General features: G+C 37.2%; 6 protein-coding genes and 1 long non-coding RNA gene across 12 annotated transcripts; 5 read left to right on the forward strand and 2 right to left on the reverse strand.

Moving 5' to 3' along the window:
* Positions 1–1,751: 1,751 nt before the first annotated feature.
* On the forward strand, positions 1,752–13,860 carry LOC131014835 (uncharacterized). The gene is made up of 13 exons (XM_057942949.1): positions 1,752–2,965; positions 3,119–3,824; positions 4,009–4,501; positions 4,595–4,746; positions 4,870–8,241; positions 8,358–8,567; positions 9,211–9,414; positions 9,507–9,710; positions 10,877–11,035; positions 11,871–12,221; positions 12,774–13,203; positions 13,349–13,439; positions 13,604–13,860. The coding sequence occupies exons 1-13, from the start codon at positions 1,848–1,850 to the stop codon at positions 13,806–13,808; spliced, it is 7,695 nt and encodes a 2,564-aa protein (XP_057798932.1). The 5' UTR covers positions 1,752–1,847; the 3' UTR covers positions 13,809–13,860.
* Positions 13,861–14,977: 1,117 nt separating this feature from the next.
* Positions 14,978–16,602, forward strand: LOC131014836 (WUSCHEL-related homeobox 2-like). 2 transcript variants are annotated; one of them, XM_057942950.1, is made up of 2 exons: positions 14,978–15,847; positions 16,080–16,602. In XM_057942950.1, the coding sequence occupies exons 1-2, from the start codon at positions 15,544–15,546 to the stop codon at positions 16,403–16,405; spliced, it is 630 nt and encodes a 209-aa protein (XP_057798933.1). In that variant the 5' UTR covers positions 14,978–15,543; the 3' UTR covers positions 16,406–16,602. The 2 variants fall into 2 exon arrangements, with proteins under 2 accessions (XP_057798933.1, XP_057798934.1); XM_057942951.1 differs by having other exon boundaries at positions 15,500–15,847; positions 16,090–16,270.
* A 766-nt stretch (positions 16,603–17,368) lies between these two features.
* Positions 17,369–20,427, reverse strand: LOC131014837 (organelle RRM domain-containing protein 2, mitochondrial-like). The gene is made up of 3 exons (XM_057942952.1): positions 19,295–20,427; positions 17,943–18,011; positions 17,369–17,837 (listed from the first exon to the last, which is right to left on the reverse strand). Exons 1-3 carry the CDS (start codon positions 19,428–19,430, stop codon positions 17,590–17,592), a joined length of 453 nt encoding a protein of 150 aa, XP_057798935.1. The 5' UTR covers positions 19,431–20,427; the 3' UTR covers positions 17,369–17,589.
* Positions 20,428–23,110: 2,683 nt separating this feature from the next.
* On the forward strand, positions 23,111–25,708 carry LOC131014838 (uncharacterized). 3 transcript variants are annotated; one of them, XM_057942954.1, is made up of 7 exons: positions 23,111–24,222; positions 24,308–24,469; positions 24,681–24,879; positions 25,033–25,089; positions 25,191–25,286; positions 25,408–25,567; positions 25,651–25,708. In XM_057942954.1, the coding sequence occupies exons 1-6, from the start codon at positions 23,237–23,239 to the stop codon at positions 25,540–25,542; spliced, it is 1,635 nt and encodes a 544-aa protein (XP_057798937.1). In that variant the 5' UTR covers positions 23,111–23,236; the 3' UTR covers positions 25,543–25,567; positions 25,651–25,708. The 3 variants fall into 3 exon arrangements, with proteins under 3 accessions (XP_057798937.1, XP_057798936.1, XP_057798938.1); XM_057942953.1 differs by having other exon boundaries at positions 25,408–25,708; XM_057942955.1 differs by having other exon boundaries at positions 24,681–24,864; positions 25,408–25,708.
* A 3,699-nt stretch (positions 25,709–29,407) lies between these two features.
* On the forward strand, positions 29,408–31,967 carry LOC131014839 (uncharacterized). Its single transcript, XM_057942956.1, has 3 exons — positions 29,408–30,667; positions 30,852–31,253; positions 31,456–31,967. The coding sequence occupies exons 1-2, from the start codon at positions 29,505–29,507 to the stop codon at positions 31,213–31,215; spliced, it is 1,527 nt and encodes a 508-aa protein (XP_057798939.1). The 5' UTR covers positions 29,408–29,504; the 3' UTR covers positions 31,216–31,253; positions 31,456–31,967.
* Positions 31,968–33,507: 1,540 nt separating this feature from the next.
* On the reverse strand, positions 33,508–36,624 carry LOC131014840 (uncharacterized). Of its 3 annotated transcripts, none has more exons than XM_057942959.1 (4): positions 35,237–35,338; positions 34,306–34,633; positions 34,013–34,201; positions 33,508–33,849 (listed from the first exon to the last, which is right to left on the reverse strand). In XM_057942959.1, the coding sequence occupies exons 1-4, from the start codon at positions 35,289–35,291 to the stop codon at positions 33,705–33,707; spliced, it is 717 nt and encodes a 238-aa protein (XP_057798942.1). In that variant the 5' UTR covers positions 35,292–35,338; the 3' UTR covers positions 33,508–33,704. The 3 variants fall into 3 exon arrangements, with proteins under 3 accessions (XP_057798942.1, XP_057798941.1, XP_057798940.1); XM_057942958.1 differs by having other exon boundaries at positions 34,306–34,897; XM_057942957.1 differs by having other exon boundaries at positions 34,306–36,624.
* A 2,266-nt stretch (positions 36,625–38,890) lies between these two features.
* On the forward strand, positions 38,891–39,332 carry LOC131014842 (uncharacterized). Its single transcript, XR_009098335.1, has 2 exons — positions 38,891–39,004; positions 39,072–39,332. It is a non-coding gene; the product is annotated as an uncharacterized LOC131014842 (long non-coding RNA).
* The last annotated feature ends 31,314 nt before the right edge of the window (positions 39,333–70,646 follow it).

Genomic DNA, 70,646 nt, shown 5'->3' on the forward strand with positions numbered 1-70,646 from the left:
GTTTAAGATAAAAATGAATAGTAAAATAACTTTTAGTTATTTGGGATGGGTACATGTATATATATATACAATAGCTTCATTATTCTAGTTGATTAATTGATACTTTAAAAATATTCACAAATTGAAGATTATAAATAAATTAAAACCTAAAATGTATTTTTATTTCTACTATTATTATCCCCCTTTGACCCAAAAAAAATATATGCTCATTTCGTAATGGCACAAGTTTTCATAAATTGGTTGAGTGTGTCGTGACTCGTGAGTAGATAAAAAATTTACAATTTTATTACAGTTTTTAATTGGTTAAGTTGGTTGAGTGGTATGTCTAAATGACAATATTGACAAAAATAATACAAAAGGATATGATTAAGTGAGTTGTGTAAGTGAAATGATGATTACACTTTCATTGTAGTTTTTAGTTAATTTTTTTGGTTGACTATTAGGTTGAGTAATGACAATATTGACAATATTGATGAATTGAGGGTGATATTAGAGATTAAAATTAATGGGGTATACCTACTAAAAATATGAATCAATATATTTTTTGTGGATAGACTAAAATGATAAAATGAATATCTTTTTTTAATTGATAAAATGAATACTAATATTAAAATGTTCAAGTTTGTTGAGATATATAATTAATTATTATAACAATTTATCTTTATAAATTCAAACAAGTTCAAGAAGAGTCGACGAGATTATTATTAATCGGATTTGAGATGAGAATGTGTAATTAACAAATATTATACTCCTGTGTGTGAACAATGAGGTCTCGGGTTCAAACCCCACTGCTCCCCCTCCCCAACTCCCCCAAATCAAAAAAAAAAAAAACAAATATTATACTCTATATAAGTTATTTTTATAATTTTTATTTATAAATTATAATGTAAGTCATATTCTATCGAAACTCGAAAGATTACAAATTAGTTTATAATAATAACATTAAAATCATATTGTTGACCAATATTATATTTTTCTAATTATATTTCCTTAATAACGTTAAATTCACATGAAATAAATAAAAAATATTATTGCACCTTCTAAATACGAGTTAAATTGTGGGAATATGTGTCGACCAAGTGATAGAGTGGTTAATGCATGTCTAAAGTCAAAAATATTATATTCAAGTGCACTCTAACATGATATTTATTTTTATTTGTTTAATTATTAATTTATTAAAAATAAAATAAAATAGTGGAAAAATATTTTGTCAATTAATTCTACTTTTATATATAGATATAGATAGAAATGTTATGCTACAACGTTATTTGAACATCACTTATGTTTAGCCATCATTAACATTATCTTGTTTGTTTTATACATTTATTTTTATTCTAATATTTCATAAACTGTTATTAAAAATACTAATTTTATAATTTACATAAAAAAATATAGTCTGATTTGTTCTTTTTATTAATTATATAAAATTAAAAAGAATTTGAACAAATCAAATTTTGATTTATATGTAATATATGTAATTTATAAAATTAATGATTTCAATAACAATTTATAAAGCATTAGAGTATCGTATAAGGTGCTTAGGTTATAGCATAACATTTCTATAATCCTATCTATACATATATATAAGCAGAGTTATTTGGCAAAAAAAATAAATTCCACCATTTTATTTTATATTTTAATAAACTAATAATTAAACAAATAAAATTAAATATCTCATGTGATTCATGTTAGAGCGCCATAGATTAGTTTAACCCACTCTGTTTTAAGTAAAACCAAATACCAAACACTGTCTAAGCCCGCCAGAACAAGGGGTTTAGGGTTTATGACAAACTGTAAACTTTAACTTTCATTTCTCTCCAAGTCTCTGTTCTTGAATTTTAGAAGTAATGGAAGAGAAAGAGCCAAAACTCTCAGAATTCGCCATCAAAATCAGCCACGAAGCAAAGCTCAAAGAGCTCCTCCGGAACTTAAACTCCATCGAATCGCAGCTCTTTACCGACGCCGCGAAAGAATTCATAAAAGTGCTCAAATCGGATGCAGGCCCTGAATTTCTGCACTCATACATTCAGACATCTTCCAAGCTCGTGGAAATATCTCAGGCGTGGGAATCTCGCAATGGAAAGCCAGGGTTTTTGCATATTTTGAATCTAGTTTCTGCAATTTTGAAGCTTTGGAAGGATAATATGGGAGGTGAGCGCGGTGGTGGTGACGCCGGACGGTGGTTGGATAAGTTCGCGCGGTCGTTGATTGAGGAGAAGATGGGGGATTTGTATAAGGAATTAAATAGCAAAGAGGCCAAGAGGCAAAATGCTGTGCTTTCTTTGCTGGCCTCGGTTGTCTTGCGCAATTCTCACTTGGCATGGGAAGTAGCGAAAGTTTTCGACTTCAAGCTCGCGGTTTTCCCGAAGCTGGCGGAAGTTAGGTTGAGGGTGAAGAAGCCCGATGAAGGGAGGAGGAAGATTCACTCCACAAGAAAAATGTTTGTCCGTTTTGCTATGTCGTTTTTGGAGGTGGGGCATCCGAGGTTGTTGAGGGGTGTTTTGCAGCAGAAGGAGATGTATTCGGGGGTATTGAGGGGGCTAGGGAATGATGATGAGGAGACTCTAGTTTATGTTCTGTCAGTTTTGCGTGATAGAGTGCTTGTTCCAGAGTCCATCGTGCCTCCGGGGCTTAGGAGTGTTCTGTTCGGAAATGTTACGTTGGAGCAGTTGATTAGTGTTTCGGGGAGGGGAGAGTTCGTGGATGCAGCAGAGTTGGCACACAATGTGTTAATGATGGTGTGCATTGATCCTGAGAATGGCTTGATGCCCGATTTAAACAGGCACCCAAATCCTCTCCGTGGGAATCCAAAGCGTCTTTTGAGTCTAATGAAGAAATTAAAGGCAACAGAAGTTGTGTACCATAAGGAACTGCTTCTGGCCATTGTGAGAGGGCGGCCTTTGTTTGGTTCTTTATACTTGGATGAGTTCCCTTATAGCATTGAAGATGTTGCATCAGATAACTGGTACGAGTTCTTAATTTCTGTTTTCCTCTATTTAGAGATTAATTGTTATTATGCTGGTATGAGCATTTCATGCACTTGAAAAGACACACACGGATATAAATGTATGTATGTACTAGGCCCTGCAATCATGTGGAATGATTGAGTTACTTGCAGGTTTCCTGCTATTTCATTGGCTGCAGACGTGGTTTCCTCAGTCAGTGTTGGACATGGCTTTGTTGATATACGTGCACCTGATAGTGAAGACGTGCAGAACATCATAAAATGCATTGGACCACGCCCTTTTAGTAGATCAATTATTACTAAGGGGTTACTTCATGCTGATTCTCTTGTGAAACATGGAACATTGAAGCTTGTAATTGAGGTCTTACAGTTGTTTGATTATTTGTTGAAAGCTTTGGACACTTCTTATTCCGACCAGCAAATGCATGGCTGGGGAGCTTTAAAGGCAGAGATTCAAAATGGTGTAAGGATGTTCCTTCCTGATCCTCAAGTTTTGTTCTCTTTGCTTTCTCCCTTAAGCAGCCACATCAAGAGCCTCGAGTCTGCTTCAAAAAGGAAAGCTGAAGCAGAAATGGTTCCAGAACATTGTGTTAATCCTAGTAAGAGGTTGAAAAGTTCAACTGCAAGTGAAGACTTGGATATTGTTATAAGTGGAGTCAACTCTTCTGGAGTAGATTTGTTTGAGGAGGGGGAAGTTGTAGCTTCAGATGGTGAGCAACAACTAGAGAATGGAGCTGATATTGATCAAAGTATTAGAGATATTTGGGGTTTAAGTCAGTTCTCCGCAAAACAGGCTAATATAAAAGATGTGGATACATTCTTTTACTCCAAGATACTTGACTCTCTCAAGATCTATTATGTAAGTTCTGGTAATTAAATTACACTGGCAGACCATAACTGTTAAAATATTGAGGATAGGAATCATATTACTAGACATCCTTTCATTTTGTAATTCATATGCATAACTTTCCTAATGCTTGATTTGATTTTTTTATTTTTTTGGCAATGTTTATAACTCTTTAGGATTCTATATTGTCTTGCAGCGAACCATGCCGATGGCCATGGAGGGATCAGTTGATTTTTTTAAACTAATACCAAATAATCCTCTGGCATTACCAATGATCCTGCAGCAGTCTTTATTACAACTGCTCAATGAACACGTCAGTCAGTTTTCTAAAAATGTGACCCCTATCACAAATCCGCCACAAATGTACAGGCATCTGCATCCATTTATTGTCTTATTAGTTGGCTCACCACTCAAACAGATAAAGGAACAAGCTTATGCCTTAGCAAAGGCAGCCATCTTAAGCACTGGCGCATTTGACAAAAATGTAAAGGAAATTTGTGCCTGGTTCTTTTTCATACCTGGCTATAATACATATAATATCCTCAGGGACCTAGATGTTCAGATCTACCAAGAGTTGTCATCAGTTATCGTTTCTTTCCTATGTGATGCTGTTTCCACAACCGGAAACAACTTATACAAGTATATGGAATCATTGAAGCATTACATCTATGATGCAGAAGGTGGTAAAGGTAATCGGTAACACTTCCCTTTTTACCATTCTTTTGCATCCTTTTTGATAAAAATGTTTTTGCTCAGCTTCTGCTTTCACATGGTTTTGGCAGATCTGTCTCCTGAAGTAAGCCCTTTTATTATATGTGTACTGGAGAAGTGTTTGCGCTTGCTCAGCTCTGAATCAGGATCCTTCACATTACCTCAGAAGTCGTTGATATCACTCTATGTTTCCAACACAATCAAGTATCTATTGGACACACAGGTATTGTAGCGTGCTGCTTAATCTTCATGTCATGTGTGCTCATGCGTTTGTTTGTACATGTATTTCCTGTCATCTTTCTGCACTCCATTGATTTTTGGTTGCAATGTGATAAACTTTTGGTAGGTGAAAGCTGAAGTATTATCGGCTTTAATTGACCGTGTATTGTCTGAGAAGCTTGAGAACAGCAATGTTGATGTCCTGGAATTCGCTGAATATCCATGTGAATGGAGGCCACTAAAGACTCTGTTGCGTTTTGCACGTGATATTTTGCATCGGCAGTGTTATGGCATATATTCCAATGTGAAGGATATTAAGCGGTCAGATAATTCTTTTGTCAAAACTCTTGCCGACATTAGAGAAGTTTTGAAAAGTGAGTATCATAGTGGACTTGTTGGATTGAGTGTAGGGTTTTCTTTCTCATTGATGTGCACAAGACGCAATGAGCTATTGCAGAATTTTCAGATAGTCTTATCTATATCAAGTAACCTGTCTGAGGTTCCTTTCTCAGTTTTGTCATCCATTTTGTTCCTGGAACCAAGTTATCTTGATGATGTTATAGAGTTATGTCCTGAAGTGTTCTTTGCTGCTCTGGATAGTGTTAAGCATTGTGAAGAAAAGGGAGAGAGTTTGTATAAAGCTGATCTTGATTCACTGGGAGCTGCTTCTTTTGAATTATACCGTTACTTAAAATCTGTCCCATTCTATGTGGTCTTTTCATCTATTGCACAAAGTTGCAGCTTGCATCTAGTTGAGCGGTCAAAACTTCAAAAATTGCTGTTGGATAAAGTTACTGGGATTGCATCTGATCATTTAATTTCTTCGTTGTGCAATGTACTCTTCTGGATTAATCACACAAGGTCATGCTACGGACTCAGATCTTTGGAGCAGCTTGAGATGCTTTGTGATATATGCTTCATACTTGCAGAGCAATTGTTAAGACAATTGTTGATTCAGAATATGGACACTGTCATTTTGGCTCATGATAATGAGCCTTTACCACTACATTGTGTGGTGGATGTGGCAGAAATCATCTATAACAATCCTGCTTTAACTGCATCACTGAATTGTTCTCTGTCAGGTGATAATGTTTTTTCAGATTCAGTCTTTGGAGAAACTTTGGAAAAACTTCTTGAGTTAGCCAAACAAGGAATTTGCAAAATGGATCTCAATGTCCTGAATTTGTTAATAACAGCTTCTGAACTATTGTTTGTGGTGCATGGTGGTAAAATATCTGCAGAAGTTGTAAATGACAGAAAGCGCATATCCCGAGCATTTAATTTGCTTAAAGAGAAGCTATTTCTTATTTTTAAGAGTAGGTTTGATGCTTGCGTCCAGTCCATGGACTTTAAACCCTTGCTTCCAACATTCTATGCTTTACACTCTTTGATTAGTTTCATATCTCCCTCTGAGCTGCTTGAATTGGTGAATTGGACGTTTTCTCAGATTGATATCAATGATGCAGCCTTGCACATGCCATCAAAAAGAAATGCTCTTTTTATTGGTTTGCACCTTGCCAGTTGCACTTTTGATTTCCTCTCAGAGCTCATGAGACAGCCATACCAAGAAAATAAACCGTATAGTTTTTCTGGTGGAACTGAGACACATTTTGATGTTCTTCTGTTCGAGAGGATCTTTTTCCAATTACTACAGATCGGATGCCATTTGAAACTGGAGATTGCTGATGCTTGTCTGCTTAAAGCGTTCAATGTCGTGAAAATGCATAAAGCTATTCATCATTCACATCTTCCTTCTGTTATGGTTTTACAAAGAGTTGTTGCAACCATTCCTGTAAATATATTCTCATATTGCTTACACAAGATTAATAGAACGAAATCTGACCTGGTGTACAATATTGTTGCAATGAGCCCCCTGCATATGTCCGTCTTTGGATCTATGTTTTCTGAAATACTGGACAAATCTTCACTTCCTAATGCCAATATAACACAAGGAACTTGTAGACACTGTTTTTCTGATGAAGAATTACTGATGGTTTTGCCAACCGTCTTCTTGTACTTAAATTTGGTTATTCCTAAATTTGGGGGACAGCTCTGCAAGGCCTTTGAAGCTATACGTTTGGTGTATGGTCGTGTACTCTTGAGTGGGTTTTCTAAGTGGAAGAGCTTCGTCTCTGGGACTATTTTTGAGATTGGATTTGATAAACTACTGATTGCATCCAAAGAAGAATATACAGATCTTTTCTCCGATAGTCTTCTTGGTAAAACAATCCTGATGGTACGGGACCACCTTATATCAGGTGAAGATGCTATGAGGGTTGATAGAAGATTGGATCTATATAATTCCATGTTCCCATCTACTGCAGACAATATAATTGACGACTTTTGTGGCGAGACTGGAGGTCGTTTGCTTAAAAAACCTTTAGATTTTGTGAACAGAGTTGTTGCAAAGATAAACTTGTGCAGGATGCTGTTGTTTACAGAGCATACTCAAATTAAAACTCAGGTGGATAATGGAAAGAAAAAGGTGGATTCTCCACAAGTTACATCTGACATGGCAACGTCAAAAATCAGGTTTCTAAAGATGTTGATTAATTCCTGGATATTGATTGTCAAGAAATTCCCGGAGAATATTGACTACATTGGAAATGTTGATGGCGAGAAACTACCATTGTTTAGATTTTTGGAAGTCTTTGTAATGAATAATGTATTGGAATTGACAGTAGATATGCATGACTATCTAATTGAGTTGGACTCTCACCCATTCATAGAGCAACTTGTAAAATCGTTTCTTCTCTATAGGTTTGGAGATCCCGTAACACTGAAGATGCTAAGAACTGCTCTCGCCTATATATCTCAATGGAAATTTTCATGTTCTTCATCTATACAGCTATTGCTTGCTCACTCCCAGTTTGCAAATTCCATTCAGGTGGCCTGTCAGTCATTTGTTTCTTCTAAGTTTGGACTTGTTTTTACTCCCATGCAGAGCATTTTAAGATTGTTTTTTGTTGGTCATGGTGGCCCAGATACTTTGGATTGCAAAAGCAATAAATTGACAGATAAGGAGACTCTTTATTTGCTTGAACTTGTTAAGTTTGTCAGAGTACTTCTACATATTTATGCGCAGCAAAGAGAACTAAATTTTGGTGAAGACACTGGTATAAATGCGCAAGAGTTGGTTCATCTTCTTCTGTTTTCATATGGGGCAACGTGTTCTGAGGTTGATTTGGAAATATATAATTTATTGTTGGATATCGAGTCCAATGATGAGTCATGTGCTGGAACTGTTGCCCGAACAGATTATCTGTGGGGTATTGCATCTTTAAAGGCGAGAAAAGATTTGGAACAGGATAAAGACATGCAGTCTGTTGAGCAAAAAAACGTGGAAATCTATGAACGTCAAAAAGTTAAGTTTAGAGAGAATATTCCGATTGACCCAAAGATATGTGCTCAAACTGTGCTCTTTTTTCCTTACAACAGAGTTGTTTATGAAGGAAATTCGCCGAAGCTCCAAAAAGCTAGTTATGCAGTTGTGCATGAGGTAATTTCCTGGCAAGTTCTCTTGCTAATTATTGCTCTCGATTTCATTAAATGCGAAAAAATGTTGGAAAAATAATGTTATTATACCCTTTTGCTCACTGGTCTCTCTTCGTACAGGGCCCTTCTACAACTGATAAGCTGCAAATATATGATCCTGTCTTCATCCTCAGATTCTCAATTCACTGTCTTTCGATGAGCTACATTGAACCTATTGAATTTGCTAGTTTAGGCTTGCTTGCTGTTACCTTTGCCAGTATATCTTCACCTGATGATGATATGAGGAAATTGGGATATGAAGCACTAGCAAAGTTCAAGAGTGCACTGGAGGTACCTAATCCTTTTCAGTGGTTGTGCTGAATGATTATTTTACTTCATATGCTGTAACTCTGGTTATTGCTGCTACATAAAAATGTAATGTTTTCCATTTATAATCTAATCTTTTACTAGGATTAAGTTGAACTTAGAAGAAAAAAACCCTTAGATTTCTCCATAAATCAAGATGCGGCTCTAAGGAGGTGTTTACTTTGAGGATTAGCCTTGATAGATAAAAAGAATAAGGCTAATCCTTTGTTTACTTAGATGGATTGAAACTTTGGGATATCCCAAGGTACTTGATTATTTCGATCATTTAAGCTAGTTTTTACTTGATTCATATCCCATTCGAAGAAATCCTACTCTTGAGGATAAAAATACTCAATCGTGCATCTTATCAATCATGCAAAGTAAACGCCCCCTAAAAGATTATCAGGCACAGTTAGACGGCCTTACAGTTTTGAAATCTCATCAAATAGGCGAGGCACCTCAAAGGCACTTTCATAAAGGTGTGGAGGCCTTCTGACTAACTTTTCCTGATCTACTGTTCTCTATATCCATCAAGCATAATTTTTTATTATTATTATTTTTATTTTTTTCTTGAGAAAATTTTATTCTAGCTTTTACACTGTTTGACAGTTGAACATATTGTATGCAGAAATGTCAAAAGAAGAAGGAAGTGGTACGGCTTCGTCTTCTACTAACATATTTGCAAAATGGAATAGAAGAGCCATGGCAAAGGATTCCATCTGTCATTGCTGTATTCGCTGCAGAGGCTTCTGTGATACTGTTGGACCCATCCAATAATAATTATTCTACCATAAGCAAGCATCTCAGTAATTCCCCTAGTGTGAATATGAAGGTATGGCGCTCATGGTTCACTTTTTCACTATCCTATGTTTTACTTTTGAATAGCTAAGCTTTTAACACTAACTTATTGTTATGAAATGCCAGGCCATACCGTTATTCAGGAATTTTTTCTGGAGTACCTCAATCACTTTTAAAGCAGACAGAGTATGGATGCTTCGATTGTTGTGTGCAGGGCTGAATACAGAAGATGATGCTCAAACATACATCAGAAACTCCATTTTCGAGACCCTCCTTAGTTTTTATTCTTCTCCTCTTTCAGATAACGAGTCGAAGGAACTTATAATTCAGGTTTGATTGGTTGCATTATCTTAATTGTGTGGTGTGGCTTTACTTAGCGTGAAACATATCTCTTTTACATTATATTGTCTAAATATTTTGATGTCACTGTCATATCTCCTATTATAGCCTCTGGAGTTCTGCTTTTCATTCTTTACATGTTTTGTCTCTATTAGATGCTAATGCCAATGCTTTCTTGAAACTGCAAATATAAGATTAATAATTCCAAACATCAGCTTGTGTGTGTCTTTGGATGCCTGTCCAAGAAAAAGAATTAGCAGCTTTACTGTTTTTCTTGTTCATTATCTTAGGCTGCAGGCATTCCTTAGGAAGTTAGGTTATTTATTCAATTAGCAAATTACTTAGTACTCTTGATTCTAGAATTGCAAATGGAATGGAATTTCTACGACACTTGATGGTAAGTTTACATTTACTAATGAATCTAAGCAATGATAAATGACTTACATTGGGTGGGTGAAGCTTCTTGTCTTTTAACTTATTGCATACACATGCACTCTGGCATAACTGAGAAATTTTATGTATAAACAGCTGTGCTTTTTATTGTGCTTATCATGCAGTCAATCAAAAACTTGCCCCGGTACGTAGAAAATTGTCTATTCTCACGCTTTAACTACCATCCGCCAGAAATTCAATACTATACATTTTGCTTCTATAAGAATCATAAGATAAAGGGTTAGTTGGTTTAAAATACACGAGCTTTGCCTGGATTTTGGTTTTGCGCACGACTAACAAATCTTGCTCCCAAATGCACAGATTTTACATTATTTGCAATTTTCTCCTGATTTCATTTTCCCGAGAAATTGAAGCTGGCTTGGAAAATAGTTGTATGACTTGAAAAATGTTAAATAACATTGTATGTTGCATAAAACAAAACTACGCCGTTTGTTATGTGGGGCGATGTGTCAGCACTGGAAATTCCGGCTGCCAAGTCAGCTTTAATTCATTGGAAATTAAAATTAGGAGAAATTTACAATGCAACAAATTTAGAAGTTGTGTGCTAAAACCAATTAATTCTAAAACAAATGTACTGACTGCTTTTGAAAAATATTACCTCTTGAGCCTTTTTTTAATGTGACGGAATACTGAGGTTTGTTAGTTTCCCTGATTAGCTACTCCTCACTGAAGAGTTAAATTCAATTGAATGATGTCTGCTGCAGGTAGTAAAGAAGGCTGTACTATTACATAAAGCAGTCTGGTTTTTAGTTGAACACTGTGGTGTCATTTCATGGTTGTCATCTATTCTTTTATTTATCTATGGGAGTGGATTTGAAGAGCAGCAAAAATTTGTTCTCACACAACTGCCAATAATATTGGAGGTATCTATTCTTTTTTTTCATCGTTTTACATGCCCTTTCGTGAAGACTTGGTTTCTCTTGTTTGCTACACTCATATCGTTTTCTTCTATTGCCAAATTATCTTGATGCTACGATTGAACTTATTAATGATGTTATAACACTAGTTTTCATATTTTCCATTGGAAGAAAGGTGATTGATATTAATATTCAATGAAATCTTGGCAAGGCTTCCCATGATATGAAATATATAGTAGACTGAAAGAAAAATCTGAAGAGATCTGATGCACATCCATGCATTCGAGGACTTTACCTCCATTTTAGCTGGTGAAAGGGGTGGATTATGGAAAACATCCCCCAAACGCTCGTCCTCGGTTGCTGATTATTGTCAAAGTATAGATTAAATCATCACTAGTCCTCTCTTTATGTTTGTTTAACTCCACAGTCCTCTCTGAAAATGGTTTTGAATGAACTCTTGAAAGTAATAGACATAATGGTATATTTGTGGAAAGATTCTTATGGTTTCAATTCTAGTAGATGGATATCAGATATGTATAATGAGATGTTTTACATCAACTATTTCTTATTATGAGGTTTTTGTCATTATCATGAGGTACTGGTTGCAACTGATTATCTTGAGTATGGAAGGATATTAACATGCATGTACTTCTGATATTGTAAGGTTGGGGTATTCTAAAGATATTTTTTTAGAGGAAGAAGGATTTGGTTAGGGAGAGTGAAGATCTTGACATTTTGCTGTTGTGTGCTTTCACTTTCACTACTGCTGATAAAAGCATTATTGCCAGTAGGAAATTACTATATCTCTGACTGTTTTTTCCTGTTTCATTTTGAAAAATAGGTTGTGAATTGTATTACATCACCAAGAAATATTGTCGAGTGGCTGCAAAAACATGCTATGGAGCAGCTTTCGGAACTTTCATTGCATTTGTACAAAATCCTTGTTAGTGGTGTCGAACTTATTAAATATCAGAGCAGCATTTGTGTCTCAATTTTGCAAATATTGGCATTAGTGCTGAAGATATCACAGAAAAGGAAGATATATCAACCCCATTTTACATTGTCAGACGAGGGTTTATTTCAACTCTACGAGGCTGTTGAAGCATGCTCGAAATTGGTTTGCTATCCTATCATGGGTTTGGGTCTCAAAGCTGTTCTCATGAGTACTCCTCCAGTCACCATCCTGCAAATGGTACCTCTCCTCTCTTATGTGTGTTTATCAAGTTTCTTATAGTTAGGTTCTAAACCTCCTGTTCCACAGGTGTAGTGGAGTTCCCCTTTCCCACGATAACTCCATGTTTCTAATTGCACGTAAAGATATGAATGGCTCTATATGTTATGTCATGTATTTCTAACCTAATTTCCTAAAGCATACACCATTAGTTAAGACGATGATGTCAACCATCATTCATCCCCTCAATAATATTACAAAGCATGTACTAACTGGAAACTGCATAATTATAACTGACCTCTCATTTCTTTTTTTCCTTCTTTTTCCCCTTCCCTTCTTATGTAAAGTCAATTCTCGTCCATTACCAAAGCAAGTGTTGTGAGAAACATTTTGTTATTTGACCATCTTTACACATGGTCTGTTGCAGTCCACAATTTTCATGCTGCTAATGAGAATCTGATCTTGGGCTCAGAGAGATGTCGCTCAAGCATTTTATTTACATTAAATTTCATTCTCACATATATATATATATATATATATATATGTGTGTGTGTATATATGTATATCTATCAGGATCAGGAGAAGCTGTTTAAGTTCTTGAGATGGGCAGTTACCACTGCTCTCCAGTCAAAGTCGGAAGAATTGGTTATTCCTGAAGATTCGGATCATCATATGACAGCAGTATCAGGGAAGAGACAACCTGAAGAATCCCTTGAATCAAAACTTTTACGCTGGTTAACTGCCTCAGTGATCCTTGGAAAGATTACTTTGAATTCAAGAAAACTTGACAATGACAGTCTCTTGGAAAGATCTAGCCTCCATGCTTTCCAGTCTTGGTTAGGATGCCCTGAGAAAGAGTTCGGAGAAACTGTGAAATACAGTGGTGAAGAAATATTAGCTGCAGCAATAATTTACCTGTTAAAGCAGCTGAACTTCAGCCACCAATTTCTTCCATCATCTGTTTCTGCACTGTGTCTCCTACTCCTTTCCGACTCCCCCGCAGGTTTTGTTCCATTTCATGCTTTAGTTAAATACTATTGTCTCTTAATATGTTGGTGAAATGGTTCCTTGCAACGACCTTAAATTTTATATTGCTAGCTTCTATCTTTGATGACTCTCCTTTTAATTGTCTACATTGTCTTATGTAGGGTTAAAGAGTTTGGTTGGATTTCAAACTTGTTTGCCATCGCTTTGTTCAAAGATACACTGGCCAGTCGAAGCGAATCCTGCCTGGAGATGGTAAGATACTTGATCCTTTTAATTTCAAGTCATAGTGCCATTATTGTTAACTCTTTCACCATAAACAGTTACTTTAATCACTAGGAACAAATTTCTGTATCCTACCTATTTAAGAAACGGGTTGCGAGTTTTTGGTGTTTATGTTCATCCTTGGGCTTGAACAGGTCATATCACCAGGCATGGAGAGATCTAACGACGGAAGTGAGCGAGTTGAAGAGAGTGGAGGAAATCCATGCTTGTGAGAGGCTTCTGGTAGTGGCTTCTAATGTTCTCATAGAGAAATCTGGATGTAGCCATTTTTTCGATCTTAATGATGTGGACAAGTTGCATGTACATGAATGGGAGACAAGTTTTATCCATTCCGAATAAAAATTGTTTAGCTTTCAATTTCAATCTAATTTGCTTTGTTTTGAGCTGCAAATGGGTGAAACCAAATCATATGCATAAAAATGTAGCATCTTCTTCTTGCTGTGTTTTCTTTCGAGTGATGATGCTTGATTTCGATTTCGATTTCTTTCAGACATCAATGGCTGTGACAGGACCATCATCTCTGCTCTGCAGAAATTTACTACATTCGAAGCTGTATTTTGCAACAAATTAATAGCATTTCATCTAATGCATGCTGTGTGATATTATAATATGACGTAAAAAGTCCCCAAAACAACTTTGGAAGCATTTGAAAATGTAGAAGGGCCATAATCTATCTATTAGTATTATAAAAAGCGAGCAGTCTTATGAAATTTTATTATACATATAACATTCCTACTTATTTTATTTGTGTTGATTGATATACTTATAAAAAAAATTGTATCTAACTTCTTTAAAGTATGATAAAATTTATCAATTTTTATCATAAAAATAACTTATACCAATTTATATGTATTATGTGGGTGATATGATATGTGTACTAAGTACTATTGCATTTAGATTTTGGAATTGCACAGAACTCTTGTCATGTGTAGGAATATCTTGCACATCTTTCTTATCACCTTTTCTCTTACCTTTTTTCCCCCATTTTTTTGGGGAATTGTGGGACGGAGCATTTAATTCAACTTTACAAAAAATAAAGCTTTAAAATTGAGTAGCCACAAAATTGAATGTTGCTGTTCCTCAAAGTTCAAATTTTTATCATTATAACCATTCCATAATCATATGCAGAATTAATTCCCAGCCGCATGCCTATTTATATTAATGCTCCCATCGAAGCAAGAGGTAATTAATTAGCATCACTAACTCCAAATTAATGAGGAATAATTATCCCCCCTAAAAAAAAAAAAGGTATGATTACCAAGAACATATAGTTAAAATAATCAATTTAAAACAGGAGTTGCTTAAATTTTTCTTTTTTGAAACGTTATGTGTTTGCATATTCGAGTTAGAGAGAATGTGATGTCAACTAGAAGTAGTGTAGTATAGTAGTGGTAGATATAGATAGAAGCAAAACTAAGTCTCAGATTTCAAGCAAACTTTTTGCAATCTATGTATATCTATATCTACATCTATATCTACTCACCTTTTTAAATGAATTTCCTCTTCACATTAATTAATCACCATCCAGCAGCATAGATTTATTGAAAAAAAAAGAAAAGGAAAGGAAAAAGAGTCGTCTCAATTTCTTACCTCTGAATCAACTCAAACTCTCATCATCCTACCAATCTCTCTCTCTGCCACTCTACTTAGTTATCTGCAATTTCCAAAGCCTAGGCCCTATACTCCTTACTCCTCAATCCCTAATCTGCCCCTACCTCCACCCCTCTTTCATTCCCAATGCTAGGGCCATTTCTGTCATTCCATGCATGCCTCAGCCGCTACCCTCCATGTTTTCAGAGATGTTTCTGCACCAAAAACTATACGCATGCAAACCTCCATATCTCTCTCTCTTTGTAGTATCTTGTGTGTGTGTTTTTAATTTTCTCCTTGTTTGACTCTTTGTTTATCTCTTTCTTTGTATATATACGCCATATGATTGGTTGATTTATAGGGCTACTTGTCTACTTCCCCTTTTCCATCCCTATAAAATGGGCACTGCAGATCATATTCTCTTCATCAAAGATCTCTCTTTTCCCCAAAAAACACACACACACCCTTACCCTTGTTGATAACAATGGAGGGTGGCGATCAAAATCCTGCAAATGGAGGGTCTCGATGGAACCCAACGAAAGAGCAAATAAACATGCTTGAGAGCTTGTACAGGCAGGGTTTGAGAACTCCAACTGCTGACCAGATTCAGCACATCACTGCAAGGCTCAGAGATTATGGGCACATCGAGGGCAAAAACGTCTTTTACTGGTTCCAGAATCATAAGGCCAGGCAAAGGCAGAAGCAGAAACAGGAGACTTTTGCTTTCTACAATCGCTTTCTTCATTCACCTCCTCCACTTTTCCCTCCACCTCCTCCTTTTCATAATGGTATATGTCTTTTCACATTCTGTTAGTAGCTTCTGCATATTTATAACTGTTGCATTACTTCACAAGTGAAAAAAAAAGTGGAGTAACTTTTCTTCTTTCTTGCTGTTTGGGAAAAAGAATGGATTTTTTGTCACATGCTAAATATATTTCTACCTCAAAATTAAAAAAAATAAAAAATTGAATCTTCACATTTGTGCAATTCTTACAGTATGTTGATGCTTATATTTTGCAGTGATTTGCAGCCCATGCTACATTCCTCCACCAAAGAAGGTACAACTCCCCACAGCATTAGGTAGTGTGAAGAGGTGTAGAACAATCCCACAAAGCATTGATTCAAGCCACCTCACATTAACTCAAAGGTACAACACTACCGAATCAAGGGAGCATCTAAACAGCAGCAGCCATGATCAAGAAACACTGGATTTATTCCCAATTCACCCCACCGGAATTCTGCAGTCAACAAGTAATCATGATCAGAAGAACCCTAGTTTTTGTGCCGATAAGCTATCAACTTCCTCTGATGATCATCCCTTCTTTGATTTCTTTCGTGGGAATTGAAGTGATCGGTTCATTCGCATTGGTTTTTTTTTTCTTGTCAAAGTAGAATTTTAGATAGGATAGTTCTAATTAAAGTCTCTTGGAAAAATGTGGTCTTTATCACTGAATTCTAGGGGTTTTCAAGGGATGACTGACAGAATCTGTTGATTGTGGGTTGAATTTTCTTTTTTTAATCAAGATTTTTCGGTTTTGGACTATTTTCTTTTTGTGGGTTTTGAAGTTTTCTTGCTGTTTTTGGGATGTTGAGACAACTGACACATGACATTGCTTCTCTCTTTTGGCCATCGACAAAAATGCTGTTTGTGTTCAAAGTGTGTGTGAGAGAGAGATAGAGAGAGTATACTTTAATTTTTCTTTCTCGTCTTTGCCTGTATTTATTTCATTTTAACGTTTTATCCGGCATTGAAAACTTGATGTCATAAATAGTTAATAATTTACTAATAATTGTTCACCTTAGACGAAAATAAGGAATAATTATTTGTTATAAATAGAATTGCAGCCAAACGATTACTAGTAGTATAAATTTAATATGGTACATTATAGGTGATTTTTTGATAAATAAAGAGTGTTTGTAAAATTAAAATATAAAAAGAGTGATTTTTTGATAAATAAAAGATGCTTGTAAGGTTAAAACATAAATATAGAATGCAGCATTATATCCTAGAAAAAATGTAGTATACTCTTTATAAACGTCAAATAAAATAATTATTCTAGTATAATCTTTGTACACACGTGGAACAATAAGTTCTTGAATATAAATTGGGCTTTAATTCGACTCCAAAATTTGATCGAGCCGCTGTAATGTAAGCATGTTTCGGCCACTTTTTGCACCGGAACATGTACCCATCAAACATTACTACCAATTTCCTGAAAATGATAATGCCTTAGCAAAATGACCAGATCTGATATTAACTTATTTGACCAAAAAAATAACTAAAGAGAAGGGGGAACTGGACAAATATCTAGAAACAATGTAACAAACTAGCCTGTGACTTTTTCATCATGCCATTGCCAGATGCAGATATAAATATATCTCCAGCTATTGCATATTGTACTAGTATACAATTCACTTCGACTGGCCACAGATTCTGCAGTCCAAATGTCTCAATAAATAGTCCAGTTTCTCCAAAAGCTATTATATTTCAGTCAATTACAAAATATCTTCCAAAGAATTTGGATAGAAGTCAATAGCCACTCCATCCAACCGTCCTGTTTGTAGTGTAACCGGTTTCAGTAGATTGCATGTCTCGCCGAGGAGGAGGAGGTTGTTGAGGAGCTTCCCTCGGTTTGGCCGGGTCGACAAAAATTACCCAACCATCAAGGAACTTGGCATTCATTCCCTCCCTTGCCTTCTCAGCTTCTTCCACAGTATCATAAGTTACAAAACCGAACCCCCTTGATTTCCCAGAGCCTCTGTCAATGATAATTTTTGCTGCAAGATTAACACAAGAATTTGAAAGACTAAATCAACAGGATAGAAGATTAATTTATATCCAAGACAGGCAGTGTGCCTAAGAATAAGGTGTGAGCTGTTTACCCTCACGAAGATTTCCAAAAGGTGCAAATGCCTTGTATAGGTTATCATCAGTTGTCGTTCTTGAAAGACCTGTTTCATGAGAATTAAAGAACCGAAGGTCAATGTAAACATAATCTTCAGAGACACAAACTGTTGAAACCAAGACCTCCTTTTTCTGAGAAACCTCATGTGTCAAGTATGTCAGTATTCAAAATATGTTCTTCAAAGGTGAATCATTAGTAGTAGGCGATAACAAGAACATTAAATGTCTCAACTATGACATTCAAAGTACTTCATTCAAGCTATATGATTTAGGGATTCTAAAAGCTACTTGTGTTAAGCTCTAAAAAGAAAAAAATAGCTCCTAGTCCTTCATGCAATACTCACATCCCAAAAGGCGTGAGAGCAAATACTGACCAGTAAATTTGAGTTCTATTTATACAACAGTTTTGGGTGATATCTACTGACAAGGTCATGGTAAGATTACTTCTGGGATCCATCGAGATAAAACTGTTTCAATTTAGTCATTTTAAAAAAAGATTGATCTAAAACATTTTCTTTCAACATCCCATTCTTTCACACATTCCAAAATTAAAAAATACTACTCCCTACGTCTCATTACAAATGTCTCATTCTTTTTTGGCAACATATTCTCTCTACACCTAATATTTAAATAATTTCCATCAATCCACGTTATCTACTTATTACACATTTCTTAATCTCGGTGTCCAAAAATAATGGGACATTTATAATAGGACGGAGGGAGTATAAGTTTTGCTCTCTCATTCATATGAGAGATACAACAACAATGGACTTATAGTTGGGGGTTATGTCATATCATAACGAGTGAGATATGCCATGTTGGTTAGATTAAATGCACCAATACAGCAGTGTTGGACATGAAGAAGTCGATAGTAACACATATATGTACATTTCACTTAGTTTCAGGAAGCCTCACAGAGGGAATTATGTATCTTTATAGATCAAACATAAAAGCGCTTGTGCATCCATATAAGTACATAAATATATCTACTAGTCACTTTAACATTTGAAGATCTCCAATTATCAGTATTCAAATATCTTCATCCATTTGAAGATCTCCAATTATCAGTATTCAAATATCTTCATTCACTATGTGATCGGCGATTGCAATCACATTTCCAGTATTTGCATATAATTTGTGATATGGCAAAAATAAGAAGGATAACACTCGGCAAGGTTATAACATACTTCGATTCAAATACACAAATCCATTGCCATTGACATTAGACGAAGATTTGACACGAATTGAGAAACAAAATAGAATCAAACGAAACAGCAGTGATAGAACTGAAAAACGCGTATTACAATTAAAAGAAAATGAAGAGGCATACCGCTGATGAAGAGCTTAGGAGAGGTGAGCGTCGGAAGCGTGGAACTGAAGCGAATCGAACAGAACTGCGAGCGTATATTGAGCGACGGCGTGGATGATCCGTTAAAAACGCGACGGAAAGCTGAAGCGAAGGCCATAAGGTTTTGAATTTCTTAGAAATGGGAAACCGTGTACAAGGTTAGAGTGGGAAGAGATATTAAACCCTAGCAAAACCCCTGTTCTGTTGAGCTGGTTCAGTAAGAATGAGAATTGAGGAATTAAAAAGAGTATTCTAGACGCGCAATTTATTGTATGCGGTTAACCGCATGCTATGCGACTGGTTCCCCCGACCCGTTTATGGACCCGGCCCGACCCAAACCACACCCAAACCACAGAAATATAAAAGGCATTTTTCAAATAAATTTCATTTCCTTCGGCAGCCCGTGCTGGAAAATTAGGGGTCGATTTGGGGAAGAGAAATTCCGCCAGAGAAAAAGGGGTAGCACTCGCTGGATTCAGGGGGGACCTGCAAATAAAGGAGGGGCGACGTTATTGGGGAAAGCGTTGCCGATAGAGGCAGCGGCGCTGTGCTCAGCGGCTGCAGGTGGTAGAGAGCAGCTGTGGCGATTCAGCCAAAGAGAGAGGAGATATTGGGTCGACGTCGGTGCCCCGAGAGGCGGTGGCCTTGCCGGAGGAAGCTGTGGTGGCGGCGGATTTTGAAGGAGAGAGGGGATTTGTGTTTTGATTTTGGATTTGGCGAAAAATTAAGGGAAAGGAAAATTTGAAGGGGATTGCGTGGATTGTTGATAAGATTGAGGACGAGTAATTTAGTCACCCAAGAGATTTATTAATTTTGTCAAGTAGTAATTATTGTTGAAATATAAAGTAACTATTAAGATGAAAAAAAGTAATGCTTTAAAATAATTGCATTTGTTCACAATAATTATTACTTTTATGAATAAGAATTTGTACTTTTATTTATTTGATGAAGTAAATATTATCATAATAAAAAGTATTAATTATTAATATGCATAAATGTAATATTTTAAAATTATTACATTTGTTCACAATAATTATTACTTTTATGGATGGGGATTTGTATTTTTATTTATTTGATGAAGTAAATATTATATTATAATAAAAGGTAATTATTGATATGAACAAATGTAATTTTTTAAAATTTTGTTTTATTAAATTAAATTTAAAATTTCTTACTATTTTGTATTTTTTTAATTAGTAATATGAAAAGTACCACTTATTTTCAATGAAAGTAAACATTACGTAGAAAATGTAATACTTATAATGTATGAAAATAGTCATTTATCTGATATTCTAAACTCAATCAATCAAGTGTTTAGGGTTTAGTTTTAAGGGTTTAAGGTTTAGTATTTAGTGTTTAGGGTTTAGAAAATATAATATTTTATATTAATTGAAATTATATCATTATATTAATATGAATATACATGTGTGCCAACAAATGTATATCTTATACTGATTGAAAGTAAATATTTGTATTATGAAATGTAAAATTGATTTTTTAAAATTAAATTTCAAATTTCTTAGTATTTTGCACTTTTTAATTAATAATAGGAAAAGTAATACTTAGTTTTAATGAAAGTAAAAATTACGTCTAGTAAATGTAATACTTATATTGAATGAAAGTAAATACTTATATTAACCTAAGTTTACATTAGTGCTAACAAATGCATATTCTATACTTATATTAGCATAAGCGCACAAATGTATATCTTATGCTTATTAAAAGTAAATAGTCCTATCAGGGTTCAAGATTTAGTTTTCAAGGTTTAGGATTTAGTTTTCAAGGTTTAGGATTTAGTTTATATAATACTTCATATTGAATGAAGGTAAATACTTATATTAACATAAGTATACATTTGTGCTAATAAATATATATTTTATACTTATTAAAAGTAACTATAATCTTAATAAAAAAATAATTATTTATATAAAGAAATGTAATATTTCAAAATTATTTTTTTTTAACAAAGATTGTTAATTTTACTCACGAAGACTTATAGTTTTAATTATTTGGTTAAGTAATTATAGTTGTAAGAAAAAATAACCATTGACATGAGCAAATATAACATTAAAAAGAATGAAAAAATAAAAAAAAATTAAAAAGTGTTGAAAATAAAAAATTAAATAAAAAAGTAAAGAAGCTAACAAAAACAAAAGAAAAAAAAAACGAAAAAGACAAAAAAAAATTGAAATAAAAAATAAAAGAAAAAATATAAACTGAAAATAAGCAAAAATGAAGAAGCAAAAAAAAGGAACAAAAAAAGAAGCAAAATAAAGAAAAAGTGGGAGAAGGGTTTCGAACAATACTTAACATTTGAGACAAAAAGGGTGCTCAAGCTCAACCACTACGCCACACAATATATTTGATTTTATTTAGCAATATATCTAATATAAATGCAAAAACTGTGCGTCAACCACCGCCGCATGGTATGCGGCCATGCGGCGGTCGCACACAAGACTGACTCTTCTAGACGAGGTGGACTTACGTGAGCGCCCCTTTAAGCCTGCGCGTACATGGTGAGCGCGGGTCTAGGTCGGGTCGGATCCCAGACCCGGATCCAACATATATTTAGGGTCATATAAATTTCATTTATTTTAGTGAATTTTTTTGATTTTTTTTGCTTTAGTTTCTTTCTTTTAAGCCCAACTCGGTGGCAAAGCTGGCTCCCGGCAAGGCTGTCCTCAGCAGCACTGCCCTCTGGCAAGGGCTCCCAGCAAGGCTGTCCTCGGTAGCACTGTACTCTGGCAGAGCTGGTAGCGCGGCACTCTGGCAGAGCTGTCTCTTTTTTCTGTAGTTTCTTTCTTTTTTCTATAGTTTCTTTGTTTAAATACTTGTGTTCCTAGAATTGTGGCCAAACGATTACTAGTAATTTTATTTATTTTTATTTATGGTTCTCATTTAAATATTTAATTATCAATTTTTAGTTAATCGTAGAATTTATTTTCATATAAAAATACATAATTTAATGCTAGTACACATGTGAGGAAAAAAAATGTTTATATAGATGTTCCCGTCTCAAGACAACGAGATTTGTCACATTTTCTCGACAATTAGTAGTGGGCTTATTTTGAGGTGCGTTAGAGAAATGGGCCTAGAGTTTGTATAATAAGTGCCCAACTCGGTAAAATGCAGTACTCCATATGATAATGGTTTCAACATAAATTTTCTTGTGAATAATTATATTCACAAACTGATTTTACTAACTATAGCCTCTTATACAAAATAATATTCCCTCCGTCCACTAATTCAAGGCATTCTTCAAGGCATTCTTTTTTTTTTTGGGACGTCGACCAACTCAAGGCCTATCCATTTTTAGTAAGCTTTTATTTATATTTAATTGGTGGGTCCCAAAACAATACATTTTTTTTCCACTCAACTAATAAACAATACATTAATTGTGGGTCCTTTTCTCCACTCAATTAATAAAAATACATTTTTTCTTAAAATCCGTGTTTTGCTACTTAGGTCATGAATTAGTGGACGGAGGGAGTAATTATAAATTTATTGTAAAGTAAAGAGAATAGAAGAAGAAAAGAAAAAAAATAATAATTATAAATTTGTTGTAAAGTAGAGAGAATAAAAGAAGAAGAGAGAATGACATGGTAAAGAAAATAAATCTGTAAATCTATAGAAGTATGACTATGCCTCTATATATTTATAGGAGATACAAAACTAGGGTTAGGGTTTAAGGTTACATCATTAAATAAGAAAATATATATTATACATAAAATAAATAATAACAAATTTATTAATTTATCCTATAAACTATAACGTTAAAATTAAATGTAATTCTTTTTTCCAACTGAATTAAACACATGTGTCAATCTATCTCAAAACTACAATTCTTTTTGGGGGCGAAGGTTAATTTCCGGCGCATGTAATTTAATTGCCTCCTCTTCGAAATCCATGAACTTTTGATCGACGATGAAGAATTCGGACAACAAACGGCTTCTTGTGATACGTAACCGTGGACAGTTTGGTAAGTATGAATTTACCGCTCTTTGTCCGCGAGATTTATCTGAAATCCGTGACGAAAGTTTCGAACTTCCTTTTCTGTATCCAAGGTCAGTAATTCATTTTAATAGTTGCCGGGATTTGATATGTATCTACGAACTTGAAGGCCATATTTATGTTTTGAACCCCACAACCAAACAGTGTCTGTTGTTTCCTACCGAGGAAGTCTCTCAATTTGATGAGAAGCAAACCTTGTTGCTTGGTGCTTGTATCGGCTATGATTCTAAATGTGATGATTACAAAATCCTAAGAGTTTGTGAACGTGTTATAATGGCACCCTCTTATAGGACGCTCAATACTTATCAGTTGTATTCGTTCAAAGAGGATTCTTGGAACCAAATTGACCGTGTTGCTAATCCTGATGATACATCTAAGTCTAGTTTTCAAGCTGCATTTGTTAGAGGTAAATGTTATTGGTGTGTTGCGCTTGACAGAATTGAATCGTGGGATTGTAGTGAGAAAACCTTATCTTACATTGATTTCCCACCAGAGCGTCGTATCACTAGATATGGTCAACTTGTCCAGATTAATGGTGGAGATTCGTTAGGTTTTGTTGGCTTTTCGGATCGAGATCCTAAAGTGGGTCATGATTATGAGGTTTGGGTATGGAGTGAAGAGTTAAAGAGGTGGGATAGACAGTTTAGTGTCTCTCTTGGTGGTGCTGTGGGTAGACCAGTGGGGACTATATTTGGTACATTCTTGTTTCTTCATGGAATGGCTGGCACACCGGATGAGTACATACGTCGTCTAGTAGCTTATGATTGGAGTAAGGATGACTGCAAGGAATCCTGCAAGGAACTCGGTATTCGTAATTATCGCTTTAGAATCAATGTCCTCTGTTATGTCGAGGGCACCGTTGTACTGCCCTGTGGAAAGCATGGAAAGGCAATCTCTGGGTATGTACGCTACTATTCTTCTAGCTTTCTCTTAAGGCATTGTTCCAATGATATTTGACTAAACATGATGGATGTGCGAGTGCAGATCCTCAATTATTAATAATCCTCCTATAGTCACGGTCGGCCCTCCTGAAAAGTATTGCATTTGCGGTTGTCATCACGGGACCAAGAACCCTTTTCGATGCAAGTGTTGTAAACTTTACTCCGATGTCTACAAGCTTGATCTTGAAGATTTTGCTTATAATGGGTACGTTTTTTTGTGGATATGTTCTAATTCTGACATTTTACAAATGAAACGGGAGGACTACATAAAGATGGATTTTGAATATATAGGTGATGCATTGTATAAAGTTAGTCTCTTAAGTAGCATAAATTATTTGTGTTTTAGACTAGTTTTCTAATGAAAAACAACTTTCTTTTATATAGTTTCTTTACTAATTTAACATGTTTGACTGTAGATTCCGCGTCCTTCGTGATATATCAAAGAAGCAATTGGCCCTTACTGGAAATCCTGATGCAGAAGGGGGAAAAAAAAAGAAAAAAAAGAAAAAAACACCTGATGCACAAGGAAACATCTCTAGACATCATCTGTATAAGAGAGAGGGTGGATCGAACATATGTTCAGATGAGGGGGATCCAATGGTAAATATTTTACTTGTAGGCTTACTCAGATCATCTAGTTTGAGTACTGATACCTTTTCTGTTTTTCCAGACTGAATTTTATATCTATCATGAATTGCTAAATTAAGCCTCTGGCTACTTCATTGTGTTTTCTTTCTTTTTTCCCACTTTCTAATTCATGTTTCCCAGGAAGCATTATTGAAGAGTGACGAGGTTTCCGAAGCATTTAAGCAAGAAATCCACAAGGTAGAGAGAGTGTTATAGCATCTTTTTTTTCCAATGATATTCCTCTATGTGACCCACATTTGTTTCCTTTCCTAAAATAATCTTTGTGTTTGCAAAATTAGATGGCCAAATTAATAAAGGACCTTAAAAAGGAAAACACCTTCATGAAGAGCAAATGCGATAAATCAGATATCACCATCATCCAACTGGCCAACGAGGTAAAGGCTTTGCTCATGCACCTATATATATATGGCTACAATAAGCTGTCGATAAACTCCCTTTGATCTTCGTTCTTTCAAATTTGAACATTGAAATGTCTGTTTTGCCCCTTTCGAGCAGCATGAAATCTTGAAGAAACAACTGGAGCAAATGAGAAATCAAAAGGACAAACTAGAATCGCTGTGTCGATCACTCCAAGCAGAGAGGATGACAAATTCAGCTGCAAGCAATGGCTCATATAGTATTCCAGACTAAGCACTGAACTCAGCTGTTTGGCGTGGTATAAACTAGATGTGGATTCTAAGTGTTGATGATGTTAAATATGCCAATAATTTAGGTTGTCCTAACAAATTTTGTTGGCAGAGTTGAGTGAATTTTTGGTGTTTCAGCCATGATCAAGAAACACTGGATTTATTCCCAATTCACCCCACCGGAATCCTGCAGTCAACAAGTAATCATGATCAGAATCAACTCAAGAACCCTAGTTTTTGTGCTGATAAGCTATCAACTTCCTCTGATGATAATCCCTTCTTTGATTTCTTTTGTGGGAATTGAAGTCATCGGTTCATTCGTATTGGTTTTTTTTGTCGAAGTAGAATTTTAGATACGATTATTCTAATTAAAGTCTCTTGGAAAAATGTGGTCTTTATCAAGACTAGTCACTGAATTCTAGTGTTTTTCAAGGGATGACTGACAAAATCTGTTGATTGTGGGTTGATTTTTTTTTATTTTTTTTTTAAATCAAGAATTTTCGCTTTTGGACAATTTTCTTTTTATGGGTTTTGATAGGCCAATTTCATATATTAACTCATATAAATTTATATATATATATATATATATCTTAATAAAGGAAATTCAAATATGATTTAGATTTATTAAATTTTTATAGTATGTTTTTGTATAATTATATTTATTTATATAAACATATTTGCTATATTGGCAATTGGCAATTACGTAACTATGAAGCAACTCATTGGAAAATCATTAATTGGAGAACCATTATTAAATTGAAGAGTTTAATTTTGTAGTAGCAAGTCTATTTAAATTTACTGAAACCATTCAACTCTTTATATTTTGACTTGCTCGTTGATAAAAAAATACTTTGTAAAATAACACAAATAAAAAATTTGATGCATATAAAAATAATTATTGTCATGTTTATTCAAATTACATGGTTTATACTTTATATACATTAACGACTCACCGATCAAACTATGTTTTAGTTAAAAAAAATTATTAGAATTGAAACCCAACTAAAATAATGCAATATCATCGTTCAATATTATAAAATTAAACTTAATAAATTAATCAATTTTATTAATGAAAACAAATCCTATCTTTCTTGCAAAATCAATTATTTGGATGTTGCATAGGAACTTTATTTTAAAATTTGTATTTAAACAACATGACGGCATATATAAATATTCATTCAAAAAATATGTAAATAAATAGTTTTGTATATTTCAGAATATTATATGATACAGTACATAATTATCATTTATACTTGCTTTTGAAATTTGATGATTTATATATTTACACACAATATCAATTATGAACAATTAATTGGTATTTTAAAAATTAAAAACTCAAATATTTTCAGATTCATGTGGTTATTGAGATTGTGCAGTTCAAAATTCGGAAAAATACGCTTCCTAATCTCTATTCTAAAATTGAGTTGAATAATGAAATAACCGAGTTCTAAAATACTATATTTATAAACTTTCAATTTTACCCTTTAAATTAAATTTATTTCACACACTTCTCTTTTTATATATATACATAACTTTTTTTCATTTACTTTATTTTCGATTTCTACAGATTTTATTTCAGTAGATTAGATCTCGCACAAATGCTTTCTACACTCTTTCTTGCCCTATTTATTCCTATATTTTTTGAGATTTGAGTATCTCAATCGAAAGTTAATTGACTAAGTTTTATTTTTTTGTCCAATACTTTATATACTCCCTCCGTCCACGAAAGAACTTCCTATCTTTCCTTTTGGGACGTCCACAAAAAAACTTCCTACCTATTTTTGGACTATACCTCACCACTTATAATCCTCTTACTTTTTACTTTTCACAACTCCCAATATTAATTATACTAACTCTTTTTCATCATTCCCAATACACTCAACTACTTTTTATCCACTTTCAATACACTCAACAATATTTTTTCTTAAAACCCGTGCCACTTCCTCCTAGGAAGTTCTTTCATGGACGGAGGGAGTATATTTTATTGCACGTAATAAATAAATTAAGAAATAGTAAAGTTCCGATACATCAATAAAACCGAAAACAAGACTAGGAGTTTTTGACAAACAAATAACTCTTTCGCCACAAAAAGGGGGATTTAAAAAATTATTTTTCTCGTGTGAAGACTTGGAAGACAAAACAAATATTGCCTCTTAGAATTTTTTGTTTCCCATATATCTTATTATTTTTTGTTTTATTTCTTTTGTAAAATTGTGAAATTCGGCTAATTATAAAATATTTTATATGCATATCAAATTAAAGATCACGATAAATACTTTAATTTGATATATTTTATGTAATATTAAATTTAAAATATAAAAAATTGTATACTCCCTCCGTCCCGCGAATCTTGAGTCAATTCTTTTCTACACGAGAATTAAGAAAATTGTATTTAGTGTGTTAAGTGTGGCGGTTGAAAATGTGAATAAAGGAAAAAAATTGTCATATAAGAAAATGACTCAAAATTCGTGGGACGGAGAGAGTAGTATTTATGTAAAGATTAAAACTTAGCAAAATTCCCTCTCCTCTCTCATCTTCTTTTAAATAAATCTATTTTAATTTTAATTTTCATTATCAGTTTTTTCATTTAGTTTATTTTATTTTCTTAATTTTTTTTAATCTTTTCATAATATCAATTATTGTGATTTTGTTTTTCATTTTTCAACCTTTTTATATATTTGATTCTAATACATTAAATTAAAAATATATAAAAGGGTTTGATGTGGATTGCACGGTGCAAATCTAGTACCTAATAAAAATAAAAAGCTCACTCCTTATATGAATAAAAATAAAAATTAGTAAATATAAATGAATGACTATAATTATTTTGAATAATGTCATACGTTGGGACATCGATCGAGAACTAAATAAAAATATACTATAAGACAATATATTATAATAAACAGGTGAATTCGAAAAATAATATTAACAAACTAAAAAAGAAATTACCATGTTTGTTAAAATAGTGACATACGTTGAGCATATCGATCGCTTACTGTTCGCTATTATTTTTGCTACGCCGCAAGTATACGGTATAGTTGCAATAAATGGAAGTAAAGCCGTATTCCACAATGATTAGTAGTTAGATCTAGTGATTATCCTAATTCATTATGCTATAGCTATTTAGACTAAACAATGAGGTGATTGGTTGAAATATCTAATTAATTACCTAACAAGTTCAAATACAAAGTAAATCATACTAACAAGGTGACTTAGGGACTAGACATCAATGGATAAATAATGGACTTCAATTAGCTCAATAAAATTGTGAAATTTGGCTAATTATAAAATATTTTATATGCATATCAAATTAAAGATTAAAGATTACGATAAGTACTTTGATTTGATATATTTTATGTAATATTAAATTTAAAATGTAAAAAAATTATATACGTACTCCCTCCGTCCCGCGAATCTTGAGTCAATTCTTTTCGGCACGAAAATTAAGAAAATACTAGGGTGTTAAGTGTGGTGGGTGAAAAGGTGAATAAAAGATTTTTTTTGTCATATAAGGAAATGACTCAAGATTTGTGGGACAACCGAAAAAAGAAAAGTGACTCAAGATTCGTGGACGGGGGAGTAGTATTTATGTAAAGATTAAAACTTAGCAAAATTCCCTCTCCTCTCTCATCTTCTTTTAAATAAATTATTTTAATTTTAATTTTCATTATCAGTTTTCTCATTTAGTTTATTTTATTTTCTTAAACTTTTTATCTTTCCATAATATATCAATTATTGTGAATTTTTTTTTTTTCATTTTTCAACTTTTTATATATTTAATTATAATACATTAAATTAAAAATATATAAAAGAGTTTGATGTGGATTGCACGGTGCAAATCTAGTACCTAAAATGGACGCGTTATATACACATGAAATATGATTGCCACCTCCAAACACGAAAGAGAATATATGACGCTTAGGGGTTGATTCCCTTTCTTCCAAATCCATCAATTTTTGATCGACGATGAAGAATTCCGACGAGAAACGCCTTCTTGTGATACGTAACTGTGGAGAGTCGGGTAAGTATCGTTTTACCCCTCTTTCTCCGGGAGATTTATCTGAAATCCATGAAGAAAGTTTCGACCTTCCTTTTCTGCATTCGAAGCCAGAAATTTATTTTAACAGTTGCGGGGGTTTGTTATGTATCTACGAATATGGAGGCCATATTTATGTTTTGAACCCCAAAACCAAACGGTTTCAGTTCTTTCCTACCGAGGAAGTCTATCCATTTAATAGGACGAGCAGCACGTTGATTGGTGCTTGTGTCTGCTATGATTCTAAATCTGATGATTACAAAATCCTAAGAGTTTGTGATGATAAAATACGTTTACAAACTTTTGAGTTGTATTCGTTCGAGGATGATTCTTGGAACCAAATTTCTCGTGTGCCGCCCTTCAAAAATATTGAAGAAACACGTATTTCTGGTTTCAAAGGTACATCTGTTAGAGGTAAATGTTATTGGTTTACTGAGCGTGGCAGAATTGTATCGTTGGATTGTAGTGAGAAAACCTTATCTTACATTGATTTACCACCAGGGTGTCAACTGTGTCATACTCATTCCTTTAGAATATTGAGTGAGCTTGTCCAGTTTAATGGTGGAGATTCGTTAGGTGTTGTTCGCCTTGGATCCCTACAACCTGAACCCGGTAACTACTATGAGCTTTGGGTATGGGGTGAAGAGTTAAAGCGGTGGGATAGAAAGTTTAGTGTGTCTCTTGGTGGTGCTGTGGGTAGACCACCGGGGACTATATACGCTACATTCTTGTTTCTTCGAGGAATGGCTGGCAACCCGGATGAGGATGAATATCGTCTAGTAGCTTACGAGTGGACTAAGAGAGACTGCAAGGAGCTCGGTATTCATAATCATGGCTTTCCGATCCATGTCCTTTGTTATGTTGAGAGCACCGTTGCGTTGCCCCATGGAACGCCAATTGTTGGATCCGGATTTCTTAATCATCCTCCTGTAGTCGAGGTCCAGGAACCTGACTGGTTGGACAACTATTGCGATTGCGATTGCCATGACGATGACAGCACCGAGGACAGCACCGATGACGATTCCGAATGCAAGTGTTGTCGAGGTTACACCGACGCCCACAAGATTGATATTGAAGATTTTGCTGATAATGGGTACGTTTTTTTGTGGATATGTTCTAATTCTGACATTTTACAAATGAAACGGAAAGATGAATATTGAATATATAAAGTTAGTTTCTTAAGTAGCATAAATTATTTGTGTTTTAGATTAGTTTTCTATTGACAAGCAACTTTCTTTTATATAGTTTCTTTACTAATCAAACATGTGTGACTGTAGATTCCGCGTCCTTAATAATACAAAGAAGCAATCGGCCTTTAAACCAATGGCTGGAAATCCTGATTCACAAGGAAACATCTCTAGACATGATCATGTGTATGAGAGAGAGGAGGGTGAATTGAACGTATGTTCAGATATGTTTCCAATGGTAAATAGATTACTTGTAGGCTCAATTCAAGTGCTTGTGTACAGAATAAGTCAACAGGATCCCGAGAGCTCTGCTCATCATCTGACCAAGACAGAGGGTAGATTCAACATATGTTATCATAATCCGTATAAGAGAGAAGGTGGATTCAACATATGTACAGATTCAATGGTATTTGTAGGGTCCATTCAAGTGCTTGTGGTCAGAACAACTCCATGAGCAGGTGGAGGGCAACAGTATGAAGCTGGATTTGGATGGTTTGTGTTTTTGATTGAAATGTTGTTTCTGCTACTTTTTTTTTTTTTTTTTGCCTTAAGGCTTCATCTTCACAGTAGTTATATCAAGGGGGAAAAAAACACGTTTATGCTCTCTTGAAATTCAAAAACAACTTGATTCTTCACATTTGTGCAATTCTTACACTATGTCGTTGATGCTTATGTACATCCATATATTTGGCAGTGATTTGCAGGCCATGCTACATTCCTCCACCAAAGAAGGTACAACTCCCCACAGCATTAGGTAGTGTGAAGAGGTGTGGAACAATCCCACAAAGCATTGATTCAATCATTCAAGCCACCTCACATTATCTGATCAAAGGTACAACACTAACCAATCAAGGGAGCATCTAAACAGCAGCAGCCATGATCAAGAAACACTGGATTTATTCCCAATTCACCCCACCGGAATCCTGCAGTCAACAAGTAATCATGATCAGAATGAACTCAAGAACCCTAGATGATCATCCCTTCTTTGATTTCTTTTGTGGGAATTGAAGTGATCGGTTCATTTCTGTTGGTTTTTTTTGTCAAAGTAGAATTTTTGATAGGATAGTTCTAATCAAAGTCTCTTGGAAAAATGTGGTCTTTATCAAGACTAGTCACTTAATTCTAGGGTTTTCCAAGGGATGACTGACAGAATCTGTTAACGTTTTATCCAGCATTGGAAACTTGATACAGTTAATAATTTACTCATATGGTGAACAATTATCTATCTTAGACGAAAGTAAGGAATAATTAATTATTATAAATATAGTTATCTGTACTAGATTTGCACTAGGTTGCACCGTCCAATCCACTTTTATGTATTTTTATTTTATAACAAATTAATAGTATATAATACCGATTTGTATAAAAAATAATCATCCAGTGGTAAAAGTTTAAGAATTCACACATAGAGATGTTTAAGAATTCAAATTTATTTTGTGGGAGACTTTAGTCTTCACTAATTGTAGAATAAGTAAAAGTTTATCTACATGCTTACGTGAAATTTTTTCTATTTATTAATCTTTTATTATTTACTATTTATTGTTAATGTTTATTTTGAAATGTTCCTAGTGTTTATTGTGATGGATAACTAACTATTGTAATAACTTATACTCCCTCCGTCCACTAATTCATGACCTAAGGAGCAAAACACGGATTTTAAGAAAAATTGTATTTTTATTAGTTGAGTGGAGAAAGGGACCCACAATTAATGTAGTATTGTTTATTAGTTGAGTGGAGAAAAAGTGTATTGTTTTGGGACCCACCAATTAAATATAAATAAAAACTTACTAAAAATGGATAGGCCTTGAGTTGGTGGACGTCCCAAAAAGGAAAGAAGGCCTTGAATTAGTGGACGGAGGGAGTATTTGACTATTTAGATATTTATTAAATTTAAATATATTTGAATAATTAGCAGATATTTGAGAACAAATATATAGTAACATTATTTTTAATTAAGTTCGAGACGAATACGAATGTATAAATGAATTTCATAATATGCAAATTGTGTAATTATGAAATTTATACTCAAAACTATTAACAAAATCAATATATAATATATTTTAGAACTCGGTGATTTCCTTATTTAACTCAATTTTAGAATAGAGATTTAGGAAGCTAGCGTATTTTTCCGTTGATACTTGATAGTTGATGCTCATGGCCCATGGGAAAGCTGGAGATGCAATTCTTATAATAATTCTTAGTATTTCTTTGCAATTTGAATTGAAAAATTTATGCATTTTATTATCAATCATACAAATTAAGCGCTCATACTCAATAGGCCCATTTCACCATTTGTGTCTCATATGTTTACAAGTATTTTCTGAAGTGGGTTTCAGTAGTTCATTGGGTTAAAATCATGATCAATAATACTTGCGTTTCAGTTAAATTCAAGTCCTTTACACAAACAATAGTATATTAGTATGTGAAGTGCATGCGCAATTCTGAAGGACATAACAAATAGCAACTTAATGGAGTATGAAATAAAGATAGTTCTTGCAACATAATAATTATATCAGCTGGGATGCAGTCTGAAACACCAAAAATTCACTCAACTCTGCCAACAAAATTTGTTAGGACAACCTTAATTATTGGCATATTCGAACATCATCAACACTTAGAATCCACATCTAGTTTATACCACTCCAAACAGCTGAGTTCAGTGCTTAGTCTGGAATACTATATGAGCCATTGCTTGCTGCTCGAAAGGGGTCAAACAGACATTTCAAAGTTCAAAATAGAAAGAACGAAGATCAAAGGGAGTATATCGGCAGCTAATTGTAGTTCATATATATAGCCAGAGGCTTAATTCAGCAATTCATGATAAATATAAAATTCAGTCTGGAAAAACAGAAAAGGTATCAGTCAAACTAGATGATCTGAGCAGGCCTACAAGTAAAACATTTACCATTATACAGATGATCTCTAGAGATGTTTCCCTGTGCATCAGTTGCTTTTCTTCTTCTTCTTCTTCTTCTTTTTCTTTTTTTTGCCCCCTTGTGCATCAGGATTTCCAGCCGTTGGTTTAAGGGCCAATTGCTTGTTTGATATATCGGGACCAACCTCCTCTGTATCACTAAGGATGCGGAATCTACAGTCACACATGTTTAATTAGTAAACAAACTATATAAAACAAAGTTGCTTTTCATTAGAAAACTAGTCTAAAACACAAATAATTTATGCTACTTAACAAACTAACTTTATATATTCAAAATTCATCTTTATGTTTTGTCAGAATTAGGACAAAAACTTACCCATTAGCAAAATCTTCAATATACAACCTGTAGGCATCGTCGTAATTAGGTTGAGAACACTCGCAGTTATAAACCTTGATCTCAGGAAAAATGTCCACGAAATGACAATTGCAATTGCAATAATGGTTGTCGCAGTTTAGGAACCGCTCAGGCCACTTGACAAAACGAGGATTAATAAGAAATGAGGATCTGCAGTGGCACATATATCTATCATGCTAATTAGTCAAATATCGTTGGAACGTCAAATGAATTAAGAGAAATTAGGGTAGAAGAATAGTAGGTACATTACATACCCATTGATTGGCTTTCCATGGGGCAGCACAAAGGTGCCCTCAACATAACAAAGGACATGGATATCAAAGCGATGATCATGAATACCGAGTTCCTTGCAGTCTTTTTTCGTCCAATCGTAAGCTACTAGACGATGTTCATCAGCACCCGGTTTGCCAGCCATTCCTCCAAGAAACAAGAATGTTTCGCATATAGTCCCCGGTGGTCTACCCACAGAGCCACCAAGAGACACACTAAACATTCTATCCCACCCCATTGGGTTTTCACTCCATACCCAAAGCTCATAATCATAACCGGGTTTAGGATGTCGATCCCACATGCAAACAACACCTAAGGAATCTCCACCATTAAACTGGACAAGCTCACCCAATTCAAAGGGACGACGCTCTACTGGTAAATCAATGTAAGATAAACTTTTCTTACTACAATCCAACGATACAATTCGGTTACACAAATTAAACCAATAAACTTTACCTCTAACAGACGTGGCTCTAAAACCAGACATATATATATCTTCAAGATTATCAAAGGGAATTTCGCTCCAAGAATCCTGGCGGAACGAATACAACTCAAAAGTTTGGGACCTCCTATAATCTGCATAACCATCATCATCATACTCTACATCTAGAAAATCACCTTGACAAACTCTTAGGATTTTGTACTCGTTAGACTTAGAATCATAGCAGACACAAGCACCAAGCAACGAGGTCATCGTCTCATCAAATGTAGAGAGTTTTTCGGTAGGAAAGAACAGACACTGTTTGGTTGTGGGGTTCCAAAGATAAAAATGGCCTTCATATTCGTAGATACATATCCAATCCCGGTAACAGTTAAAAGAAATTTCTGGCCTTGGATACAGAAAAGGAAGGTCGAAACTTTCTTCACCGATTTCAGATAAATCTCGCGGAGAAAGAGCGGTAAATTGATACTTACCCGACTTTCCACAGCTACGTATCACAAGAAGCCGTTTGTTGTCGGAATTCTTCATCGTCGATCAAAATTTCATGGATTTGGAAGAAAGGGAATGACCCCTAACGCGTCCATTTATTAGTATTGGGTTTGTTTTGAGGTGGGCCTAGGATATGTCTAATAAGGGCCCAACTTAGTATACTTTATATGATAATGGGCTCAACTTAAATTTTCTTATATGCTTCATTTAACTACATTAACATTTAATTACATTTAAAACTTACTTAATACTAATAGGAAAGACTTTATAATAATAACATGAATCATTATTTTTCTATAAAAAGTATTAAATGTGTCTTCAGTTTGCTGAGTTGATTTGATTGATTACTCATCTGCATGGTTGCTCGATTGAATAGTGGCTATGAGATGTGTTGTGTGTCTCGTAGATTGGAATAGAACGGTATGGCTTTTAGTAACTCACTTTTGATCTATGTTAAGTTCAATTGATTGATGTGCAGTGAAAATTTATAAGCTGTTTCACTTTATGTCCTTTGGCTTCAACATAGTTCAATTCTTTTTAGGCATTTGTAATGAGCTTGCAAGACAATCTCTTCGTATATCAAAAGAGATGGAGTACATCAGTCCAAGTCTTGCTAAAAAACATTCCTGAACTGCAAACAATGCTCATGTCCTTATTGATAAGATTTTCTATTAGTTGTTGTAATCCAAATGAAAGAGGATTAATTGTTGTGGAACAGTTGGGTATGGGCAGTGCATTAGAAACGATTAGTGGACAAGCTTTTGGAGCTCAACAATACAAAAAACTCTATCGTTTGTCGTGGAGCTGGAATATTTGCAATGTGGCTTATCCCATGCAATTCTTCAACTACTATCAGATGCAGAGCTTGACTTTTCCCATGCTCGTTAGCTCCTGCTTCCACATACCACTGTGTTGTGCAGTTGCTATGGATGTCTCCATGTGGTTGAATGTAGCCATGAACTACTCCCCTCACTGCGCAAAAACTCGCGCTCCAATTTCTATCAAGATATTCCTTCTGCTCTCATGATTTGGCAATAACTTCTTCTGCCACCAGCTAGCTGCAGTTTCTATTGACATGCGTTAGGCTATTGTAATTTTCTGAAATTTGGTGAGTCTAGTCTCGAATGGTGGTCGTTTGAGCTGCTAATTTTGCTTTCAGGGCTTTTACCAAATCCATAGCTTCAAACCTCAGTGCTTTTTGTGTGGTAAGTTGTTCATAAACATTTCTGAATGCCTTAAACACCAACATAGCTTTTAACCGACTCTGTTTCTGTTTTTTTCCTCATCTTGATAGCTGAAACATTGTTGTAACGCTTTATGCAATACCATTTGGACTGGCAGCAGCAGCGAGGTATATTTATATATACTCTTTGCTCAATTTTGTGTCTTCTCCTTGATTTACAATCTCAATACGCAATTCCTTAATTTGAGAGAAACTTAAACGTGCAGCACTCCGAGCTGCGAGCTGGAAGGCCAGAGGGAGCTCATCTATCTGTCATCGCTCTAATGCTCCTTGCAGCACTAAACGCGTTAGTTGTAAGCCTTACCATCTTCCCCAGCAATGAGAAGGAAGTGGTGGACCTCTCGTTTGTTTTCAGGTACTTGCCCGTTGTTCTGTCATGAATATATGTGAATTAAGTTGGTGGTTGTTGGTTTTGATAAGGTGTTGCTAGGGGTTGTGGGTGGCAGCATCTCGGTAGCGTTTTACCTCTTTTCTGGTTCGATTATAGAGGGAAAGGGCATATCATCACAGCCTGCACAAACAGGTCATCATTTCTTTTCTTTTCTTTTCATTTCGTCCTTCATCCCAATTACTATTACTCCGTCGATCGGTTCGGGTTCGGTTACCCATACCCGAATTTTCGGTTACCCGAACCCGAAATTGCCATATTTCACTAATCGTTTCCGAACCATTTTAGGTGTTCGGTTACCCAATAACCGCTTCGGTTACCCGATTCGGTTATTTGGGTATCTGAAATACCCATTTTAAAAAATTAAAATTCAAATAATTTGTTAAATAGAGGATTTGAATCTTAGTCTCTAGAAAATACACAAAGCAACTTATCCACTCGACTAAAGCTTATTCTTAAACTTTAAACATATCATAATTTTATTTTAGCTAAGACTCGATTTTTAAATAAAAAATAAATAAATTAATGAATTAATAATTAAAATATATATAATATATATATTAAATAATTTATTAAATAATTTTCGGTTATTTTGGTTAATCCGTTACGGTTATTGGGTTAACCGATACCCGAAATTTTTCTAAAAATGATACTCGAAACCGAACCGATACCCAAAAAATTCGGTTATTGGATACCCAAACCCGGAAATTTCGGTTCGATTAACGGATTATCCAAAATCCGATAACCAATTAGACAGCCCTAACTATTAGTATGGCATTGTTGTTTATGAGGAATGGATTTGGCAGCAAAGGTGCGGGAGAGGTTATTCCAAGAGGACTCACTAAGATTCTAAAATTTGTCTACCAAGGAAACATTCTAAATTACCATCACACACACACATATTATTGCTACATTTATGCTCTTAGTCACACCACAGTTTTGCCATACTTTTTCTTTCTTTTTTAGGAACGACTTATTATTTTGTTCGTCTAGAATTCCTTTGTTGAGTGTTTTGTTTTACATGTTTCTTTTTTCATTTTTTAAGATACACAGGATGCATATCATATTATACCATGAATTAGCTAAATATTACAAAGAATTCTACATGTTTGGTAAATATGCAATAAACGTCTTAATTTCGCGGAATGTTAATTTGCAATCGTATTCGTGGATAAATATATAGGTATATATGCAAGATAGTCGAATTATATACGTGCAATCAATTCCTTATGTTTCGATTTCAAATCAATTTTAAATTGATATGATTGACAATTTTATGGTAATTAATTTCTTTAAAAATAGTAATAACTTATTATATAATATACAAGGATTCGATTAAATTAATTAATTAAAATTGCATCTAATTATTACTAGCATATTTGGCTATTATTTGTGTCTTAAGGCATCTGAGAAGAAAAACATTCTTAATTTCTAGTTTTCGTTTCTTTCTTTTCCTTTTCTTCTTTTCCTGAAGCCTGCCTTTTAGTTTTCTTTATAGGCTTATTTCCAGGAAAAATAAAATAAAAAGAAAGATGCATGAGTTGAATTTGGCTTTCTAGTACTTTGTTTAAAGGAGAAAAAAGTTTTTCGTCAAAATACAGAAGGCAGTTATAAAATACAATAATTTAATGCATAGATCACCAATACGTGTAACATTATCTATTGCAAACATAGACGAATGATACATGATATATAATATTAAAGGTTTTCTCCTCATATAAACCCTAAATCATAGCCTAATCCTTAGTATTGTTACATGTCAATCATCCACAACCGCAATAAAAGATGCCACACCCCTAATTCTAAAAAAAATGTCACACTAGAAAGCAATAAAGGATTTGAATTGAGTTTAACTATCCTTCCTGGAAAATATAGATAATTTTAAATTTAATTATAATTACCATAAATATCAAAACTTTGGATTTCAAAATTTTATAAATTTTATTTGCTCATAAATTATACTCCATATTTGTATATATATAGGTCATGCTTGGAAACATTTCAATCCCAAAGAATTTTGATTTACTACTATAATATTTGTTATCTCACTATCGCTAGTAATGGCTAAGCTCATTACATCTCTCTTGCTACTTATGTTTTATCTCTCTCTCGTCTCAGCTGGTAAGAACATCAATAATCTCTTTCTCTCTCTCTCTTCCCCTCTCTCATCTCTTGAGAATTTGTGCAGAAAAGCTTTGCGAAACGAGTGCGAAATTTGATTGTAAAGTGGGGTCGGGAGGAAAATGCTCAGACTATTGCAACGTGCTTCTAATTAGCCGTGGATTGACCCTTTATCGAGCTGACTGTGCAGTTACTGTTCCAACAAATCAAACTTATTGCATATGTTACTATGAATGTTAATGTCAAATCATTGTAATTCCTGGATCATATTTAATAAATAATAACAACTCTTATTATATATGATTTCTAGTTATATTTTGTTTTGTTTCTTTTTCTTTCAGTACCCCTTTTAATTTGTTTCGTGTTGTTTGGTAAAATAAATATTGTGTTCGATTCTTTTCTTGATGTTGTATATTTAATTGTAAAAACAAATGTAGCAGGATGGTTGATATATTGACCTTCGAGAAATTAAGAAAAATAATAGCACAATGATGTAATAGAGGGGATACGTGATCCCGATAAACAAAAGAATTATTTTACGATTTAACCGTGTTCAAAAGAATTATTCCTGTCGAATATTTTTCCTTTTAATTTGACTGAAAAATAAACGTCCGTTAAAAGGAATAAAGAAAGCCAAAACTAGAAGGAAATTGATGTGAATGATAAATTATGCTATGTTATTCCTCAAAAAGTTAAAGCTTAAATTGCGATTTATTGGTATGAAGGGGAAAAAAAAGGGAAGAGTCTAAAAGGAACCTTTGATAACACAGAAAAACAAACTAAGAATTAGGCCTCGCTAAAATCTTATTTCTTAAAAAATTAATAATAAGAAGAAATTAGCATGAAGATAACTAAGGGTCAGACCTCGTTAAAATATTATTTCTCAGAAAAATTAATAAGTAGAAGAAATTGGCATGAAGATTTATAAGATGACGTGCTAGATTTTATTATTTCTCCAGTTGATTTATTTATATACAATTATTAAATAAACACTGTGAATATTTTTTTTTTTTGATAAATTACAGTATTAAATAAAGAAATACACTATGAATAAATTTTATAATATATGTATTGCAATTATTAAATATATACTATGAATAAATAAATTTTTTTTTTGATCGGGCAAAGTCATGTTAGATGTTAGTAATTAGTTCCCCATCCACTCCAAGAACCACCTTATCTCTCCATTCACCAAAATCCACCTTATATCTCCAGTGAATAAATAATTACTAGAGTATATTATTCTTAAGATAGTTGCTTAATTATTAATATTTATTCACATTCAATTATGAAAAGAAGTTCGTAAAATTGCGGGCGGCACTTTTGGCGAATAATGGGAGGCTACATGAAATGGTGAAGCCATGCATTGATATATATAGTATCCGAGCTTACGATATGAGTTAGTTAATTAGCTTAGCTTGTCTTTTCTCCTCAACAAAAGTAAGTGTTTATTTTGGAATTGATCATACCAAAGGAACTAACTAATACAAGACGTAGTGAAGGAATTGATTTTGAAAAGCATTTAAACATGCGAAAAAACATGTGGTTTTTGAATTCTCTCACGCTCAACCGACTGCTCATAGTCTCAGAATTACGCAACTATTTTTAAGAAATCAATATATTACTCAATGACACCGAGCTTTTTTAGTTCACTTCACAAATTAATTAAAACAAATTGTTTTACAGTTCTCTAAATTACTGTGATTTATTTATTTTGACTTAATTTATAGGTTCATTGAGAGGAAAGGAAGAAAAAAATTGCCAATTAAACGTGAGGTTAGATTGCACCGTGGGCAGAGCAGGAACATAAATTCTCTTTTATTGTTTGAAAAGAGAAAAGGAGAGAGAGAGAATCGTTAACAATTCAATTTATTAGTTCTAGCATAAATTCATAAACCCGAAAAACTTTGATTAATTTAAATATTTGTGGATTTTTTTAGATCAATATATATGAATATTTTTTTATATATATGTTAATTTTCTAAATAGCAGCACTACAATCTGATACGGCTATTCCTATCCCTAATTGGATTATTAATAATTATGAGTGGGGTTCTTGATCAAGTTTGAGTAGGATTAGGTTAAAGTATTTCCATATATAATAACTAATCCTTGCCAAGAGATCTATATATAAATTCGAAAAGACACAGTAGCATAAGAAATATGACGACAAAGGGTGACACAATTGATTATTTTGCACCCAAATTCGATGGGAACAATCCACAACAATGGGTGCCTAATATTCAAACATATCTTGATTTCCGCAAGATCCCATTAGATGAGAGATTAGATATAGCCGGCCGCAATCTAGAAGGCGGCGCTTCAGAATGGTATGAATGGATGAGGAGGAATAATTTCTTACATAGTTGGCACGAGTTCTTACACAAAGTCAAAATATGCTTCAGCAGCCCTACCTCCGACTTTACTCACTACCAACCGGAGCTGTCTAAGCTGACGCAGAAAGGGGCGGTGGCGCAATTCCAAGCGGAATTCCAAGGGATCGTAAACAACATTGTCACCGGAGTTTCCGAATCCCTCCTCGTACAGTTTTTTGTCAATGGATTGCAGCACGAATTAAGGAAACAAGTGGAGGCGGCGGAGCCGCTGACGCTTCTGGAAGCTTTTGCGCTGGCGGCGTATTACGAGGAGATGAGCCGAGCCGTGACTCGATGGATTGAGTTGTCGAGTTGGGGATTGCCCGCTTCCGAATTGGTTAAGCCGAAGCCGGTCGGCTCCCTGCCGCCGAATAGGCGGCTTACTCCGGCTGAGAAGAAGGAGAAGCTTAGCAAGGGACTTTGTTTCAACTGCGATAAAAAATTTAATCCTAAAAATCCATGTAAATGTAGAGGATAGCTGAGTTTTTCATGATTATCTATTATAGGCATCTTTTTTTATTCTAGGTATTTTTTTTTTCTAATGATTGAAATTAAATATTATACGGTTCACGATTATTTATGGCACTACAATAATTCCAACCATTGATGGTGTTATTGTTAGTCAAAAGTGGCTGCCACCAACCTTCTTCACCAACCACCTCACACCAACCACCTCTCACCTACCACCTCCAAATCTTCCTATAAATAGAGAGCTCTTCTGCAGCATCCAACACACAACAATACCAAACAATCATCAAAGCTTTCTGCTAGAGAGATAGAGAAAGAGAGAGAGAGAAAATTCTTGTGAGAGAAAACTTCAGTGTGGAAGTTATACACGAGTGATAAAAGTGAGTTGAGAGATAGCCTCTGCGTAGGCAGATACAAAATACAGTGTGGTATTTTTGTTGTACTCCTCCTTTTGAGATTCTCTAATATATTGGTGTGGGTCCGTGGACGTAGGCAGTTTGGCCGAACCACGTTAAAAATATCGGTGTCATTTTTTCTTCTCGTTTCATATCGGTCGATATCCACAATATTGAGTCACACTTGATCCCGGGCGGAATTAGTTGCGTCTAATTTCCCAACAACTGGTATCAAAGCCACGTTGGTGGCGAAATTTTTTTTTTCTTGCGCTGGTACTATTCACGTGAATAGTGAATTCGTGAATAGTGAATTTTGCGAACAGTGTTTCGTGCGCAACGGTAATTATTCTTTTAAAATTCTTAGTATGCTCTGTGGTTGCAGTGTAAACTGAACCTCCACATCAGAAACGAATTTTTTGAGAAAATTATCGTGTTTTTTGATCGAGTGGGAGCAATGTCGACAGACGATAAAATTTGCAAAATGGAGAAATTCAATGGTGTGAATTTTGGATTTTGGAAAATGCAAATGGAGGATTACTTGTACCAGAAGGACCTGTATAAGCCCTTGAAGGAAAAGCCAGTGGATATGAAGGACGACGAGTGGGAGGTGCTTGATCGAAAGGCACTCGGCGCAATCAGACTGACCTTGTCAAAGTCAGTCGCCTTCAACATAAAGCATGAGAAGACAACAGCGTCTCTCATGAAAGCTTTATCCAGCATGTACGAGCAGCCGTCTGCAGCAAATAAAGTTCATTTGATCAAGAAATTGTTCAATATGAAAATGACGGAGAACGGAAGATTTGGAGAACATTTGAACGAGTTCAACGAAGTGACGGACCAACTTACCACGGTGGACATCGAATTCGATGATGAGGTCCGGGCTTTGTTAATTCTTGGGCAGTTACCTGAGAGCTGGAATGGCACAGTCACGACCATTAGCAGCTCTGCCGGTAAGTCCAAAATGAAGTTCGATGATGTCGTGAGCATGATCTTAACCGAGGAGATCCGGAGGCAGTCAGATGTAGTCTCCACTTCAGGTGCCGCTTTAAATGCAGAAAGCAGAGGCAGAAACTTAAACAGAAGTCAAGGGCGTGGACGGAGCAAGTCAAGGAATGGCAGGCAGAGCTCCAGGATCCACAAGAATTCCAACAAATCAAAGTCTGTTGAATGTTGGAACTGTGGTCAGGTCGGACACTACAGAACGCAGTGTAAAGTACCTTCAAAGGGAAACGAGACAAAGACCGAAGCCAATGTTGTGGCTGAAGAAGAAGGCGATGCCTTGATATGTTCCATGGAGAAAAGGGCCGAGTATTGGGTCATAGACTCTGGAGCATCTTTCCATGCCACCTCGAATCGAAATTCCTTCATAAATTACATGTCGGGAAATTTCGGAGAAGTATATCTCGGAGATGATCACCCATGCAGCGTGGTGGGCATAGGAGAAGTACAGATCAAACTCAATGGATCTGTATGGAAATTGAAGGACGTGAGACACATTCCAGAGTTGAGGAAGAACTTGATCTCCGTCAAGCAATTGTCAAGAGAAGGATGTGATACACACTTCTCTGGTGATTATTGGAAAATCACTAAGGGCGCAATGATTCTTGCACGTGGCAAGGATACTGGAAGCCTATACACAACGATGAATGCGTGTGTGACAATTGCAGTTGCTGATAGCAAGAAGAATGCAAATCTGTGGCACCAAAGACTTGGGCACATGAGCCAGAAAGGGCTCAAGTATATGCATTCGAAAGGGAAACTACTAGAGCTTCAGTCTGTTGATATAGACTTTTGCGAAAGTTGTATCTACGGGAAGCAGAAGAGGGTGAGTTTCAATACCAGTGGTAGAACTCCGAAGCAAGTAAAGCTTGAGTTAGTCCACACAGATGTTTGGGGCCCAGCAGCAGTTTCATCCAATGGCGGAAAGTCTTACTTTGTGACTTTCATCGATGACCACTCGAGAAAGGTGTGGGTTTACTTCTTGAGACACAAGTCAGAGGTGTTCGAGGCGTTCAAGAAGTGGAAGGCCATGGTGGAAAATGAAACTGGTTTACGGATAAAGAAGTTGAGATACGATAATGGTGGAGAATACGAAGATATGGCGTTCAAGAAATTTTGTTACCAGGATGACATCAAATTAGAAAGGACGTTGCCAGGGACACCACAACAAAATGGAGTTGCAGAACGCATGAACCGGACGTTGACAGAAAGAGCTAGGAGCATAAGGATACATGCAGGACTGCCAACGCAATTTTGGGCAGAAGCTGTCAACACAGCGGCATATCTCGTTAACCATGGGCCATCTGTACCATTGGAGTACAGAATACCTGAGGAAGTTTGGAGCGGCAAAGAAATTAAACTTTCTCACTTGAAAGTATTTGGTTGTGTCGCGTATGTACACATTAGTGATAATGCCAGGAGTAAGCTCGACTCCAAATCACTAAAATGTACTTTCATTGGATATGGTGGAGATGAGTTCGGGTACCGTTTTTGGGATGACAAAAACAGGAAGGTCATTCGAAGCAGGAATGTCATATTCAATGAAAATGTGATGTACAAGGACAGGAATGCAGTGCAGTCCACCGACACAACAAGTGACGATCCAACATACGTTGATCCAGATGATACTGCAGAGTGCAGTACATCAAAGCAAACAGATGAAGGTTTGCAGACGGAGGAGCCCAACTCTGAGGCTGATCCACCACAGTCTCCAGTTCCAGCTCCAACTCCTATACCCAGGAGGTCATCTCGACCTCATGTTCCAAACAGGAAGTACATGAATCAAATGTTACTGACCGATGCTGGTGAACCTGAATTCTATGAAGAAGCATGTCAAGTCGGAGATTCTGTCAAGTGGGAGCTTGCAATGAAAGAAGAGATAAAATCTCTTATCTCTAATATGACGTGGGAACTAGTTGAGTTGCCCAAAGGAAAGAAAGCTCTACACAACAAATGGGTGTACAGAATCAAAGAAGAGCATGATGGTTCAAAGCGATATAAGGCAAGATTGGTAGTCAAAGGTTTCCAACAGGAAGAAGGAATTGACTACACAGATATCTTTGCTCCGGTTGTAAAGTTGACAACAATCCGATCGGTCCTGAGTATTGTTGCAACGGAGGACTTGCATCTAGAGCAGTTAGATGTGAAAACTGCTTTCCTCAATGGTGACTTAGAGGAGGAAATATACATGCAACAACCAGATGGATTCTCTGTCAAAGGAAAGGAGAAGCTGGTGTGCAAGTTGAAAAAGAGCATGTATGGCTTGAAGCAAGCTCCAAAGCAATGGTACAAGAAGTTTGATGGATTCATGCAGAAAAATGGCTACATGAAGTGCAATGCTGACCATTGTTGTTACTTCAAGAGGTTCGAGTCCAGCTATATCATCTTGCTACTTTATGTTGATGACATGTTAGTAGCCGGCTCAGACTTGAACGAAATCAAGAAGTTGAAAAGGCAGCTTTCAGCGGAGTTCGAGATGAAGGACTTAGGAGAAGCAAAGCAAATCCTCGGGATGAGAATTTATAGAGACAAGCAAAAAGGTGTTTTGCAGTTGTCTCAGGCCAACTACGTCAATCGAATCTTGCAAAGATTCAACATGAGCAGTGCTAAGCCGGTTAGCTCAGCGTTAGCTAACCATTTCCGCCTATGCAAAGAGCACTCTCAAAAGACAAAGGAGGAAAGAGACTTCATGGCTAAAATTCCTTACGCCTCAGCCGTTGGAAGTCTGATGTATGCCATGGTCTGTACTAGACCAGATATCGCTCATGCAGTGGGAGTTGTGAGCAGAATTATGGCAAATCCAGGAAAGCAGCATTGGGAAGCAGTAAGGTGGATATTGAGATATCTACGTGGATCTACTGATAGATGCTTGTGCTTTCGACGAGGTGATGTAGCACTACAAGGTTTTGTAGATGCAGATTTTGCCGGTGAGGTAGATTGCAGGAGAAGCACTACCGGTTATGTCTTTACAGTTAAGACAGAAAGACTGCTGCGTTGATCAGGGTGTGAAGACAGATTGGAATCAGTCTTCAAGTGGGAGATTGTTAGTCAAAAGTGGCTGCCACCAACCTTCTTCACCAACCACCTCACACCAACCACCTCTCACCTACCACCTCCAAATCTTCCTATAAATAGAGAGCTCTTCTGCAGCATCCAACACACAACAACACCAAACAACCATCAAAGCTTTCTGCTAGAGAGATAGAGAAAGAGAGAGAGAGAAAATTCTTGTGAGAGAAAACTTCAGTGTGGAAGTTATACACGAGTGATAAAAGTGAGTTGAGAGATAGCCTCTGCGTAGGCAGATACAAAATACAGTGTGGTATTTTTGTTGTACTCCTCCTTTTGAGATTCTCTAATATATTGGTGTGGGTCCGTGGACGTAGGCAGTTTGGCCGAACCACGTTAAAAATATCGGTGTCATTTTTTCTTCTCGTTTCATATCGGTCGATATCCACAATATTGAGTCACACTTGATCCCGGGCGGAATTAGTTGCGTCTAATTTCCCAACAGTTATGTGTTATTGTCTCTCAAAATTGGTAAATATATACTGCGTTCAGTACGGGTCGGGTCAAGATGGATTCGATCCGTCTCACTCCATACACACGGTCTGACACAAGATCAACTTTTTAATATATGTATTCATTTTTAATTTTATCAATATTTAGTCAATAAGTATAAAATAAATTTTAAACATTTAAGATTAATCAAGCCACTGTAATCTATATCTGTATAATATATATACCATAACATATATATTACCGTAATTAGTGAATTTTATTTTCAATTCTTTTTCATATATAATTTCTAGAAATGATATGTATAAATGATATATTATATTTATATATTGATAATTTTGAATCAATAATTAATAATGAACATTACAATGACATAACTCATGACTACTACTTCATCTGTTCACAAAAATTATATACTCCGTATTTTCTTTTTCAGAAACTACCTTTTATATTTTAAGCATCATTCACACTTTATATTTATAAAACATTTAATTATTTAATTCATCAATTTTTTTTTAGAATTTAATACATCAATTTTGATAGGTCCATATTTTCATCAGTTTTAATTATTAAAACTCGCATCTTTCAAATCATACTGAAAAAATAATTTTTACGCTATCACATTTTGCGCCGAACTTCATCAAGTCAAAAGATTTGACCTCTTCATTTTTTTCTTTTTCTTTTTTGTTTATCAGGAAGACGTCAGATCCTCTATATATCATACTATTATTAATTAAACTATATTTATTTTTCATAATAACAACGTTCGATGATACATCAAATTAAATACCGTGCTACATGTATTTTTACATATACGACATCAAGACAAGAATCAAACACATTATATATTTAATTTATCAAACAAATTAAAGGGTACTTGAAGAAAAAAAAAATACTATACGTAACAGGATGATATATAAAGAAAGTTGGTATTATTGATCAAATTAAATACATATTATTGAGGAACTACAATAAGTATAGCTAACAAGGGTAGTAACATATGCAATAAGTTTGTTTAGTTGGAATAGTAATTATACACTGTGCTCGAAAGAGTGTTAATCTGCGGCTAATTAGAAGCACGTTGCAATAGTCTGAGCATTTTCCTCCCGGCCCCACATCACAATCAAATCTCGCGCTTGTTTGGCAAAGCTTTTTCTCCCTCAATGAATCTGCACAATTTTTCAAGAGAAGAGAGAGGAGAAGATGAAGAGAGAGAGAGAGATTATTGATGTACTTACCACTGTTACCAGCTGAGGTGAGAGAGAGATAAAACATGACTAGCAAGAGATATGCAATGAGCTTAGCCATTACTTGCGATAGTCAGATCACAAATACTAGTAGTAAATAAAATTCCGTGTGATTGAAATGTTTCCAGTGAAACCTTATATGCATGTTTAGTTTGTTTCATGCATAACCTCTATATATACATACAATTTACGAGCTAATAAATTTTGTAAATTTTTTGAAAGTATTTATGGTATATTATTATAAATTTATAATTGTCCCGATTTTCCCGGAAGGGTAGTTAATCTCAGCATTGATTCACTGTATTATTTTGGGAATCAGAACTGCGAGATCTTTTTTTTATGTAAATTTAAGTATCTGTTAGTTTTTGTATTTTGAAAAGCTTAAGTATCCTTTTGTATTTTGAAAATTTTAAGTATATATCCTTTTCTTTTTTCCTTCCTTGCCGAACTTAAGTATCGTTTAAACAAGCGTTATATTATATGACGCACTTATATTCGATCGTTTTATTTAATTTAAACTAGCATCTAAATTGTATATATACTTGTACCCGAATAATACGAACTAATTTATAGCGTTTCAAAAATCAACGGAAATTATTAATTAATAATATTAGTAAAATTATTAACATGCAAGGGGTGATCTTATATGCACCCAAGTTGTACGGTGCATTCGGGTCAAATCTGACCCGGTTAAAATCAGAAGATATATATTAAATGTCCGCACATTTTAATATTTTCATAGGCAGCTTGAACCCGCACCTCACAAAGGAAGGTCGCGGGTTCAATTCTCGTTCTTTTTTTTTTTTGTTCTTTTCTGTTTTTTTTCCTTCTTTTTTCTGGCGTTTTTTTTTTACTTCACTTTCTTTTTTTTTTCTTTTCCTTTTTATGCATTTTCTTCTTCTTTTGTTTTCGTTTTTTTTTTAAATCATATTTTTTATTTTAATTTTTCCTCCTTCTTGATAAATAACACTATTTTTCTTATTAAATTACATTGTATGCATTAATAAATGATACTACGTTTATATTTAAACGACACTTTTAATTTAGTTAAATGACAATATTTTTGTTATTAAATCTTTTACTATATCTAAATGATATTATTTGTATTAATAAATAACATTTTTAATATATTTGTGGTGAATCAAGGACCAACACCTAATCTACAAAGCGATAAACATAGACTATACCTAGTGCGAATGATCGGAGAAGGCAAAGTAAACAATTGGAAAACTCAGAACGGGAGAAAAGTAGCTGTTGTATTCGAAAATAAGAGATAGCGTAAATACAATGCACGAGCTCAGGTTCTATTTATAGATTACAAATGGAGGGTAACATGGTAAATTCATCTGTGGTGCATGCGCCTTGTGTGGTCGAAGGGTAGGATGGTAATTTCGTTTTCACGCGAGAACTCTTCCGCGTATTCTAGTGATTCCGCTGATGAAGGTAGTTCCTCTGGCGAAAGCTGCTTCTCTGGCGAGGGTAACTTCTCTGGCGAAGGTGACTTCTCTGGCGAGGGTGACTTCTCTGGCGAGGGTGACTTCTCTGGTGTATAAGATGCCTTTAGTGAGTAAGATCCCTCTAGTGAGGATGATTTCCTCTGACGAGTGCGCTTCCTCTGCCATACTTATTCCGCTGGTGGAGTCGATTCCTCTGATTTGCATCATTTCCCTACTCTGCACATATCATTCCTCATCAACCACTCCCCCCTCTAGTCTGGTTGAACCGGGTATTCTTCGTGTTCAACCAGCGAAGTATTGTTAGAACCAGCGCTATGCTGTTTTCCTTGGTCCCTGCAAATTATGAAGACATGAGAGCTCTTATATTATAAGAAAGTAAAGGTAAGCCCTGTAAATTGTTCTCTGGCGTTTTTGTTACTCCCTCCCCTGGTCTGACTAGTTCACTCTGGGACGATGCAACTAGTCAGAGGATTCGCCCGCGTGGATGACGTCACTAGCATTAAATGCCCGCCCTTTCTACAGTGCTTTTTCCGTACCCCGAGGTTACTTTTTAACCTTTGCGTCTTTTCGTCTTTCCGTAGAAATTCTTAGCCATTGATTAATTCCCGTATGCCACGCGTCATTCATCCCGTATGGTGGTAGTTGCCCGCGTACATTACTTAGTCAGTTTTGAAATTTTGCTTCCCACTATTCATCTTCTCCACTTTTTCCCTAATTCCTTCATCTGCGATTTCCGGCGATTCTCTCCCTGTTCCGGCGTATTTTCCCGCGACCCCTCCGCTCCAGTTTTTACTGTCAATCTTTTCCTGACCTAGGTAACTCGCGTATCCTCTTCTCCCGATATTTTGTGTTTAGTGTAAGTAGTTTTGAAATTTGTTGGTGCTCTGATTGAGCGTGCTAGAAACCCTAGGGTAAAAATTTCTGATAATGGCTTCCACTTCCGCTCCCCAGCCCTCGCGTTCGCCATCTCCCCGAGATTCTTCATCTTCCTCCCCCCAGCCTCAGGGTCTTGAAAGCCTTCCTTCCCCCTCCGTCTCACGTGATTCTCAGGCTACTCCCAGTCCCTCTCAACCCAAAAAGAAAACTAAAAAGGCTCCCCAACCCCCTAAACTTGTCCCCAATTCTCGCCTTAGCTTCACGGCGATGGAAAAGATGAGAAGCAAGTGTCGTTGCCCTGACGGCTTAAGATTCGAGGCCTTCTCTAAAGCCTCGAAACCCCCGGAACAACTTCGTGACCACAAAACAATAGCCGTCTGGCAAGCCCAGATAGATGCTGGTCTGCGTGTCACGACCGGTCCTAATTAAGGATAATTAAGCCGGGGAAATCGTGACTAATGGAGGGATATTAGAAGCGGGGTAGAAAGGGGATAATTAAACAAAGAAGAATCACATTTCATCATTTAACAAAAGGGATATTTATAATATAACAGAAGTTTAGTCGTATAGACTCAAATAACTAATAAGTTCAGATATCTCTGACTTAGCCAAATAAGCATAAAACTTCTGAGTACACAGCGGAATAAGGTTCTGATTACATGTATGAAGACATGTAACCCTAGAGTTCATTAATACATAATAAGACAAAAGAATTCTGCTCGTCACTTCATCAACATCGGCAGCTGCTCAACCTGCACATTTAGAAATATATGCAGGGCTTGAGTACAAAAGTACTCAGTGGGCACGTATGCCTAAGTATAAAATACATGCTTCAAAACTGTAAATTGTCATGCCATAATAAACAGTACAGCAAGGGAGTTTTTCGCTAAAAGGCCCAAGCTTACTAAATTCATTTGTGATTCTTAAAGTTCGACTGCAGTCTAAGTTCTCTTGTAATCTATCATATCTGGAACTTTGTGCCGGAGAGGTGGCCACCTCTCACGGTCACTTGACCGGCCAACCCGCTAGATGACTCACGGTCACTGGTGTACACTAGCCCTGGCAGGATAGCTATCAACTGCTCAAGACCCGAATTCGATTACATGATAAAAGTCACATCAGATAGATATCATACTGAAATTTAAATATTTTATGGCAAGACAAAATTTGAAATATCTTCAATTAATTTAATCATGAAATAACTTGCTTGAACATAACATTTAAACTCATTTGATATATATGAAAGTAATGCCCACCTGATATAAACTTTCTGTGGTACAGTAGTTCCTTGACTGATTATTAATCTCGTGCTTGACCTTTATTACGAGAATATAAATAAGATACTGCTCAAGTAAAATCCTCAAATAATGAGAATACAGAATTAACTATGCATGATCTATATGCATGAATTATTATTCTGAGATAATAATCTGGAAGGTTCTATTATAAATCCAAGCTATCGGATAAAACTAAGTCTCGTCTCATGAAACCGGATAATTAACTAAAATTAATCTATTCTCTTCAGGATGTTATACTCCACTGATTAAATAATCTTACTCGAGGTAATCGATAGAAAAGAAATAAATAAAAACTTCGACTTATTCGCTTTATAACCTCATAATTAATCGGGCTTAATAAATAGGAATAAGTAATGTTATAAGATTAAATAATTAAAAGGATCAACATAAGACAGCCCAATAATTAATTAAATAGAAGTGGGCTTGAATAATTAACATGAGAGGCCCAATTGAAATAATTCATCGGCTCAAGTAATTAAATAAATCTTGGCCCAATAAATAAATAATTTGATTAACTGGGCTCAATTAAATAAATCAAACGAGGTCCAACGAAGATAATATAACAGCCCAATAAAATAGATGGGCTTCAATTTAAATAAATTCGGCCCAAAGAAATAATGTAATAGAGGCCCATCTGAGTAAAATAAATAAGGCCCAACTGAAATGATACAGTAGCCCAAATATGTGAATAATTAAAGGCCCATATAAATAAATTAAGAGGCCCAATCAGTAATTAAAATCGGTCCATATAAATAAATTCTGAAGCCCAATTCCTAATTTAAAATCGGCCCAAAATTAATAAATAACTCAGCCCAACTCAATTAAATAAAGCCCATACAAATCAAAACAACAATTAAATCAAAGCCCAAAGAAAATAAATGAAGAGGCCCAAAACTAAAAATTTTTCGGCCCAACTGAAAAAAAAACAAGGCCCAATTACAATAATAAACAAGAAAGCCCAAATGCCTTCCTCTCACTCTCAAAACTCTCGGTCCTCTCTCTCTTCAAGGAGCCGATGCTCCTTCTTCTTCAAAGCCTACGCTCGGCCACCTCTCAAATCCGGCCGGCTTCCTCCTCCTCGGCCGATCCGCGGCCATCTGCTTCGGTTGGCTTCGACCGGCGACGAGTCTTACCCCGGCGCCGTTCTCTCTCTGTTCTTCAGTTCACCCGTGGAACCCAAAATCGAGCCCTAGAATCTAGAACACCGCTGCTGCTCCTTCGCCCGGAATCCGGCGATTCAGCCGGCGTTAGCCGCATTCATCTCTCCCCTCGTCTCAACCATGAAGGGGAAGCAAAGCCTTAATTTTCCCCTGAAGTTTCAAACCGGGTTTTCTCCCCCAAATCCGATCGGTCTTCCTTCCCCGGCGTCGTCTCTTCTCGGTTCAGCCACGTTGCTGCTGGTCCAGAATCGGCGAGGGTCGTCGTGAAGTCGGGAGTCGTCTGCCTTTCACCGCGCCGCTGCTGTCCTTGGACCGTTGCTGCTGCGCACAAGTCTCAGCTCGTCGCCGGGCAGCTGCTGTTCGGGGCCCTGATGAGGTTGGGCGAGTTCGCCCTGTCCCGACCGTCGTCGTCGTCATCATCGGCAGTTGGGGCTCGGCAGTTGCCTTGGGCAGTCGGCCCTTTTCCTCTTCTAAAGCTAAGTTTTTGTTCTATCCTCTGTTATTGTATTTCGATTCATGTCGCTACATGATGGGAGTTCTCATGGCTTTGGTTCTATGTACAGTGGTAATATCTCAATGTATGAATCATACTATTTCTGTTGAAGGCCATAAATTATGTGTTCGCATATGTGGTTTGCTATGAGCTCTATAGATATGAATACAACAGGAAAGTAACTGATGCTATTTCATATAGAGTATGTAACTTTGCTAAGTTTTTCAAGCTTATGGTCATCTATCATTTGAAACTGATATGATGCTGGTATGGATGTGGGTGCATTGAAGGAATGGAATAGTGTAAATACCTTGAATGTCTTGTTGAATGGCTGTTTCGTTGTTGGATTATATGCAGCAAAATGAACTGAAATAACCAAGTTGCTGTTCATAAATGTAGGTGGAATCCTGAGTGCATTAAAGAGAATTCAAAGAAGGCTTACCTCCTTGAAGTTTGGCAAGAAGAAGAGTACTTTACTCCCCTTGAAACTTGACGGACAGTGAATGAAGTAGGGAGTTTGTTGGCTGGGGTTGATACTAATAATTCATTGGTGAAGACTTGAGTGTAATGATGGGGGAGGTAGGAGTGTAGTGGTGGTGTTGTATGAATGGGGAGAAAAGCATGGTGGAGCGAAAAAGAAAGTTTGTGTAATGATACTGATGACTTTGTATGTTATTATGAGTTGTGGACATCAATGTATCAATGTGATTGGAATATTGTATATTGTTACTGGTAGTTGTAAAAATATGTTGTGTGCGTGTAATACTGTTTTATCGAAGCAGATTGTAGTATTTTATATATATATATTGTAATAAACAAATCTCTGTGATTCAGTAACTGAAATAAAATACTGGCTTCGATTCTGCTTGATACTGTATTTACATAAATCTCGATTTCGACATGTGATATCTCGCTAAAATCGATATGTTATATAATGAATCAAAATTAAATCCGTAGATTTAATTCGTTCGTTGTTCTAATATATAAATTAAATCCGCAGATTTAATTAACTTCTTGAGTCGGAAATAATTCACGACCTGAGTAACAATAAAATCATATTCCATCTCGCTTAATTAAATAACGTGACTTTGCTAAGTCAGTTATAACTCTGAAATAATATCATTGACTGCTTTAACAATATAAATTCAGGATCATAAGCTGAATTCATATCAGAATAATATCCGTTTTCATTCACTGATGAACAAAAATACACACTCATTACTGGATTTAAAATATATAAAAGAGCGGGTCACTACATACTACCCCTCTTAACAAAAATTTCGTCCCGAAATTTGCATATTTCTTCTAAAACAGTTCGGGGTATTTATCCTTCATTTTGTCTTCAAGCTCCCACGTGGCTTCCTCTTGTCCGTGGTGTCTCCATAAGACTTTCACTGATGTGATTGCCTTATTCCTGAGTTGTTGTACTTTTCGATCTAGAATGGCCTCTGGTCTCTCTTCATAACTCAAGTCTGGGCAAAGGATCATCTCTTCTTGGTGGATTATGTGCTTTGGATCGAAAACGTATTTTCTGAGTTGTGATACGTGGAAAACATTGTGAACGTTCCCAAAACTTGGCGGTAATGCCAACCTATAGGCTACTGGGCCTATTCTTTCCAAAATCTCATAAGGTCCTACGAATCGGGGCCTAAGTTTTCCCTTGACACCAAACCTAGTTATCCCCTTGGTAGGAGATACCTTTAGGAAGACCTTGTCTCCTATTTCAAACTGTAATTCGGTTCGGCGTGCATCAGCGTAAGATTTCTGTCTATCTTGCGCCTCCTTTATTCGCCCTCTGATTTGGCGGACTATCTCAACCATCTCATTGACCAAGTCTGGTCCTAAAACTTTTCTCTCACCCACTTCATCCCAATAAAGCGGTGATCTACATTTTCTTCCATATAATGCCTCATATGGTGCCATATCGATAGTTGCCTGGTAACTGTTATTATAGGCAAATTCAATCAACGGCAGCACTACTTCCCAACTTCCACCTCTATCTAACACCACTGTTCTCAACATATCTTCGAGGGTCTGAATTGTCCTTTCAGACTGCCCATCTGTCTGCGGGTGGAAGGCGGTGCTGAAATTTAACCTCGTGCCTAACTCCTTCTGTAAGCTCATCCAAAATCTAGAAGTAAATTTTGAGTCTCGGTCTGAAGTGATCGACACTGGTACACCGTGTAAGCGTACAATCTCTCGAACATACAACTGAGCTAGCTTGTCTGATCCATGTGTGATCGGTATTGGTATAAAATGAGCACATTTTGTGAGTCGATCTACTATTACCCAAATGGCAGTGTTTCCTTTCTTTGTTTTGGGCAAACTGGTCACAAAATCCATTGCTATGTGCTCCCACTTCCATTCTGGGATTTCCAACGGTTGTAGTTTTCCATATGGCCTTTGATGTAAGGCCTTCACCTGTTGGCATGCTAGGCATTTCTCCACAAATGACGCTATGTCTCTCTTCATTCCTTCCCACCAAAAGTGTTTCTTTAGGTCCTGATACATCTTAGTACTGCCTGGGTGGGCAGTATAAGGGGTATCGTGAGCCTCACTCATGATTTTATCCTTAAGCTCATCATCGTGGGGGATGCATATTCTTCCTTCAAAGAGGATAACATTATCTGATGCTTCTTGATAATTCTTGACGCCTCCTTTTCTTACTGCTTCCCGTAGTTTTTCCATCTTCCCGTCTTTTCTTTGTGCTTCTACGATCATCTTCCTCAAGTTAGGTACTATTGCCACAACGCTTGCTATCGTCCCTGGTGGTTTAACCACTTCTATGCTCATTTTGCTAAATTCCCTTATGAGCACCGTCTCTCGAGTGATGAGAGCTCCCAATTTAGATTGGGTCTTACGACTCAATGCATCAGCCACTACGTTGGCCTTGCCTGGGTGGTAGTTAATACCGCAGTCATAGTCTTTCACTAGTTCGAGCCATCTCCTCTGTCTCATGTTGAGGTCCTTTTGCTCGAAAAAGTATTTCAGGCTTTTATGATCTGTGAATATTTCACACCTAACTCCATATAGGTGGTGCCTCCAAATCTTCAGCGCATGCACCACTGCAGCTAACTCCAGATCATGAGTCGGGTAATTCAGTTCATGTGGCCTAAGCTGTCGTGACGCATATGCTATCACTCTTCCTTCTTGCATCAGCACGCAACCAAGTCCATTTTTGGACGCGTCTGTGTAGATCATGTATTCCTTATCAGCTGTTGGGACGGCTAACACTGGTGCCGTAGTTAACTTCTCCTTAAGTTCTTGGAAGCTCTTCTCGCACTCCTCTGTCCAAGAAAATTTTATTCCCTTCCTGAGTAGTTGCGTCATTGGCCTTGCAATTTTGGAAAATCCTTCCATAAACCTCCGATAGTAACCTGCCAATCCTAAGAAACTTCTTATCTCATTAGGGTTAGTAGGCGATTTCCATTCGCGCACCGCTTGCACTTTTTCAGGGTCCACTTTAATCCCTTCTGATGACACAATATGTCCTAAAAATGTGACTTCGCTGAGCCAAAACTCGCACTTGCTGAATTTGGCGTAAAGGCGCTCCGTCCTCAACGTTTCTAGAACAATTCTCAGATGTTCCTCATGGTCTTTATCGTTCTTCGAGTAGATCAGGATGTCATCTATGAATACCAAGACAAATTTGTCTAAATACGGATGGAACACTCGATTCATGAGGTCCATGAACACGGCTGGCGCATTAGTTAGCCCGAATGGCACAACTACAAATTCGTAGTGACCATACCTAGTTCGAAATGCCGTCTTAGGTTCGTCTTCTGGTCGAATCTTCAGCTGGTGATAACCAGACCGCAAATCAATCTTCGAGAACACGCTTGCTCCCTTGAGCTGATCGAAGAGGTCATCTATCCTTGGTAAAGGATATTTGTTCTTCAGTGTCACTTTGTTCAGTTCCCTATAGTCTATGCACATTCTCAATGTGCCATCCTTTTTCTTCACAAAAAGTACAGGTGCACCCCAAGGTGATACACTTGGCCTAATGAATCCAAGTTCCAAAAGTTCTTGCAGTTGTATTTTGAGTTCTTCCAACTCTTTAGGAGCCATCCGGTATGGTGCCTTCGAAATGGGAGCTGCCCCGGGCTCCAAATCAATGGTAAACTCAATTGGTCTGTCCGGTGGTGGCCCTGGCAGAATTTCTGGAAATACATCTGAAAAGTCCCGTACAATTGCTACATCTTCTATACTCTTTTCAGTACCCCGTTCTCCGTGCAAATATACGAGGTAAGCTGGGTATCCCTTCTTCATCATTTTCGTTGCTTGTAGGACGGAGATGATCATCTTTCTTCTTCCCATACTAATTCCGTGGAAATGTGACGGCTCCCTTCCTGGGGGTCGAAACAATATCTGTCTTTCGTTACAAAGGATGTTGGCATAGTTCTCGGCTAGCCAGTCCATTCCTAGGATTATGTCCACATCTCCCATCGGTATAACATAAGAGTTGTTCACTACAATCTTGTGTGACCCTATGTTCAGTTCTAGGTTCAAGCACACATGATCTACTGTCGTCATCCCTCCTATAGGTGATGATATACTCAACTCCTGGTCAGCTCTTTCCATTTTAAGTTTTAATGTATCAACACATGTACTTGAAATGAAAGTATGCGATGCGCCCGTATCAAATAGAAGTACAACAGGAGTATTGAGTAGCATGCCCATACCTGCCAGGTTTCCCTGGTTGTTCTCGGGCTGCTTCTGCCTCATAGCATAGGCTCTAGCATGACGAGGTTTTTCATGTTGTTTCTGTTGTCGCTGCTGTTGTTGGCGGGCCTGTTGCTGATACTGTTGTTGAGGTTGTGGTTGGTACTGTAGCTGTTGGTGCTGCTGTGGCTGCTGATACTGTGGTTGCTGCCTTGGGTATGGTTGGGGCAAAACTTGAATTGCTCGCAGATGCGGAGCCTGGATAGGTGGGTTTGGCCTTGAACTCGTTCCATGTTGCTTATTCGGGCACCGGTTTGCATAGTGCCCCTTCTGGTTACAGATATAGCAACTATCACTGCCGGCCTTACAGATTCCCACATGATTTTTGTTACATTTGGGGCAATGTGGGGCCCTCTGTTGGTTATTTTCCATCTGTTTCGGTGCACTCTGACCTCCATAGCCCTGTGACTGGAAGACCCGTCCCTGCCATGGCTTCTTCTCGCCTTGGTTCGGGTTACTATTGTCCCATCTCCTTTTTCCTTTAAAATTCTGATTATGATTTTGATCATGTGGAGGTGCTGGCGCAGGTACAATTGCAAGTCTTTCTCCTGGCATGGCTGCCTCAATGTCTAACGCTCGACTGAGCGACTCAGTGTAAGACAATCCTCCATGGCTTGCCAAGGCCATCCTAATCTCGTGCCTCAGACCAGCACAAAACTTTTCAGCCATCTTCTCATCTGTGTCCACTTGTTCCGGCGCATATCTAGACATATCGCAGAACATCCTGTCATATTGAGTTACCGACATCTTCCCTTGCTTTAGATTGTAAAATTCAGCTTCCTTTTTCTTGCGGTAGCTCTTGGGTATATACTTGTCATATATACCAGCTTTGAATTGTTCCCAGGTCAGATTTTCTAACTGCTCTGCTGTCATCGTTTTCATTCGTGCTTCCCACCAGAAATCAGCTGACCCAGTCAACTGAAAGGACATACAAGTCAGACGTTCTTGGTCGGTGCAACGCAGGAAGTTGAAAATGCGTTCAATAGCGCGAACCCAAGTTTCAGCTTCTGCCGGGTCTCCTGTCCCGTTGAAGGTAGGTGGGTTCTATCGCAAGAATAATTCTTCAATCCGTCGTTCTGGCTGAACAGGTGGTTGAACTATTTCGGGTTCTGGTTCTGGCTCTGTTTCTGGGCCTCTTCTTTCATTTCGGGGAATCCTGCCCCCTCCTCTTGGTCGTCCTCGTTTTGGCGGCATTCTATTGGGTTAAACACAAGTTGTCAGCGCATTAAAAAAAACAATAAGGCCATACTATCATTTCTATAGTTACTCTTTAACTCATCGAGTTCTGCTCTTGCTAAAACTTAAGCGAATATATAAATAAAACATAGCGGAACGACTTGCTGCGAAAAACCAATAAGATCACCATATATAACATAGGGAAAATTGCCTCAATGAGGACTTTACATCATCATAAAAATCTAGGTTCAAAGATCTATGTAAGTACCACACATGATGAACTGGCTATTCAGCGAAGCCATTACAAAAAGTACTCAATCACAGAACGCCCCAAGGTTTCGCGTATCCGTACTAATACTAGTCAAAAGACTATGCCGGCATATGGCATACAAAAAGCATTAAAATTATCTATGTTTCTGGAATATTTAAATAACATCATACTAGACATATATATAAACCGGTCTAAGAAGATCGGGTACAAGATCCCTGGGTCGGGGCATGGCTGTCTTCCTCTGGATCCTCTTCCGGATCTTCCTCTGGATCCTCATCTGTTTCTCCGCCAGATGGGTGCGACTCACCCCCTCCTTCACCTGCTGCCTGGCCAATGATGGCTGAGCGAATCATCTTCAAGGTGACTCGAAGAGTTGGGCGGTCGTCCATGGCCGGGGCTTTTCCCTTATTGAGGAAATCAATGGTAGCGGCTAAGACTCTGTCAACGTCGGCCATAGCGGCTGCTATCTCTGCCTTGCTCAACTGCCTCGATGACAATGATGGCTCCCAGACTAATGGCACTGAACCCGTGCCAGGTGGAAAATCTCTGTAGGCTTGAGGCCTAGAGGGGCCTGCCTCAGCGTCGTGCCTCCTAGGTTGCCTTAAGATAGGGGCTGCTGGTGGAGTCGGCTCCGGAAGTGGGTCCAGTAGTTCGTCGGGCGAAGGTACTCCGACTCGAGCAAGGTCTCCCGGACGTATATACGGCCCTCGAGGAGCATTTCCCCAACGAGTGAATTGTGCCTGGATCTCAGCAGTAAATCCAGAGAAGTCATAATGCAAGTCATAGGACCTGCCAGAACGAGTGATGTAGTGAGCGGAAATCATCCTCGCCCATCCCTGCCATTCTGATGGCAGCAAATCTATTAGCCGCTCCATTCCGTCATAGTCCGATATCCCATGGTCTCTTGCAGCGACCCAGTGTCGATGGAAGCCGGCCAAGAATTGGCCTAAGTCATCACCGTGGCATCGGCGATAAGTAAAATATGAGTTCCTGATAGTATCCGGACTAGCATCTCGACGCAACGGCCGTCGTCTGGTAAAGCGCATCCTTGCCATCTATACATGAAGGTCGCATAATCAAACTCACGAATATCAAAATAGGTGGCAAAAACAGTAGGGTTCAAACATATCTACAACAGTAAGGTAATAATTCTACTTGAGGTCTCGAAATTCAAACCACGGTATTATAATCATAATAGCCTAACACTAGACTCGAATATAATTCGTGAAGTCTTAAATATGCTGCAACTAGTACTAACTAGGTTTTTGAAAAGAGATAACTCCGCTATGTTGCAGTTTCCAAACTATGTAGGGTATTCTTATTACTATGAAAAGTGTTCCCACTATACTCTGATTAAGGCAATAGTTGATTCGGTATCCGCCTCGCGTGAATAATCCGAACGAAGATCTATGCCCGTGTCACTATCTCGTGTGTGACACTTTTCTTTACTCCCCATTGTATTTTGTTTGTTGATTTCTCGTCTGGTTCACTAACTTTGTAACTTACTCATCGCCTCAATTTACAGAGAAAAGCAAAAATGTTCTTGCTAAATTCCTTCTATTGTTGTGTTCATAACAGTGATCATGCATCCTTAGCGCATCTAAGTTCATTGAGTAACATCTCCATAAAAAGGCATAAGTAAAATCAACATTTGCATCAAGGCGAAATATAAACTTCAACATTCAAAACTTTTTGTTACATTCCTTTCTGTTGAGCATAGCGATGTGATGAAGTGCTGAGCTTTTGCCGACTGACTCTTTCATACTAGTGATCATACTAGAAAAATTTATTAACTCTAGGGTTCAGAGCAAATGAACTGCTCTGATACCACTCTGTCACGACCGGTCCTAATTAAGGATAATTAAGCCGGGGAAATCGTGACTAATGGAGGGATATTAGAAGCGGGGTAGAAAGGGGATAATTAAACAAAGAAGAATCACATTTCATCATTTAACAAAAGGGATATTTATAATATAACAGAAGTTTAGTCGTATAGACTCAAATAACTAATAAGTTCAGATATCTCTGACTTAGCCAAATAAGCATAAAACTTCTGAGTACACAGCGGAATAAGGTTCTGATTACATGTATGAAGACATGTAACCCTAGAGTTCATTAATACATAATAAGACAAAAGAATTCTGCTCGTCACTTCATCAACATCGGCAGCTGCTCAACCTGCACATTTAGAAATATATGCAGGGCTTGAGTACAAAAGTACTCAGTGGGCACGTATGCCTAAGTATAAAATACATGCTTCAAAACTGTAAATTGTCATGCCATAATAAACAGTACAGCAAGGGAGTTTTTCGCTAAAAGGCCCAAGCTTACTAAATTCATTTGTGATTCTTAAAGTTCGACTGCAGTCTAAGTTCTCTTGTAATCTATCATATCTGGAACTTTGTGCCGGAGAGGTGGCCACCTCTCACGGTCACTTGACCGGCCAACCCGCTAGATGACTCACGGTCACTGGTGTACACTAGCCCTGGCAGGATAGCTATCAACTGCTCAAGACCCGAATTCGATTACATGATAAAAGTCACATCAGATAGATATCATACTGAAATTTAAATATTTTATGGCAAGACAAAATTTGAAATATCTTCAATTAATTTAATCATGAAATAACTTGCTTGAACATAACATTTAAACTCATTTGATATATATGAAAGTAATGCCCACCTGATATAAACTTTCTGTGGTACAGTAGTTCCTTGACTGATTATTAATCTCGTGCTTGACCTTTATTACGAGAATATAAATAAGATACTGCTCAAGTAAAATCCTCAAATAATGAGAATACAGAATTAACTATGCATGATCTATATGCATGAATTATTATTCTGAGATAATAATCTGGAAGGTTCTATTATAAATCCAAGCTATCGGATAAAACTAAGTCTCGTCTCATGAAACCGGATAATTAACTAAAATTAATCTATTCTCTTCAGGATGTTATACTCCACTGATTAAATAATCTTACTCGAGGTAATCGATAGAAAAGAAATAAATAAAAACTTCGACTTATTCGCTTTATAACCTCATAATTAATCGGGCTTAATAAATAGGAATAAGTAATGTTATAAGATTAAATAATTAAAAGGATCAACATAAGACAGCCCAATAATTAATTAAATAGAAGTGGGCTTGAATAATTAACATGAGAGGCCCAATTGAAATAATTCATCGGCTCAAGTAATTAAATAAATCTTGGCCCAATAAATAAATAATTTGATTAACTGGGCTCAATTAAATAAATCAAACGAGGTCCAACGAAGATAATATAACAGCCCAATAAAATAGATGGGCTTCAATTTAAATAAATTCGGCCCAAAGAAATAATGTAATAGAGGCCCATCTGAGTAAAATAAATAAGGCCCAACTGAAATGATACAGTAGCCCAAATATGTGAATAATTAAAGGCCCATATAAATAAATTAAGAGGCCCAATCAGTAATTAAAATCGGTCCATATAAATAAATTCTGAAGCCCAATTCCTAATTTAAAATCGGCCCAAAATTAATAAATAACTCAGCCCAACTCAATTAAATAAAGCCCATACAAATCAAAACAACAATTAAATCAAAGCCCAAAGAAAATAAATGAAGAGGCCCAAAACTAAAAATTTTTCGGCCCAACTGAAAAAAAAACAAGGCCCAATTACAATAATAAACAAGAAAGCCCAAATGCCTTCCTCTCACTCTCAAAACTCTCGGTCCTCTCTCTCTTCAAGGAGCCGATGCTCCTTCTTCTTCAAAGCCTACGCTCGGCCACCTCTCAAATCCGGCCGGCTTCCTCCTCCTCGGCCGATCCGCGGCCATCTGCTTCGGTTGGCTTCGACCGGCGACGAGTCTTACCCCGGCGCCGTTCTCTCTCTGTTCTTCAGTTCACCCGTGGAACCCAAAATCGAGCCCTAGAATCTAGAACACCGCTGCTGCTCCTTCGCCCGGAATCCGGCGATTCAGCCGGCGTTAGCCGCATTCATCTCTCCCCTCGTCTCAACCATGAAGGGGAAGCAAAGCCTTAATTTTCCCCTGAAGTTTCAAACCGGGTTTTCTCCCCCAAATCCGATCGGTCTTCCTTCCCCGGCGTCGTCTCTTCTCGGTTCAGCCACGTTGCTGCTGGTCCAGAATCGGCGAGGGTCGTCGTGAAGTCGGGAGTCGTCTGCCTTTCACCGCGCCGCTGCTGTCCTTGGACCGTTGCTGCTGCGCACAAGTCTCAGCTCGTCGCCGGGCAGCTGCTGTTCGGGGCCCTGATGAGGTTGGGCGAGTTCGCCCTGTCCCGACCGTCGTCGTCGTCATCATCGGCAGTTGGGGCTCGGCAGTTGCCTTGGGCAGTCGGCCCTTTTCCTCTTCTAAAGCTAAGTTTTTGTTCTATCCTCTGTTATTGTATTTCGATTCATGTCGCTACATGATGGGAGTTCTCATGGCTTTGGTTCTATGTACAGTGGTAATATCTCAATGTATGAATCATACTATTTCTGTTGAAGGCCATAAATTATGTGTTCGCATATGTGGTTTGCTATGAGCTCTATAGATATGAATACAACAGGAAAGTAACTGATGCTATTTCATATAGAGTATGTAACTTTGCTAAGTTTTTCAAGCTTATGGTCATCTATCATTTGAAACTGATATGATGCTGGTATGGATGTGGGTGCATTGAAGGAATGGAATAGTGTAAATACCTTGAATGTCTTGTTGAATGGCTGTTTCGTTGTTGGATTATATGCAGCAAAATGAACTGAAATAACCAAGTTGCTGTTCATAAATGTAGGTGGAATCCTGAGTGCATTAAAGAGAATTCAAAGAAGGCTTACCTCCTTGAAGTTTGGCAAGAAGAAGAGTACTTTACTCCCCTTGAAACTTGACGGACAGTGAATGAAGTAGGGAGTTTGTTGGCTGGGGTTGATACTAATAATTCATTGGTGAAGACTTGAGTGTAATGATGGGGGAGGTAGGAGTGTAGTGGTGGTGTTGTATGAATGGGGAGAAAAGCATGGTGGAGCGAAAAAGAAAGTTTGTGTAATGATACTGATGACTTTGTATGTTATTATGAGTTGTGGACATCAATGTATCAATGTGATTGGAATATTGTATATTGTTACTGGTAGTTGTAAAAATATGTTGTGTGCGTGTAATACTGTTTTATCGAAGCAGATTGTAGTATTTTATATATATATATTGTAATAAACAAATCTCTGTGATTCAGTAACTGAAATAAAATACTGGCTTCGATTCTGCTTGATACTGTATTTACATAAATCTCGATTTCGACATGTGATATCTCGCTAAAATCGATATGTTATATAATGAATCAAAATTAAATCCGTAGATTTAATTCGTTCGTTGTTCTAATATATAAATTAAATCCGCAGATTTAATTAACTTCTTGAGTCGGAAATAATTCACGACCTGAGTAACAATAAAATCATATTCCATCTCGCTTAATTAAATAACGTGACTTTGCTAAGTCAGTTATAACTCTGAAATAATATCATTGACTGCTTTAACAATATAAATTCAGGATCATAAGCTGAATTCATATCAGAATAATATCCGTTTTCATTCACTGATGAACAAAAATACACACTCATTACTGGATTTAAAATATATAAAAGAGCGGGTCACTACACTGCGGCTTCCTCCTCCTACTCTCCTGGTTGACGTCTGCAACCATTTTCGCATCCCCTTTTATCAAGTTGCCCCTTCTGCCATTCGGAGGCTATATGCCTTCCACATTCTATGCCGAGCCCATGGTGTTGGGGACACCGCCAAACTATTCTGTCAGACCCAATCTCTCCGTATGCAAGGTAGTCCCCTGTATAGCTTTGCTGGTCTTCAGAAATATCCCACCTCCTTCCTTTCCTCCCTAAATTCTTTTGACAAGAATTTTTTGTTTAATTACTGTTACGTGCGCACCCTTGTTGGTTCTTGGCGCGATCACGGCGCCTTGGAGCTGGAGTGGCATAATCCTCGGACCACCTATAAACCAGCCTCTCAGGCTGCTCCCTCCACTTTTGACCTGGGTGTCATAGCCCAACTTAATGCCATGAATAAGGCTGAGCCCCTACCCTGTAAATATCTCGCCGAGAACAATTCGGCTCTGGCGTACAATGGCTTATTTCCCCTATATCCAAAGAAATCAATAGGTAAAAAATATGGGTTAGAAAATATATTAACTTTTGTTACCCTGATTCTAACGGTGTAGAATTTTTATTTGCAGACATGTCCTGGAGGAAACAGTGCGGGGTTAATTTGGATGTCGTTGCTTCTCCCGCTCGCAGCGGGGAACATGGCTCGGGAGGCTCTGCTTCCCGAACGGGCCCCTCAGAACAACCCACTGGGTCCGGGATGGTCATCACTCTCCCTGTGGCAGAGGTCCCAGAGAGAAACGTGGAAGCCTCACGCACATTTGATGCAGAGGAGGTTGATGCAGGCAGGCTTGTTCACAGGCGCAGACGCCCTAGTACGGGTGGTGCATCCGGTGCTGGTGAGGAAGATGTCCAGATTGTGGACATTACAGGTGAAGTTCCTTCTCCCGACTCAGCCCAGGACATCGCCACTCCCGAGCTCTCGAAGAAGCGGAAGAAGGGCTCTCTGATCTCCGTGGGTGAGAAGGAGAGCCAAGAAAATCTGAAGAAGACCAGCAAGTCAGTGGAGCCAGCGAAGAAATCTGTTGGTAATGTGAAGGCTCCTTCCTCTGCCGCCAGAAAAGGCAAAGGCAAAGTTGTGGCCCCTCCTGCCGAAGAGTCAGAGGATACTATTCCTGGCCCGATTTCAAGTTTGTCGGGGTAGGCCTTTATTGATGCTTTGTCTGTCCGTGTTCATTCGAAGGATAAGGATAAAACAGAGAACTTGACACGGGGGGCTTTGGCAAGTCAACTTGGCAAGTTGGCTCTTCAGGTACCTTGCAGCTTGTATTCTTATCTAAAAATTTAAGTTATTAACCTCTTGACTGTTCTGGTGGAACCCATTTCTCTGAAGAAAATCATTCCTTTGGTGAAGAATACTTCTTTGTTCTGATATGATCCATTCTATTTCCTTGCAGGTGGAATCTCAGCTCTGGGGAGCTATCCAGCGCATCCACGATTATGATGTGTTGGAGAAAGAGAGAGAGAAAGAGCAGGCTGCAGTAGCCAAGCGTGATGACGACGTCGCCGGGGTAGTGGAACGTCTGAGCGGAGCTGAGGCAGAAATTACCGAGTTGAAGGCCAAGCTGGCCCAAGTGGAGGTGGAAAAGTCGTCCCTAGCCTCCGAACTGGCAAGAGTGACGAGGGAGAGTCATGAGAGTCTTATCAGATTCAAGGCGGGGTACGAAAAAGACTACAGGGAGGCTCGGCGTGTCTGGAGGAAAACACTTGTGGAGGCCCAGAACCGTGCTTATGTCCTGGGGGCACGAGACCAGCGTCTGGAGTACTTCTTGTCTCCTCAAGGCCAACACTTCTTGGAGATGATGTTGGAGGGCACCTTGGAGGCCTTCAAGCGGACTCCCGAGTATTTGGAAGACTTCGGGCCCCTCTTTGCTTACGTGATAAAGCAATCCGCCACGAAGGCGTTAGAGATGGCGGGGGCATCTCCGGAGCAGCTAGCTACCCTGGATCTGCGGGCCTTGATGGAGAACCTCAAGGATGAGGACATAAATAAGCTGATGAGGATCCCTGAGAATTCCCCGGGGAAACCGGTATGGTGGTATCCTGTGTTGGAGAAGGCTCTTCCCTATTTTGTCTTTGGGGTCGGGCCTGACTCATTGCCCTCTGCTCCAATGTATATGCCTGCCTTCTCTGCTTCCCTGGTGGGCTTCGTGAACCGGCTACGGGATCCTACTGGCAAAAGCACCCGAAAATTTTCTCAATACAGTATGGCGCCTCCCCTGCCCTCTGACTTGGCGGCCTCAGCTTTTGAAGACTCGGCTTCCTCTTACTCCGCAGTGGATCAGCTTTTTACCCTGTATAGAGACGAAGAAACATATGTACAAGAAGCTGTGAAGCGGTTGGACGTGGATTCCCGTCTCCTGAAGATGAAGGAAGCTGGCATGCTGCCGGTGTTTACAGAGGGAGCCTCTGCTAGCCCGGTCCCCGTCGTTGCCACCTCTGCTCCAGTCTTCCCTGCCCCTACTAAAGATTCATCTGTTCCTCCTGCTTGATGACCCTGCTCTCCTTTTTGATTTGGCAAATATTTTTGTAACTTTTCAATTTCCAAAAACTTGATACTTACCTCTGATGTTCAATGTATAGCTTGCCTCTTTGGCATTCTTTGTTTGAATGAGATTGCTTTGCTATTTGTCTTGCCTTTTAGGTTTCTGTGCTGCTTCTGCTTTCCTTCGTATTTTGTATTATTTTTGTTGCCCGCTGATGTTGAGTTTGCCTTCCCGGATCCCCAACTGTGGTATATATTTTTGGTATTGATGTTGATTTCTGTCTTTGTTGAAATTTGAGTGACTCCTCTGACGAGGATTTTGGCTGACTCTTCTGGCGAGGATTTTGATGACTCCTCTGGCGAGGATTTTGGCTGACTCCTCTGGCGAGGATTTTGATGATTCCTCGGATTTTGGCTGACTCCTCTGGCGAGGATTTTGATGACTCCTCTGGCGAGGATTTTGGTTGACTCCTCTGGCGAGGATTTTGGCTGACTCCTCTGGCGAGGATTTTGATGACTCCTCTGGCGAGGATTTTGGCTGACTCCTCTGGCGAGGATTTTGCTGACTTCTCTGGCGAGGATTTTGATGGCTGCTTCCCGTTCAAGCCTTCCTTTGCTGCTTCCCATCCAAGCACTCCTTTGCTGCTTCCCATCCAAGCTTGAACACTCTGCGCGGAGCATGGAAGACCCAGGGGGGCGCAACCAACTTTTGCGGCTTACGATTAAATAGTAACCCTCTGCGCGGAGCATGGAGGACCCGGGGGGTGCAACCAACTTTCGCGGCTTACGATTAAATAGTAACCCTCTGCGCGGAGCATAGAGGACCCGGGGGGTGCAACCAACTTTCGCGGCTTACGATTAAATAGTAACCCTCTGCGCGGAGCATAGAGGACCCGGGGGGTGCAACCAACTTTCGCGGCTTACGATTAAATAGTAACCCTCTGCGCGGAGCATGGAGGGCCCGGATGGCGCAACCAACTTTCGCGGCTTACGATTAAATAGTAACCCTCTGCGCGGAGCATGGAGGACCCGGGGGGTGCAACCAACTTTCGCGACTTACGATTAAATAGTAACCCTCTGCGCGGAGCATGGAGGACCCGGAGGGGCGTAACCAACTTTCGCGGCTTACGATTAAATAGTAACCCTCTGCGCGGAGCATGGAGGACCCGGGGGGTGCAACCAACTTTTGCGGCTTACGATTAAATAGTAACCCTCTGCGCGGAGCATGGAGGACCCGGGGGGGCGTAACCAACTTTCGCGGCTTACGATTAAATAGTAACCCTCTGCGCGGAGCATGGAGGACCCGGGGGGTGCAACCAACTTTCGCGGCTTACGATTAAGTAGTAACCCTCTACGCGGAGCATGGAGGGCCCGGATGGCGCAACCAACTTTCGCGGCTTACGATTAAAAGAACCCCCTGCACGGAGCATGGAAGACCCGGGGGGTGCAACCAACTTTCGTGGCTTACGGTTAAATGCAACCTCTGCACGGAGCATGGAGGACCCGGGGGGTGCAACCAACTTTCGTGGCTTACGATTATGTGCAGTCTCTGCGCGGAGCATCACTACAAAAAAAACGGTTTTTAGTGGCAACAATACGAGTGACGATCATATTTCTGTCACTACAAATAGCTTTTCAGTGACAAAAAAAATCGTTGTCACAAAATAAATGTATCAGTGACAAAAAAATTTATTGTCGATAATTTTTGTCACTATATATCAGTGACGAATCGAGTGTTGTAACTATAAATATGCATGTAGTGACGGTACGATATACCGTTGCAAAATAGTGTAGTAGTGACATATTTAATTGTTGTCAGTATTTATTGTCACTACATGTTAGTGATGATCTTATTTTTATCACTACAAAACATATGTATAGTGACAATATTATGTATCGTGACAATATAATGTAATAGTGATAAATTATATTGTTGCGGATATTTAATGTCACTGTATAGTAGTGACAATTATATTTTTATCACTACAAGTTTGAAAATAGTGACAACACGTATTAATATCACAAAATAACATAATAGTGTCAAATTTTGTTGCTGTCATTATTTATTGTCACTATATATTAGTGACACTTGTTAATTTGTCAGTATAAATATTTTTATAGTTACAATAATTTATTTTCGTCACAATGATTATAACAGTGATGAATTGTATTATTGTCATTATTTAATGTCACTATACGTCTGTGATGATTGTTAAATTTGTCACTGCAATCATATAAATAGTGACAATATATTATGGTGTCACCGCAAAGTGCAATAGTGACATACGATATTAATTATTCTTATTTATTGTCACTAAATTTCTTTGTTAAGTTGTGACAGTCGTTTCACTCGTCACCAAAAAATTCATTAGTGACAAACTTAATTGTTGGCGGGATGTATTGTCACTATATGTCACAAAAATAACAATGATATTATAAATATTAAGAAATGCGATGATAATATACAAATTAATTTGTATTTTAATATGAATTAGTTTGTAATTCTTCAACCACACTACTGCACATTAAACGTGATCACGTTTATAATAAAAAAAAGCATAATGCAATGAATTGATATGCTAATATCAGGCTTTGGTTCACAAAGATTATTGCTCAGAAGACATGATCAAGCTAATTATGAAATATGTGTATTGCTCAGAAAACGTGATCACGCTTATTATGAAATAAGGAGTATTGCTCAGAAAATGTGATCACGCTTATTATGAAATAAGAGTATTGCTCAGAAGACGCGATCACGCTTATTATGAATACAGTATTGTTCAGAAGACGTGATCACGTTTATTATATATATATATATATATATATATATATATATATATGTATATATACATTATTTTATATATTATGCTTTTTTTTATCCTTTCGGTATTTTCTTTGCGATTTTTTACTCTTTTTTTTTAACATTTTTTGAGTTTTTTTTTTTTCTGGTTTTCTTTTTTTTACGTTTTTTTTCCTTTTCCTGTTTCCTTAAATATATATATATATATATATATATATATATATATATATGTATATATACATTATTTT

The sequence above is a fragment of the Salvia miltiorrhiza genome, chromosome 3 (genome assembly GCF_028751815.1).
Source record: "Salvia miltiorrhiza cultivar Shanhuang (shh) chromosome 3, IMPLAD_Smil_shh, whole genome shotgun sequence".
Lineage (NCBI taxonomy): Eukaryota > Viridiplantae > Streptophyta > Magnoliopsida > Lamiales > Lamiaceae > Salvia > Salvia miltiorrhiza.

Coding starts and splice junctions, on each gene's coding strand:
- LOC131014835 (XM_057942949.1), top strand. CDS start 1,848: ATGGAAGAGAAAGAGCCAAAACTCTCAGAATTCGCCATCAAAATCAGC. Junction 4,502..4,594: donor TGATGCAGAAGGTGGTAAAG/GTAATCGGTAAC, acceptor TGGTTTTGGCAG/ATCTGTCTCCTGAAGTAAGC. Junction 8,242..8,357: donor GTTATGCAGTTGTGCATGAG/GTAATTTCCTGG, acceptor CTCTTCGTACAG/GGCCCTTCTACAACTGATAA.
- LOC131014836 (XM_057942950.1), top strand. CDS start 15,544: ATGGAGGGTGGCGATCAAAATCCTGCAAATGGAGGGTCTCGATGGAAC. Junction 15,848..16,079: donor ACCTCCTCCTTTTCATAATG/GTATATGTCTTT, acceptor TATATTTTGCAG/TGATTTGCAGCCCATGCTAC.
- LOC131014837 (XM_057942952.1), bottom strand. CDS start 19,430: ATGGCCTTCGCTTCAGCTTTCCGTCGCGTTTTTAACGGATCATCCACG. Junction 18,012..19,294: donor TCCTAAGCTCTTCATCAGCG/GTATGCCTCTTC, acceptor CTCATGAAACAG/GTCTTTCAAGAACGACAACT. Junction 17,838..17,942: donor TTTTGGAAATCTTCGTGAGG/GTAAACAGCTCA, acceptor TTAATCTTGCAG/CAAAAATTATCATTGACAGA.
- LOC131014838 (XM_057942953.1), top strand. CDS start 23,237: ATGAAGAATTCGGACAACAAACGGCTTCTTGTGATACGTAACCGTGGA. Junction 24,223..24,307: donor CATGGAAAGGCAATCTCTGG/GTATGTACGCTA, acceptor GTGCGAGTGCAG/ATCCTCAATTATTAATAATC. Junction 25,090..25,190: donor TTAAGCAAGAAATCCACAAG/GTAGAGAGAGTG, acceptor TTGCAAAATTAG/ATGGCCAAATTAATAAAGGA.
- LOC131014839 (XM_057942956.1), top strand. CDS start 29,505: ATGAAGAATTCCGACGAGAAACGCCTTCTTGTGATACGTAACTGTGGA. Junction 30,668..30,851: donor GAAGATTTTGCTGATAATGG/GTACGTTTTTTT, acceptor GTGTGACTGTAG/ATTCCGCGTCCTTAATAATA.
- LOC131014840 (XM_057942957.1), bottom strand. CDS start 35,291: ATGAAGAATTCCGACAACAAACGGCTTCTTGTGATACGTAGCTGTGGA. Junction 34,202..34,305: donor CATGGAAAGCCAATCAATGG/GTATGTAATGTA, acceptor GTGCCACTGCAG/ATCCTCATTTCTTATTAATC. Junction 33,850..34,012: donor ATTGAAGATTTTGCTAATGG/GTAAGTTTTTGT, acceptor GTGTGACTGTAG/ATTCCGCATCCTTAGTGATA.